Here is a 72,089-nt window from a genome sequence, read left to right as displayed (position 1 = left end):
ACTGCCCAACTGAGCCCAGTCATAGCTTTGTTTCACACCTGCTCCCGCTCTTCCCCCTGGCGCTCGAGGGCGCCAGGCTCCCCAGCGTTGCGCACTCCTGCCACCATCATTACGCACACCTGCCTTCCCCCCCGTCACACGCATCAGCGATTATTGGACTCACCTGGACTCAATCACCGGTTTATTACATCTCCTATATTTGTCAGTTCCCCAGCTCTGTTCCCCACTGCTGCATTGATTGTCGTTTGTCATTGTGTATCCGTGTGCTGACGCTGTTTCTGTCTTGCTCTTTGTCTGTTCCTAATTAAATGTCAACTCCCCGTACCTGTTTCTCGTCTCCGGTGTCGGTCCTTACAGCTTTGCATGCCTTGTAATTCCCTTTCACAGCATTGGCAGACAGTCACTCTTTAGTCAAGTTCTCCTTTGCAGCATCTCTTCTCGACTCATCTGTAGGGCAGCCCTCGAAGTGACTCTTCTTATCAACTATGCAAGAATGTCCCCTTTGTTGTCTTAGGAATTCAGCATTCTCTGTGTTGCTCTCTCCAACCCCCATTGTCTCACCTCTGAGAAGCAGAGGTTATATCCTGTAGGTCTATCTGATTGGAAGATAACTTTACAGTAATACTATTGGTCAACAGCTCAGATGCTTATAAAAGGGTATTGGATTCATTGTTTCTTTTTTTGTTCCTGAACTGTTGTGGTGAGATTCTTTTTCTCTCCACCCATGGACTTTTGGGGCATGGCCTTTCAGGCTATGATTTCTCCCTCTCTTACCATGCTTAGAATAACTCCTTGTAATGCTTGTTAATGCTTTGTAACTTAAAACTTCTTGTGAATAGGGGGGCGCTGTTTTCACTTTGGAAAAAATCGTGCACAAATTAAACGGCCTTGTACTCTGTTCTAGATCATACAATATGCATATTATTATTACTATTGGATAGAAAACACTCTGAAGTTTCTAAAACTGTTTGAATTATATCTGTGAGTAAAACAGAACTCATTTGGCAGCAAACTTCCATATAGGAAGTGATAAATCTGAAAACGAGGCTGTGTCAGGGCTTGCCTATTCAATTGGCTTTTATTTATCGATATGTATGCACTTCATACGCCTTCCACTAGATGTCAACAGGCAGTAGAAGGTTGAATGGGGTGTCTAGCTTGATGTAAGGCCGAATAAGAGCTTTTGGAGTGGTAGGTCCGGTATTTTGTCAGTTTTTGACGGCGCGCGGGGGACCTCGACATTGTCTTCTGAAGAGCGTTCGGTATACACGGCGAATTGCTCCGGCTCTGATTTTATTTGATACATATGAGAAAAACATCATAAAGTAGGATTTTTCAACCGAGTTTGATCAGTTTATTCAACGTTTATTGGGACTTTTGGAATGTTTCGTTCCAGGCGCAAACATTTCTTGGACACGTGAGCTCCACATAGCTAGCCAAAGTTGCTAATTCGACAGAAGAAATGGACATTCTAAAACCAAACAACGATTTATTCTGGAAATAGGACTCCTTGCACAACATTCTGATGGAAGCTCAAGAAAGGTAAGAGAATATTTATGATGTTATTTCGTATTTTGGTGGTAAATGTTGGCTCCAACAAGGCGGAGAATATGTGAGCGCTGTCTCACAATACTGCATGCTGTATGTTCTACTAAAGTTATTTTTTTTAATCTAACACAGCGATTGCATTAAGAACCAGTGTATCTTTCATTTGCTGTACAACATGTCTTTTTTAGTAAAGTTTATGATGAGTTCTTTGATTAGGTGACTGTCCAAAATATCTCCGGAGATTTGTGAATTGTTGCTACGTATTCACAATGTATAACCACGATTTGCAGCTCTAAATATGCACATTTTCGAACAAAACATAAATGTATTGTATAACATGATGTTATAAGACTCATCTGATGAAGTTGTCCAAAGGTTAGTGATTCATTTTATATCTATTGCTGGTTTTTGCGAAAGCTATGTTTGCGGTGGATAAATGGCGTTGTGTGTTTGGCTATTGTGATGAGCTAATATAATTCTATATTGTGTTTGCTGTAAAACATTTTAAAAATCAGAAATGATGGCTGGATTCACAAGATGTTTATCTTTCATTTGCTGTACACCATGTATTTTTCATAAATGTTTTATGATGAGTATTTATGTATTTCACGTTGCTCTCTGTAATTATTATGGCTGCTTTGGTGCTATTTGTGATGGTGGCTGCAATGTAAAACCAGGATTTGTAGCTATAAATATGCACATTTTCGAACAAAACATAAATGTATTGTATAACATGATGTTATCTGATGAAGTTGTTCAAGGTTAGTGATTCATTTTATCTCTATTTGTGGGTTTTGTGAAAGCTACCTATGCGGTGGAAACAGGGTGAAAATATGCCGTTGTGTGTTTGGCTATTGTGGTTAGCTAATATAAATACATATTGTGTTTTCGCTGTAAAACATTTTAAAAATCGGAAATGATGGCTGGATTCACAAGATGTTTATCTTTCATTTGCTGTATTGGACTTGTGATTTCATGAAAATTATATTATATGATATCCCTGTCCCGTTAGGCTATGCTAGTCAGCTTTTTTGACGAGGATGCTCCCGGATCCGGGATGGGTATCACTGAAAGGTTAAGGTTTATGCCTTGTATGTGAATCCATCTAAGACATTGCCTATTACTGTAACTCAACCATAGTGTTCTTTCATATTGCTATTTATCTTATGGAGTCAGACACAAATTTTAAAAGGCTAATTTCATAGTCATATGAGTCAGATGTGATGTGTGTGTGTGTATATATGTATTATACTGTAGATACACAACAAATATTGCCGCCCACTACACCTTTCTCTTCTTGCTTCATCTCTCTCTTCTAAGAATTTCCATTTCAACTGTCATCTTAGCCCTTTCACTTTCTGCAACAGGCCTTAGGGAACCCATTGAGATATCTTCTGGATCATGTTGTGGTTCTTTAACTAGCTCACCTGTCAGTTAGGGAAGCATTATCGGGGCGGCAGGCAGCCTAGTGGTTAGAGCATTGGGCTAGTAAACGAAAGGTTGCTAAATTGAATCCCCGAGCTGACAAGGTAAAAGATCTGTTCTGCCCCTGAACAAGGCAGTTAACCCAATCTTCCTAGGCTGTCATTGTAATTAAGAATTTGTTCTTAACTGACTTGCCTTTTTAAATAAAGGTTAAAATCTTAATTTGGTTCTGATGAAGGCGAAGCATCTTCATTTGGCTCACAAAAGATGGAAGTACCATCGTCATTGGATGTCCTGGGGAGCCTCTTTCTTTTGGGTGGTGGCAATTGAGGAACACATATCGCTCGTTTTCTTGCATTGCCAGAACGGCTGAGTTCTTTCACAGCAAGATTCCCATTGGTGGGGAAAAATAGATGGCACACAGTCTGGATGTAGATGGTCACTTACATGAAACCCTGAAATAATTGACGTAAACTTCAGTTTGGTATTTGGAAGCAGGGGCACATCTTTGGTTTTAGAAGTTGGTCACTTTTATTGTAAATAAGAATAGAATATGTTCAGGGCCTAAACTTAACACAAAAATGCAGGTAGATTTTGGCATTGGCGGGTAAGATGTATTTTTCACTAGCCACTTTGGCAGGTGGTCAGGGCTCCACAGTGCAAGCATTTTACTCGCATTTGTGAATAAAAATAGTCAAATATGATCACATTTATAGTAAAATAAATGTTGCAGTAGCTGTATTTCTGCTGTTTTGTTTCATAGCTGGTAAATTAATCGCACACGGTAAAATAACCACAAATCCTACATAGCCTATCCCACCTCGCGCTGCAACACTGCCTGGCTGGGGGCTGTGCACGCACACATGAAGATCTGAGTGAAATATTCTATTTTAGAAGCGCTGCGCACAGGCATAAAAGTTGGTCTAATTTACTTGAAACTAAAGTCTACTGAAGTGAGACTTTGTTCTTGTGTTTCTTGGCTATTTACATTGTTTTGTTCACAAGCTAGCCCAGTCAACACCGGGGGCTCAGGCCTATTCCGTTTGAGACTCGGGACTCGGCATCGATTCGGCACCGAGCTCTTCCCGAGTCCCGGCCGAGCTCTTCTCATACGGGCCGAGCTCTTCCCGCGTCCGGCAGAATCATATTACTCTGGGTTCTGGCTAATGGAACTCGGGCCCAGTCACACTAATTCCATTAATTTCAGTCATTCGGCCAATACTGGTTAAATATAATAACATTAGCGATTTTTAGGAATATGCTGGTGGTCATGTTAATTATAGGATGACTTTGTAAGGACTGGGTGTCGGAGTGCGAAGTCAGGCGCAGGAAGACAGAGGATACAATGATCACGTTCATTTAATGAACCACTGACAAACAACGGCCACCCCACTTGACACTGGGTGCTCCCAATAAACTGCCCCAGACACGGGGAACGAAAACAGTTCAGAAAATGTACACTAACACAAACACGTAACGTCAGACTAACAAACACCAAGCTTACAATAAAACAATCCCGCATAAAGAAACGGGCGGGCCGGCTGACAGATAAAGCCCAACTAATTACGAACAAACACAAAACAGGTGTAACCAGGAGGGGGAGGAAAAAGATCAGTGGCAGCTAATAGGCCGGTGACGACGACCGCCGAGCGCCACCCGAATGGGAAGGAGAGCCTGCCTCGGTCGGAGTCGTGACAGACTTGGGATACATGATCCATGACTGACAGCACATCTCAGTGTCATAGGCTATAGCCTATTTTTCTGTGGTAGACTTCTGTAAACGCTGAAACATCCTGACAAAATACACCACATGAGTGGACTAATGTAATTTTCTGGACCTTGTAAACTGTCGAGAATAAATCCATAACTGATCCAAATGGTTGTATAATCAGGGCTTTATTTTGGCATGAAACACAAAAGGACGTTTGATTAGCCCACATCACTGCCTAGACAATCATAACCCTAACCGTACACATAACCAAATCCCTTACCTAACCTTAACCAGTTTAGATGTCAAGTTAAATGGGGTAGGGATGTCCAAAGGATTCTGAATAGCACGGACCATAAAGTGCCTTTGGAAAGTATTCAGACCCCTTGAGGCTGTAACCTTTTTTGTTAGGTTACAGCCTTCTTCTAAAATGTATTAAATTGTTTGGCTGTGTGCTTCGGGTCGTTGTCCTGTTGGAAGGTGAGCCTTCGCCCCCAATCTGAGGTCCTGAGTGCTTTCGATCAGATTCTCATCAAGGATTTCTCTGTACTTTCCTCCGTTCATCTTTGCCTCAATCCTGACTAGTCTCCCAGTCCCTGTCACTGAAAAACATCCCCACAGCATGATTCTGCAACCACCATGCTTCACAGTCGGGATGGTGCAAGGTTTCCTCCAGACGTAATGCTTGGCATTCAGGCCAAAGAGTTCAATCTGACATGCACTGTCAACTGTGGGTCCTTTTATAGACAGGTGTGTGCCTTTTCCAAATAATGTCCAATCAATTGAATTTACCACAGGTGGACTCCAATCAAGTTGTAGAAACATCTGAAGGATGATCAACGGAAGCAGGATGTACCTGAGCTCAATTTCGAGTCTCATAGCAAAGGGTCTGAATACTTATGTAAATAAGGCAGTTATGTTTTTTATTTTTAATACATTTGCAAAAATATGTACTTATGGGGTAATGTGTATAGATTGATGAAAAAAATATTTAATCAAATTTAGAATAAGTCTGTAACGTAACAAAATGTGGAAAAAGGGAAGGGGTCTGAATAATTTCCAAATGCACTGTACATCACTGTGAGTTCAGTTTTGACCCACGGCAGATCAAAGTTGGGCCCATAGCTTTCCTCGAGACTTGAGAACACATTTTTATTGTTGTGAGAAAGTCTCTCTACGCTGCTACTCGTTAAACTGAAGGTACTATTGAGTCCCCAAATGTTTTTGAAGTTGAGTCTTGGTGTCGCAGAGCTGACTTCATAAAACTGTCTCTTTGAAACCAGTACTGCCCCAGGTTGACGTCTTGTCAGTGCTGAAGAGTAGACAATCCCAGCAGTACAGCTTCTTGGTTGGCTCACACCCAGTCATCCTCGGATAGTGCTCATAATTGTTATCTTGAAAATGCCTTTCAAAACTCTTTCTTCCAGCCCATTACAATTCAAAGTGTGATTGGTTCATTCCACTGTCACTCAAATTCTGTTCTTATAAAGTTGACTGGCAGAGGCCTTCTGCACATCTTCTGAAGGACTAGCCAATGGCATGCTGAGCTAGCTAGATTTTTCGACTCAGAGACCAACAAAGAAAAATCCTGATTTAGATTTTTTCTCTCTTCAGTATTAACCCTTCTCTTTCCAACACAAACTGAAAAGATTAAATCAGAAGTTCATAAAAACGATTGAAAATATATTTAAAAAAATATAGAAAATATACAGTTCCAGTCAAAAGTTTGGACACATCTACCCATTCAAGGGTTTTACTTTAATTTTACTATCAAACACCAGTCTCAACGTCAACAGTGAAGAGGCGACTCTGGGATGCTGGTCTTCTAGGCAGTTGCAAAGAAAAAGCCATATCTCAGACTGGCCAATAAAAATAAATTATTAAGATGGGCAAAAGAACACTGACACTGTGAAGAGAGCATCCCGGAGTCGCCTCTTCACTGTTGACGTTGAAACTGGTGTTTTGCGGGTACTATTTAATGAAGCTGCCAGTTGAGGACTAGTGAGGTGTCTGTTTCTCAAACTAGACATTCTAATGTACTTGTCCTCTTGCTCAGTTGTGCACCGGGGCCTCCCACTCCTCTTTCTATTCTGGTTAGAGCCAGTTTGCGCTGTTCTGTGAAGGGAGTAGTACACAGCGTTGTACAAGATTTTCCGTTTCTTGGCAATTTCTCACATGGAATAGCCTTCATTTCTCAGAACTAGAATAGACTGACGAGTTTCAGAAGAAAGTCTTTTGTTTCTGGCCATTTTGAGCCTGTAATCGAACCCACAAATGCCATCCCAGAGTCGCTCCAGATACTCAACTAGTCTAAAGAAGGCCAGTTTTATTGCTTCTTTAATCAGCACAACAGTTTTCAGCTGTGCTAACATAATTGCAAAAGGGTTTTCTAATGATCAATTAGTCTTTTAAAATTATAAACTTGGATTAGCTAACACAACATGCCATTGAAACACAGGACTGATGGTTGCTGATAATGGGCCACTGTACAACTATGTAGATATTTCATAGAATTCTGCCGTTTCCAGCTACAATAGTCATTTACAACATTAACAATGTCTACACTGTATTCTGATCAATTTGATATTATTTGAATGGACAATTTTGTAAATTTTCTTTCAAAAAGAAGGACATTTCTAAGTGAGTTTTGAATGGTAGTGTACACACACATATATATACACATACTTTTTTTTAATATACCTTCCTTAATTATTCCCCACAAACCCTACCACAGCTCCCCCAATTGGAGTAAATTAATAAACAATAACACACAAGCCTAACACTAAGGCTTCTACTTCCAGCTTATACACACTATATACATTTTATGGACACAATCTATAGTTATATTTTGTTTGTTTTAGTCCTGGTCTTCCTCTATTTATGATGTCCATCCAGTTTGATTTCTATTTGCCATATATTTGTAACTGTGCTATTTCACAAAAGTTCTGAACCCAACCTAAAAGAAAAGTCCTCTCACTGTCAACTGTGTTTATTTTCAGCTAACTTAACATGTGTACATATTTGTATGAACATAACAAGATTCAACAACTGAGGCATTAACTGAACAAGTTCCACAGACATGTGACTAACATAAATGGAATAATGTGTCCCTGAACAAAGGGGAGAGGGGGGGGGGGTCAAAAGTAAGTCAGTATCTGGTGTGGCCACCAGTTGCATGAAGTACTGCAGTGCATCTCCTCATGGACTGCACCAGATTTGCCAGTTCTTGCTGTGAGATGTTACCCCACTCTTCCACCAAGGCACCTGCAAGTTCCCGGACATTTCTGGGGGGAATGGCCCTGGCCCTAGCCCTCACCCTCCGATCCAACAGGTTCCAGACGTGCTCAATGGGATTGAGATCCGGGCTCTTCGCTGGCAATGGCAGAACACTGACATTCCTGTCTTTCAGGAAATCACGCACAGAACGAACAGTACGGCTGGTGGCATTGTCATGCCAGCATGAGCCTGCAGGAAGGGTACCACTTGAGGGAGGAGGATGTCTTCCCTGTAACGCACAGCGTTGAGATTGCCTGCAATGACAACAAGCTCAGTCCGATGATTTTGTGACACACCACCCCAGACCATGACGGACCCTCCACCTCCAAATCAATCCCGCTCCAGAGTACAGGCCCCAGTGTAACGCCCATTCCTTCGACGATAAACGCAAATTCAACCATCACCCCTGGTGAGACAAAACCGCGACTCGTCAGTGAAGAGCACTTTTTGCCAGTCCTTTCTGGTGCAGCAACGGTGGGTTTGTGCCCATAGGCAACGTTGTTGCCGGTGATGTCTGGTGAGGACCTGCCTTACAACAGGCCTACAAGCCCTCAGTCCAGCCTCTCTCAGCCTATTGCGGACAGTCTGAGCACTGATGGAGGGATTGTGCGTTCCTGGTGTAACTCGGGCAGTTGTTGCCATCCTGTACCTGTCCCGCAGGTGTGATGTTTAGATGTACCGATCCTGTGCAGGTGTCGTTACAAGTGGTCTGCCACTGTGAGGACGATCAGCAGTCCATCCTGTCTCCCTGTGGCGCTGTCTTAGGCGTCCCTGGCCACATCTGCAGTCCTCATGCCTCCTTGCAGCATGCCTAAGGCATGTTCACGCAGATGAGCAGGGACCCTGGGCATCTTTCTTTTTGTGTTTTTCAGAGTCAGTAAAAAGGCTTCTTTAGTGTCTTAAGTTTTAATAACTGTGACCTTAATTGCCTACCGTCTGTAAGCTGTTAGTGTCTTAACGACTGTTCCACAGCTGCATGTTCATTAATTGTTTGTGGTTCATTGAACAAGCATGGGAAAGTGTTAAACCCCTTTCACTGAAGATCTGTTAAGTTATTTTGGTTTTTACGAATTATCTTTGAAAGACAGGGTCCTGAAAAAGGGACATTTCTTTTTTTTGCTGAGTTTATATACATTTTACATACCCAGTAAGTTTTACATTAGTTATCTTGTTGTTATTAGTCACACCCTTCAGCTCCATTCAACCCCTCCCATCTACAGTGGGGAGAACAAGTATTTGATACACTGCCGATTTTGCAGGTTGTCCTACTTACAGAGCATGTAGAGGTCTGTAATTTTTTATCATAGGTACACTTCAACTGTGAGAGACGGAATCTAAAACAAAAATCCAGAAAATCACACTGTATGATTTAAGTAATTAATTTGCATTTTATTGCATGACATAAGTATTTGATCACCTACCAACCAGTAAGAATTGTCTCTCACAGACCTGTTAGTTTTTCTTTAAGAAGCCCTCCTGTTCTCCACTCATTACCTGTATTAACTGCACCTGTTTGAACTCGTTACCTGTATAAAAGACACCTGTCCACACACTCAATCAAACAGACTCCAACCTCTCCACAATGGCCAAGACCAGAGAGCTGTGTAAGGACATCAGGGATAAAATTGTAGACCTGCACAAGTCTGGGATGAGCTACAGGACAATAGGCAAGCAGCTTGGTGAGAAGGCAACAACTGTTGGCGCAATTTCAAGATGAAGTTCAAGATGACGGTCAATCACCCTCAGTCTGGGGCTCCATGCAAGATCTCACCTCGTGGGGCAAAATCGGCAGTGTATCAAATACTTGTTCTCCCCACTGTACAAAGAAATATCAATAGAAAACAGTTCAAATGAAAGGATTTTCAGCCAGTTTGCAGTCTTTCCAGCTTCAGATCTCTTGTGGCATGTCTTGTCGGGTATGCATGGGTGTCCGAGCTGTGAGCCAGTAGTTCAAACAGACAACTCAGTGCATTCAACATGTCAATAGCTCTCATAAATACAAGTAGTGATTAAATCAATCTCTCCTCAAATTTGAGCCAGGAGAGATTGACATGGATATTATTCATGTTAGCTCTCTGTGTACATGCAAGGGCTGACCTGTTCTGAGCCAATTGCAATTTTCCTAAATCCCTTTTGTGGCACCTGACCACACAACTGAAATGTAGTCCAGGTGTGACAAAACTGGGGCCTGTAGGAACTGCCTTGTTGATAATGCTGTTAAGAAGGTAGAGCAGCACTTTTATTATGGACAGACTTCTTCCCATCTTAGCTACTGTTGTATCAATATGTTTTGACCATAACAGTTTACAATCCAGGGTCCTCCAAGCAGTTTAGTCACCTCAACAATTTCCACATTATTTATTACAAGTTGTTGAGGTTTAGGGTTTACTGAATTTGTTTTCCCAAATAAAATGCTTTTAGTTTTACAAATGTTTAGTACTAACTTATTCCCTGCCAACCACTCTGAAACCAACTTCAGCTCTTTCTTAAGCGGTGCAGTTATTTCAGTCGCTGTAGTAGCTGACGTGTATAATGGTGAGTCATTTAACCAAAGCCAATAGCATGTCGTTAGTGATGATTGAAAAATGTAAGAGGCCTAGACAGCTGCTCTGGGGAATTTCTGATTCTACCTGGATTATGTTGGAGAGACTTCCATTGTCACGTTCCTGACCGGTTTTCTGTTATTTTGTATGTGTTTGACGGTCAGGGCGTGAGTTTGGGTGGGTAGTCTATGTTATGTGTTTCTATGTTTGTTTAAGGGTGACCTGATATGGCTCTCAATTAGAGGCAGGTGGTTTTCATTTCCTCTGATTGAGAGTCATATTAAGGTAGGTGTTTTCACACTGTTTGTTGGTGGGTGGTTGTCTCCTGTGTCAGTGTCTATGTACTTTACGCCACATGGGATTGTTTCGGTTTGTTTGTTTGTTCGGTTTATGTAGTCTGTTCCTGTTGCATGCGTTCTTCGTGTCATGTAAGTTCATATGTTCAGGTGCGTCTACGTTGTTTGTTGTTTTGTAGTTTGTTAAAGTGTTTTCGTGTTTTTTCGTCTTTACTTTAATAAATCATGTCATAACAACGCTGCGTTTTGGTCAAATCCCTGCTCCTCCTCTTCGGATGAAGAGGAGGAAGAAAGCCGTTACATCCATTAACTTCTCTGCGCCACGGATCCCTTTTACGGGATCATTTACAAAAAATATTTATAATCGTGCAATCACAAGTGAAATATACCAAAACACAGTTTAGCTTGTTGTTAATCCACCTATCGTGTCAGATTTTGAAAATATGCATTACAGAGAAAGAAATCCAAGCTTTTGTGAGTGTATCAATCAATGCTAGAACAGCTAGCCCCATATTAGCATGGGGCTAGCTTACCTTTGATAATCTTCAGATGTTTGCACTCACGAGACTCCCAGTTACACAATAAATGTTATTTTTGTTTGATAAATATTACTTTTCTAACAAAAAAACGCCATTAGGGTTACGCGTTATGTTCAGAAAACCAAAGCCTCGTTCCATTCGACGAAAATTCCAAAAAGTATCTGTAATGGTCGTAGAAACATGTCAAATGTTTTTTATAGTCAATCCTCAGGTTGTTTTTAACAAACATAATCGATAATATTTCAACCAGACCGTAACCTACTCAATAAGAGAAAAAAAGAAAATGGAGAGCTACCCTCTCACGCGCAGGAACTAATCTGAGGACACCTGACTACTTTTGAAAAATCTCGCTCATTTTTCAAAATAAAAGCCTGAAACTATGTCTAAAGCCTGGTCTCAGCCTGAGGAAGCCATTGGAAAAGGAATCTGGTTGATACCCCTTTAAATGGAAGAAAGACGGGCCAGGAAACACAGATAAAAAATAAAATAAATCACTTCCGGGTTAGATTTTCTCAGGTTTTCGCCTGCAGAATCAGTTTTGTTATACTCACAGACAATATTTTGACAGTTTTAGAAACTTTGGAGTGTTTTCTATCCTAATCTGTAAATTATATGCATATTCTACAATCTGGACCTGAGAAATAGTCTGTTTACCTTGGGAACGTTATTAAAAAAAAGAAAAAATCTGACCCCTAGCGTCAAGAGGTTAAAGAACCCTCTGTGTTCTGTTAGACAGGTAACTCTTTATCCACAATATAGCAACAATATAGCAGGGGGTGTAATGCCGTAACACATACGTTTTTCCAGCAGCAGACTATGATCGAAAATGTCAAAAGCAGCACTGAAGTATATATACAGTACCAGTCAAAACTCATTCCAGGGCTTTCCTTTATTTTGACTATTTTCTACATTGTAGAATAATAGTGAGGACATCAAAACTTTGACATAACACATTTGGAATAATTTAGTTACCAAAATGTGTTGAACAAATCAAAATATATTTATTTTTGAGATTCAAACTCTAAAATGTCTTTACCTATCACATCTATAAACAGTCAACTTATTAATCATAACCTTGTTTCATATCATCATGCTGAACAGCCGTACTTATGATTCAGCACTACATAAATTGGTTTTAATTATTTACTAGCTAATTAAATGGGAACACAGGAGAAACATACACACTCTGCACTGATTATTGACTGGAGACGTAATACGCTGAAAACAAGTCCCACTGCTTTTAATCAGGGCAAGATGACCGGAAACATGATCGAATACAAAGTGTAGCTATTCCCTCCGCAAGGCAATCAAACAAGCTATGCGTCAGTACAGAGACAAAGTGGAGTCGCAATTCAACGGCTCAGACACGAGAGGTATGTGGCAGGGTTCTACAGTCAATCATGGACTACAAAAGAAAAACCAGCCACATCGCGGATCACGATGCCTTGCTCCCAGACGGACTAAACAAATTTTTTGCTCGCTTGGAGGACAATGACACAGCCCGCTACCAAAACCTGTGGGCTCTCCTTCACTGTAGCCAACGTGAGTAAAACATTTAAACGTGTTAACCCTCGCAAGCCTGCAGGCCCAGACGGCATCCCCGGCCGTGTCCTCAGAGCATGCGCAGACTAGCTGGCTGGTGTGTTTACAGACATATTCAATCAATCCTTATCCCAGTCTGCTGTCCCCACATGCTTCAAGAAGGCCACCATTGTTCCTGTTCCCAAGAAAGCGAGGGTAACTGAGCTAAATGACTACCACCCTGTAGCACTCACTTCCGTCATCATGAAGTGCTTTGAGAGACTAGTCAAGGACCATATCACCTCCACCCTACCTGACACCCTAGACCCACTCCAATTTGTTTACCGCCCCAATAGGTCCACAGACGACGCAATTGCCATCACACTGCACACTGCCCTAACCCATCTGGACAAGAGGAATACCTATGTAAGAATGCTGTACCCTTCAAACTCGTCCTTAAGCTCAAGAACCTGGGTCTCGACCCCGCCCTGTGCAACTGGGTCCTGGACTTCCTGACGGGCCGCCCCCAGGTCAGGTGGTGAGGGTAGGTAACAACATCTCCACCCCGCTGATCCTCAACACTGGGTCCCCATAAGGGTGCGTTCTCAGCCCTCTCCTGTACACCCTGTTCACCCACGACTTCGTGGAGGCTGAAGAAATTTGGCTTGTCACCAAAGACACTCAAACTTTTACAGATGCAAAATCGAGAGCATCCTGTCGGGCTGTATCACATCCTGGTACGGCAGCTGCTCCGCCCCCAACCGGAAGGCTCTCCAGAGGGTAGTGAGGTCTGCACAATGCATCACTGGGAGCAAACTACCTGCCCTCCAGGACACCTACACCACCCGATGTCACAGGAAGGCCAAAAAGATCATCAAGGACAACAACCACCCGAGCCACTGCCTGTTCACCCCGCTATCATCCAGAAGGCGAGGTCAGTACAGGTGCATCAAAGCGGTGACCGAGAGACTGAAAAACAGCTTCTATCTCAAGGCCATCAGACTGTTATTAAACAGCCATCACTAACATTGAGTGGCTGCTGCCAACATACTGACTCAACTCCAGCCAATTTAATAATGGAAAATTTGATGTAATCAATTTATCACAAGCCACTTTATATAATGTTTACATACCCTACATTACTCATCTCATATGTATATACTGTATGCTATACCATCTACTGCCTCTTGCCATCTTGATGTAATTAAATGTATCACTAGCCACTTTAAACAATGCCACTTTATATAATGTTCTAATACACTACATTACTCATCTCATATGTATATACTGTACGCTATACCATCTACTGCATCTTGCCATCTTGATGTAATGTATCACTAGCCACTTTAAACAATGCCGCTTTATATGTTTTCATACCCTACAATACTCATCTCATATGTATATAGTGTACTCTATACCATCTACTGCATCTTGCCTATGCCGCTCGGCCATCACTCATTTATACACTGCTCAAAAAAATAAAGGGAACACTAAAATAACACATCCTAGATCTGAATGAATGAAATATTCTTATTAAATACTTTTTTCTTTACATAGTTGAATGTGCTGATAACAAAATCACACAAAAATGATCAATGGAAATCAAATTTATCAACCCATGGAGGTCTGGATTTGGAGTCACACTCAAAATTAAAGTGGAAAACCACACTACAGGCTGATCCAACTTTGATGTAATGTCCTTAAAACAAGTCAAAATGAGGCTCAGTAGTGTGTGTGGCCTCCACGTGCCTGTATGACCTCCCTACAACGCCTGGGCATGCTCCTGATGAGGTGGCGGATGGTCTCCTGAGGGATCGCCTCCCAGACCTGGACTAAAGCATCCGCCAACTCCTGGACAGTTTGTGGTGCAACGTGGTGCTGGTGGATGGAGCGAGACAGGATGTCCCAGATGTGCTCAATTGGATTCAGGTCTGAGGAACGGGCGGGCCAGTCCATAGCATCAATGCCTTCCTCTTGCAGGAACTGCTGACACACTCCAGCCACATGAGGTCTAGCATTGTCTTGCATTAGGAGGAACCCGGGGCCAACCGCACCAGCTTATGGTCTCACAAGGGGTCTGAGGATCTCATCTCGGTACCTAATGGCAGTCAGGCTACCTCTGGCGAGCACATGTGCGGCCCCCCAAAGAAATGCCACCCAACACCCTGACTGACCCACCGCCAAACCGGTCATGCTGGAGAATGTTGCAGGCAGCAGAACGTTCTCCACGGCGTCTCCAGACTCTGTCACGTCTGTCACATGTGCTCAGTGTGAACCTGCTTTCATCTGTGAAGAGCACAGGGCGCCAGTGGCGAATTTGCCAATTTTTGTGTTCTCTGGCAAATGCCAGACGTCCTGCACGGTGTTGGGCTGTAAGCACAACCCACACCTGTGGACGTCGGGCCCTCATACCACCCTCATGGAGTCTGTTTCTGACCGTTTGAGCAGACACATGCACATTTGTGGCCTGCTGGAAGTAATTTTGCAGGGCTCTGGCAGTGCTCCACCTGCTCCTCCTTGCACAAAGGCGGAGGAAGCGGTCCTGCTGCTGGGTTGTTGCCCTCCTACGGCCTCCTCCACGTCTCCTGATGTACTGGCCTGTCTCCTGGTAGCGCCTCCATGCTCTGGACACTACGCTGACAGACACAGCAAACCTTTTTGCCGCAGCTCGCATTGATGTGCCATCCTGGATGAACTGCACTACCTGAGCCACTTGTGTGGGTTGTAGACTCCGTCTCATGCTACCACTAGAGTGAGAGCACCGCCAGCATTCAAAAGTGACCAAAACATCAGCCAGGAAGCATAGGAACTGAGAAGTGGTCACCACCTGCAGAATCATTCCTTTTTTGGGGGTGTCTTGCTAATTGCCTATAATTTCCACCTTTTGTCTATTCCATTTGCACAACAGCATGTGAAATGTATTGTCAATCAATGTTGCTTCCTAAGTGGTCAGTTTGATTTCACAGAAGTGTGATTGACTTGGAGTTACATTGTGCTGTTTAAGTGTTCCCTTTATTTTTTTGAGCAGTGTATATATGTATTATTTTTTTAACTAAGCAAGTCAGTTAAGAACAAATTCCTATTTACAATGACGGCCTACTGGGGAACAGTGGGTTGTTCCTGCCTTGTTCAGGGGCAGAATGACAGATTCTTACCTTGTCAGCTCGGGGATTCGATCCAGCAACCTTTCGGTTACTGGCCCAACGCTCTAACCATTCAGCTACCTGCCGCTCCGTGAAGTGAGCGCTACTGCAGTGAAATTGGAATGGGCGAAAAGGCCGACGGTTCAGCCTTTGGGAATCTCGTTCCAATTGGAATCTCGCTCAAAATTCAAATACATCACTCATTGCTTCAAGCCACACCTCGCCACACCCACCAAACTGGAGCAAACGTACCTCAAAGTCTGTTAAATAACGTACAATAACGTTTTTGGGAAGTGTTTAGCTCAGTAGAAACCGTTCGGCAATGTAGCAAACGTTCAAGCGAACTGAGCGCACCTCAGAACAGTGAGTCACAGCCAATGCTGTATATATAAATCATTGGTCACAGCTCGCCGTGTATTTACATGGTTTGTGCATCAGCCAGACTGTATCCGTGTAACGAAACAGAATGTTAGCTCGCTAGATCAGGATGGTTCGTACGAGGCTAGATGTGCTTACGCATGGTCTAAAGTTTGCGGGGAGCTGAGTACATTTTTTATAAATGCCAACTTCTGGCGCACACACATTTTGGGGTGTATGTTGTAAGTATGCACGGTTTATAAATTAGGCCCCTGGGGTGTAATCATTAGTCCAAACTAAAACAAGTTTCTATTGGAAAAATTCAGGTAGGTCCCTCCCCGTTTCATTCCGTTTGCTTCCGGTTTAAGAAACGTTTCGCAACAGAATCGGCGTACTGAATACAGTCGTTGTTAATGTGTCAAGTCATTGAGATACCAGAACCTGGTACCTGGTATTTTGGTATTTTATTAGGATCCCCTTTAGCTGTTGCAAAAGCAGCAGCTACTCTTTCTGGGGTCCACACAAAACATGATATAATACAGAACATTAATAGACAAGAACAGCCCAAGGACAGAACTACATAAATTTTAAAAAAGGCACACGTAGCCTACATATCAATACATACACACAAACTATCTAAGTTTAAACGGGGGCCGTTGTGCTCTTCTCCTTCCCCCATTGAAATATCAACCTATCAGGAACATTGGAAACTGTAAGGCTGATGATTGTAGAAATACTTACTGGAGTATAAGTATAGAAGTAGTCGTCCTGTATTTCATAAAATAATAACAGTTGGCTACACCATAACGTTTTCCATTCACACAACGTGTCTGGTAAATTTCCACAGTAGATTTGCCATGGTAAACGAGGAAATCGTTTATTGGAGTGTGCAACTGTGCAGGTGACTTTAGAGCATATTGATGGTTTGAGAAATCAGCTGGCGATGATCTGGTGGCTTTCGATGGTTGCAATTGGCCCTGTATCTCACCGAAGGCTCATTCCAGCCTACAAAAAGTAAATTCACCTTCAAGAAAATAATACAAAAACTCCTAATGCATAGGTTTAAATGTTAAATGTGTTTGCTACCCGTCAGGTATTTTATCTGTCTCTAATATCTATTTGTTAACGTTTGTAATGTCTTCAATGTAAAATGTAAGCGTTTTTATTGATGTGTTGGACCACAACACGATTAGCTGGCACCATGGCATCAGTTAATGGGGTTCCTAATAACTTCAAATTCCAGCCTACAATATTACTGACAGAATATCATATTACTGCATTGATTTCAAGAAACAGTTTCCGCAGTCATTTACAGTAGACATAATAGAACCAATTTAGGGTCTTAATGGGCTCTAGCATTTCAGTGTGCCAGGTTTTTTCAAGCCCCTTCATTATTTATTTGCATTAAAGTTCAGGCTTTAGTAGTCAATGTCAAGTGATATTTATGAAAAGTTTTAAGTGTTTTGTAAGACATTCTTACTGTGGTTCCAAGATGTCGCCCCCGCCTGGCCACCTGAAACAAGAGCCTGCCAGAGGCTGAGGGCTGCAGCTCCCCTCTGGGGCTCCCGCCATGAAGGAGCTGCTGTCCTGATCAAACTACTGGCTATTCCCTCGAGTTCTTTGACAAAAATATATGTGGAAACAGTCCAATATGAGCCCATGGATCTGGTTGGGTGAAATGTGGTGCTTCTATCACAAAAAGGGCACAATTCTTTGCTCTAGCTTCTCCATTATTGCAGCATAAACAATATGCTTGGAACTACAGCATATGAATCAAACAATAAACACAAAGGGATAATAGTGGTAAAAATAAAATGTGACAAAGGCAAACATCTGTTTTCAACAAAAATGTTTTATTGAGTGAAATGGAAACTCCAGACAATTAACCTCTTTGGCCGTGGAAAACAATCACACTTGGCATTACAAGTTTGCTTTGCATATACCAACAAATCCCACCTGCACTTTTTGCGATAGAGCTTTGGCAACTTCATTTGTCAACCAGAAATAAGGACAATCATGAAAAATTAAAAGAAAACAAATAATTCAAAAGTAATAAGAAAAATACATGGCGTCTTTCAGCTCTGGTACTGGAGTTGCAAAGAAGAGAATGGAGAAACTGCGGAAATAAACAGTTAAACCTTATTTAAATTACTTCATGCTTAACCATTCCTTAAGCCACCCCCCAAAATGTATATATTTTTTCCATTACTTAAGTATACATCATCTCTGCCATATGTGACATTTTCTTGGGAATATAAAGATAGTACTCCATGTAACCAGAAAGATCCTCTATTGTGATGTCATCAACATAGGCCCGAGCCTGTTCGGAACAGGAACGCGGGGAGGTTGATGTGGTGAACCCATCGGTCTGAGTTCTCTGTTGCAGGGAGGTCTGGGACGTATCCTCTGGGCTCGCCAGGTTCCTCTCGCACTCTGAGAGGATGTTACGGAGGCCCGTGAAGGAGTAGACCTCTACGCCCTGCCAGCCCGGGCACTGGCACTCGCTCTGAGCGCAGGGGCACGGGCCGCCCTCATGGAGCTTTGACAGGGACCTGAAGTCAGAGGGCACAGCTCCCGTTTTGGCTTCAGCCCCTACGCAGTGAGCTGCCTCTGGGACACCCTTGTCGTCAGACAGGGGCTGTCTGGGGCTGCCCTCCAGCCTGGCTGTGGGGCCTTCCCCAGAGGCAGCGGGGGTGTGGGGCTCATAGCCAGCACCGCCAAACACAGGGGAGGAGTGGCCCGAGGAGAGCAGTTCCTTCTTGGCGGGGATCTCCAGGGAGGAGCTGCAACCCTCAGCCTCTGGCAGGCTCTTGTGTTTCAGGTGGCCAGGTAAGGGCGACATCTTGGAAGCACAGTAGGTGAACTTTGGAGGATGGAGAATGGGAGACTTGGATCTCCGGCGTCTTTGGCTTCTCACGGCTCCTCTTGACGTCTTCCTCATACAACTACTACATAGAAAAACAAAAATGTCAAAACCAAACATAACTATGATGGTAAAATAAAAATGATCCCAAACAGTCATTCTGATTACCATGCCTTTTGAGTCACTAAAATAAAACGCATAATATTTTGGGGGAATAGAAATGCTGAAAATGAGAAAAAGCACTCTGTCTCATGGCTAACTACCAGGAAGTTTGAAAAGATTAGCTGAGTGGGCAGGGAGCTTACACTCATGATCTCGCCTTGAGTGACAGCTCTTTGAAATGCCCATGTCAAGAAACGTGGATGCAGTGAACAGTTGCAGTAAAATCATCTCAAGCATATTTTGTGATACACAAAGCAACTCAAACACTGAAATTGCATCAATGATGTCAATTTTTTTTATACACCACTTGTTTGGCATGTCTCTTGTGATGCGGTTCATAGCAGCACTGACAACTGCATCAGAACGACCCTTTCGCCCTTTTGTTCCATGCTGGCTGAATACCGAGCTAGCCAGTAACTAGTTAACACCATACACAAATGAAAAGGGAAACATAAGTATCTAGCCGAATAGTGTAAAGTTTTAATTATCATTTGCTGACACCCTACAGTCAAATTTTGGCACCAGTAGAATAGTTATCTTGCTATATAAACCTCACCCCTCTGCAAACACGCTTCGCGGATGTTGGTTACAAGGCAGTACTTCTAAAATTAGATAAGATAATGTTACCATTGGTGTATTAATAATCCCACCTTGTGAATCCAAGTGTTTGACATTGGGGGTGGAACAGTAACTTTATGATCAAACGTTATCAATATAGAAGCAACAGTCATTTTTCACACTTTGGTCATCATAGTGTGATTTGTTGTCATCTAAATATCATAACATTTCATGAAAAACATGATTTTGAATGTTGATGAGTCTTTAAAATGGTACAAATTAAACATTAACTGTACTTGGTTGACTTCCGCAGCAACAAAGAGCACGTAGCAAGATGCTAATCTCCTTTGCAGTTCTTGTCATGCAGCTATCAAGTTGCAGAAGAGTGGATCATACGTCCCTGCACATGCGCAGATGCTCTATGTGGTTGCTTTAAAATGCTGCCTTTTGCATTGCTCTCACTCTGCAATATCTTTGGTTCACACTGCCACTGGTGGTCATGTCTTATTAACTGAGTTTATAAACTCAATCTATTGTTTGGTATGAGACATTGTTTACTTGTGTAATGACATTAGGGCTGTCCATGTATCACAATTTTGAGATTCGAATCAGATTAGTAATTTCTTACGAATATTTGTCAAAGATTTGCGCCCGTTGCTCGTGGCAAAATATTATTTTGCGAATATTCAAATCAGCCAAAATTATTTGAATCAGAGTGAAGGAATGGAATCAGAATATATTTGGATCTTTGGGGTTAGCCATAAATGACATTGATAAACAATGAAGTTATAAATTGACAAGTTGACAGATTTCACTGTAACACAGCAGCGTTACGTTCCTTTTGGTATTCCAGAATACAGTATGTGTGAGATGTTAGCCGCTGCTGTGTGTTAAATCAGTTATTGTTTCAGTGTTTTCCCTAGGATTCTTTTCAGCAGTGGTAACAAAGGAAGCTTGGGGGCCCAGGGGCATGCCCAGCCAAGATAATTTTTTTGTAGGTCACTTCTGGTGACTTTTTGAAAGGACATTCTACATGGCAACAAAAACAAAATGCATGAAAATACATATTGTGTTGACACCATCTGAAATATAACTGATGAGCGCCACTGTACTGTACGGAGATGAGGAGCAAGCGGTGATTGTGTGCTCGTGGTTCTCATTTATGCCAATGCTCGCTCCGTTTTCTACAAATATACATTGTAACTTGTCACTCTGATGTTAAGGGATAGTGATAGATTTTTTACTACTCATAGTCAGATGAACTCATGGTTACCTTTTGAAGGGATCTGCGTGCAGTTTGAAGGATTTTGAAGGTAGTTTCGTAAGCCATTGCTAACTAGCATTAGCGAATAACGCTAGTTAGCAATTGAACTTAAGCTAATTAATATCAAATGGTATCCATGAGTTCATCGTACTTTGGGTAAGTAGAAAAAGGGCTGTGTTGCCAGAATATCGCACAATCCCTTTAAAAGCGCGTCTCGGCAAAAATAAAAAATGTACATACAGTTGAAGTCGGAAGTTTGTGTCATTAAAACTCATTTTTCAACCCCTCCCCAAATTTCTTGTTAACAAACTATAGTTTCGGCAAGTCGGTTAGAACATCTACTTTGTGCATGACGCAAGTAATCTTTCCAATTGTTTACAGACAGATTATTTCACTTATAATTCACTGTATCATAATTCCAGTTGGTCAGAAGTTTAACAAACACTAAGTTGACTGTTCCTTTAAACAGCTTGGAAAATTCTAAGCTAAGTCATGGCTTTAGAAGCTTCTGATAGGCTAATTGATATAATTTGAGTCAACTGGAGGTGTACCTGTGGATGTACTTCAAGGCCTACCTTAAACACAGTGCCTCTTTGCTTGACATCATGGGTAAATCAAAAGAAATCTGCCAAGACTTCAGAAAAATTATTGTAGATCTCCACAAGTCTGGTTCATCCTTGAGGCATTTCCAAACGCCTGACGGTACCACGTTCATCTGTACAAACAATAGTACGCAAGTATAAAGACCATGTGACAACGCAGCCGTCATACCGCTCAGGAAGGAGACGCGTTCTGTCTCCTATAGATTTACATTTACATTTACATTTAAGTCATTTAGCAGACGCTCTTATCCAGAGCGACTTACAAATTGGGTATGATCGTACTTTGTACTATAGATCGTACTATAGATGATCGTACTTTGGTGCGAAAAGTGCAAATCAATCTCAGAACAACAGCAAAGGACCTTGTGAAGATGCTGGAGGAAACAGGTACAAAAGTGTCTATATCCACAGTAAAACGAGTCCTACATCGACATAACCCGAAAGGCCGCTGAGCAAGGTAGAAGCCACTGCTCCAAAACCGCCATAAAAAAGCCAGACTACGGTTGGCAACTGCACATGGGGACAAAGATCATACTTTTTGGAGAAATGTCCTCTGGTCTGATGAAACAAAAATAGAACTGTTTTGGCCATAATGACCATTGTTATGTTTGGAGGAAAAAGGGGGAGGCTTGCCAGCCGAAGAACCCCATCCCAACTGTGAAGCACGGGGGTGGTAACATGTTGTGGGGTGCTTTGCTGCAGGAGGGATTGGTGCACCTCACAAAATAGATGGCATTGTGAGAGAGAAAATTATGTGGATATATTGAAGCAACATCTCAAGACATGACAGGCAGGAAGTTAAAGCTTGGTCGCAAATGGGTCTTCCAAATGGACAATGACCACAAGCATACTTCCAAAGTTGTGGCAAAATGACTTAAGGACGACAAAGTCAAGGTATTGGAGTGGCCATCAAAAAGCCCTGACCTCAATCCCATAGAAAATTTTTGGGCAGAACTGAAAAAGCGTGTGCGAGCAAGGAGGCCTACAAACCTGACTCAGTTACACCAGCTCTGTCACGAGGAATGGGCCAACATTCACCCAATTTATTGTGGTGAGCTTGTGGAAGGCTACCTGAAACGTTTGACCCAAGTTAAACAATTTCAAGGCAATGCTACCAAATACTAATTGAGTGTATGTTAACTTCTGACACACTGGGAATGTGATAAAAGAAATACAAGCTGAAGTAAATCATTCTCTCTACTATTATTCTGACATTTCACATTCTTAAAATAAAGTGGTGATCCTAACTGACCTAAGACAGGGAATTTTTACTAGGATTAAAGGTCAGGAATTGTGAATAACTGAGTTGAAATGTATTTGGCTAAGGTGTATGTAAACTTCCGACTTCAACTGTATACGGAACCAGTAAAAAGTTTGGACACACCTAATACCAGGGTTTCCCTTTATTTTTACTATTTTCTACATTGTAGAATAATAGTGAAGACATCAAAACTATGAAATAACACATGGAATCATGTAGTAACCAAAAAAGTGTTAAACAAATCAAAATATATTTGAGATTCTTCAAAGTAGCCACCCTTTGCCTTGATGACAGCTTTGCACACCCGTGGCATTCTCTCAACCAGCTTCAGAAGGTAGTCACCTGGAATGCTTTTCAATTAACAGGTGTGCCTTGTTAAAATTTCTTTCCTTTTTAATGCGTTTGAGCCAATCAGTTGTGTTGTACAGAAGATAGCCCTATTTGGCAAAAGACCAAGTCCATATTATGTCAAGAACTGCTCAAATAAGCAAAGAGAAACAACAGTCCATCATTACTTTAAGATATGTCAGTCAATCCAGAAAATGTTAAGAATGTTTCTTCAAGTGCAGTCGCAAAAACCATCAAGCACTATGATGAAACTGGCTCTCATGAGGACCGCCACAGGAAAGGAAGACTCTGTTACCTCTGCTGCAGAGGATTAGATCATTTCAGTTAACTGCACCGCAGATTGCAGCCCAAATAAATGAATCACACAGAGTTCAAGTAACAGACACATCTCAACATCAACTGTTCATGGGGAACTGCGTGAATCAGGCCTTCATGGTCAAATTGCTGCAAAGAAACCACTACTAAAGGACACCAATAATAAGAGACTTATTTGGGCCAACAAACACAAGCAATGGACATTTTACCGGTGGAAATCTGTCCTTTGGTCTGATGAGTCCAAATTTTAGATTTTTGGTTCCAGCCACCGTGTCTTTGTGAGACGCAGAGTAGGTGAATGAATGATCTCCGCATGTGTGGTTCACACCGTGAAGCATGGAGGAATGCCAAGAGTGTACAAAGCTGTCATCAAGGCAAAGGGTGGCTACTTTGAAGAATCTGCAATCTAATCTGTTTAACACTTTTTTGTTTACTAAATGATTCCATATGTGTTATTTAATAGTTTGTCTTCACTATTATTCTACAATGTAGAACATTTTAAAAATGAAAATGAAAAAAAGAAAAACCCTTGAATGAGTAGGTGTTCTAAAACTTTCGACCGGTGAATGAGTGAGTGAGTGTGTGTGTATATACACACATATATACACACACACACAAAATATACACACATACACATATATACACACACACACAAAATATACACACATACACACACACAAAATATACACACATACCCATATATACACATACACACACACAAGGTTTTCCGTTAGATGGAAAAACTACTTTTAGCCGCTAAAAAAAGTATAATTGCTGGTCAAATTGTCCACGGCAGAAAAAAAAAATATCCATAGCAAAAGAATGCTTTTTATTAATTGATGGAAATACCAGTCGCTGTGCTCCAATTTCAAAGGCAAATATACTTCATAGGCTAATAAATCCTCCAGCTGCTTGGAAATAAATTAGAGGCCATTTATTGTGTTCGTCAGGCCTGGTTCTAGCACTTCTGCTGCTGCCCTAGGCAAGACCAACATATGCCGCCCGTCTCATGTATAGTATAAAGATTTGGAATTGATTGCTACACTAGAGTAGAGAGAGTAATGATATGTAGCATGTGCAATTGGTGACTTTCAGTTCAGCAGAACTTGGAAACGAAACATCGTTGCCAACTATTCACATCAGAGAGTGACAATGTTGCAATCACAAGGCAGTCAACTGCCTATAGTAGGAAACAGAGTTGTTATCAATTGAGCCCCACAGTGGAGGAGTCATAACACCCATAAAACCTAGCGGTCAAACACAAAAATGGTTCCAATTGTTTTTCCACCATGGATTTTAAAAACACAGTGTTTCGTGTAGGTGTCCTATAAAAACTGCTAATTTTCTCTGTTGTGGTATTTTCTTTCTATATAAACATATGACGCGTCGTCGGCTGCTGGACACAAAGTTATCTAACCCTTGCAGCGGTCTCTAGTTATGTTTTACTAACAAAACGTGTTCCTGGCATTTTCTCATTCCACTAAGGATCTCCGTCTACCAGCAGGAAAACACATTTCTTTATTTGATCCTCGTAGGTATGGCAACTAAATCAACAAACGCTAGTATCCATGACCTAAAATGAGAGATTTGAGGCGACGAGTGAGGAACCGGCACGCAACCGCAAGTTTTTTTAAATGTTTTATTTAACTAGGCAAGTCAGTTAAGAACAAATTCTTATTTACAATGACAGCCTACCGGGGATCAGTGGGTTAACTGCGTTGTTCAGGAACGACAGATGTTTACCTTGTCAGCTAATCCATTCAATCCAGCAACTTTTCGGTTACTGGCCGAATGGTCTAACCACTAGGCTACCTGCCGCCTCAATTATTTAAGAGCTTAAACTGTACATTTGGTCAAATGTAGAAATGAGGCCGTCTTTATATCACCAAATATGCAAGTAGAGTCGTGAAAATTTGTATTGTACTCTTGAATATGTTAAGTATGAGACCTACTTTTTATTTGCCCGGGGGGGGGGGGGGTTAAATCGTCACGGGAAAAGAGGGGGAAATATATCACGGGTAGGCGTGTCCGAGCATAGAAGACGCGCTACCTTGATCCAAAATCAAAGATATATTGAATATTTTAATTTACAGTTCCTTATTTTATTTATGCATTTGGTCTTGTACAGAATAGTATCCTAGTAGCAGTCAGATATTTATAATGTTCCATGAATACTACACACGGTTTTTGCAAATAAGCTATATATCTAGCTAGCTAGATTGATATTAGTAACATACCTTTATTTTACCAGATCCTCTTCTCCTTCAGACAGAAGTCTTTATTTGATCCATTATAATTTATGCCAACTATATGAACAAGGTAAAATCTACTTAAATTAATGCTGTCAGAATGCACTGTTGTATTAAAGCAGTTCAGATCTAACTTGACATGTTCTGTTTGCAGATTTAAAGCCCAATTAACTCATTGCAGAATATAGCCATAATCATGAATGAATAAACATATTTATTTGACAAAAATGCATAGTGTCACCCATGAATCACAGACATCTAAACTCCAACAATCACATTGTTTTAAATAAATCAAAATAGTAAACAATGCATACATATCCCTTTCATACATACATTCATATTTGTATATGTTATGTTAAGTAAACATGAAATGATTTATTCATCAATGCCACACACCTGGGACATCCAAGAGCACCATATGAACTATGATTACTATCTGAGAGCGAACAGATTCTTCTATGTTTCCCATTTTAGGAATTAGGCCAGCACAAATAATCCAACATGTAAAGCAGCATATTGTGATTTTGGTGGGTGGGTTACAATTGGAAAAACTAGATGCGTAAGGTAGGTGTTATATAAATTACTATGTATGCACTCACTACTAAGTCGCTCTGGGTAAGATCGTCAGCTAAATTACTAAAATGTAAAAATATAAAAATGTAAAATGAGATAAGCACTTAAGACTCAAAACAAGTTAGCAGCCATTTCAACACCCTTCTTGTCAATGTTGCTTCTGTCAATTGTGAGCAGCACATTTACCACTGCATTCAGTCTGAACCCAAGAATAAGCAGCATTACACAGGTGAAAAAAACGGTAGCAAAAACAGTACACCACAACACTTTTAAATGTGTTACTGAGTCTAGATGTTATCAAATCAGGAGAAGAACAAGTGAAGGAAGCAGCATAGGGGGAATGGGTGACGGTAGGGTAGAGAGTTATAAAGTGTCTGAAGTTGAAGGACCATGGGGTATAAAAGACAGTGTGGAATAAGGGGTAGCTAGAGACCTGTTTGGCCATGGAATAAAAATAAAATGGGGTGCTGGTGTGCTTCTGCACCACTTGGAGGTAGTGGTCACAAATATCCGGCCCATGTCCAGTCATACTCGGGGTCTCTGCGTATGTCCCTCGACGTCATTACGTCTCAGTTGCAGCATTCAAATCATGGTCATCTTGTGTCTGTGGATCGCAACATTAAAGACGATGAGTGATCACAGCATTTCCAACAAGTTCAACTTCAACTTGAGAGTGGAGCATGTGTTATAGCAAGGTGCTAATAAGGTTAGCAATTTGGAATCATTAACATTACAGTAATTCTATCTCAAAAAACAAATGTGTGAATATCAATGAACTTAAAGCCCACCATAGCAGATAGGACTAAATATAACCTTGCCTACTACCTATACTAATGATCTGCTGTCCAGAGGGTAAAAGCACACATAGCAATGTTTTCCCGCAGTACAGTAAGCACACTGTTGACTCGAGAGAATGCTAATCAGTCCATCTATGAAGCCTCTCAAAATGCCAGAGTAAAATAATACAGCTAGCTAGGGTAGCTAGAAGTAGTACTTGAAGTAGGCTACCCACAGACGCAAACAAACATGATCAAGAACTCCTAGCCCTAGAGCTTCATCATCTAAGCTAGCGAGCTAAACTGCTGACTAGTGAGCTATTGTTGGTTTATAGAAACCAAAAGAAAGCTAAACTTGTTTTTTTGAATTTCTCATGCATTTTAATGGCTAGACAAATAGACGGCTAATGTAGCCATCTAGCCAGGCTAATGTTGCTAACTAGCTAACCATGAGCTAGCTAGATAAACAGGCATTTTCAATGTAAAACTTGCCCAAGACATTTTGCAATTCTGTGAACTGAAACAATTTTAGCCAATGTATTAATTACTAAATGTAGCTAACATTAGATAGTTAATCCAGAGATTCTTACCTTTGCCTCGATTCGGCAGTCTCGCCTAGATCATCATGGCCCTGGTGAGTGACTTGAAGCTTGAGACAGGAATTTGTAGTTCTCTATTACAGCCACATTGAATACAGGCAAATATGTTGATAAAAAAAGTCACCTTGTCCTGGAGACTTAAATGGTTATCAAAACGCCACGCCAGGGTAAGTCTCCACGAAACATAGCCCTTATTTGAGGTGTTTCTAAAATCCACAATGGATAAATGGAATGGTGGGAAAAAAATTGGAACCATTTCCGTGTTTGCCGATAGGTTTTATGGGTATTATGATTCATACCGTGGTAGACTACACAACCCCACGATAGTTCAAATTACAGTAAATATACCATTTATTAATATCATCCAGTAGAGCTGTAAAAAGAGTGACAGAATTTGAGCGTTGCAAACTAGTGATTTCATAAATGCATGGCATGGGCCTTGTTTCATAGGAGCATTGTAAAATAAGCTTTCTCTCAATGAACCAGCCTTAACGAATTTCGTTTATGTACATATTGAATTTGATTGCGCAACATCAGTTTAATAACGTATTCATTTTGTGGCTGCCTAGAGTGTCTTCTTTCAACTGCTTGTGGTGCTGAATCGCAGATGGAATGGAGAGTGGGACAGCCGTAATGGCTAGAAGGGATCCCAGCGTTTGTCAAATTAACGTCAAAAGTTTAGAAAATAAATACATTTAAATGGCCTTTTAGCTAACCTTAACCTAATTTTCCTAACCTGCTACATGAATTATCCTAACCTGCTACTATAAAGTGATTTATAGCAGGGATGAACACACAACGGGCAATGTTTTGCTTTTCTATAAGTACCTGTCATGTTGGTATAAGAACATCATTCTACTTTACAGGCATAATTCTATTCTGTTAAGATGAATTACATCTAAATGTGATTTTGAGCACTGTTAAAATCTTACTGGTCAAGTTGTCCGGTGCCACAGTTTCCTAACAGAAAACCTGACATACACTGACTGTACAAAACATAAGGAACACCTGCTCTTTCCATGACAGACTGACCAGGTGAAAGCCATGATCCCCTATTGAGGTCACTTGTTAAATCCACTTCAAATCACTGTAGATAAAGGGGACGAGACAGGTTAAAGATGTATTTTTAAGCCTTGAGACAATTGAGACATGACTCTGCGACGGTTACAGTCAGGACCAAAGTTATTGGCACACCTTGATAAAGACAACTGGGGGAAAAAATATTGTATACCATAAATAATACCAATTCTGAGCTGTTATATGCCAACATTTAAAAATTATATTATTATTTTATACCAATAAATTGCGCAGATAGCGATTTTAACAGTCAATACGTTTTTTCCTCTCAAAAAGATAGGGGTCAAAATTATTGCCACCCGTTATCAATACATCACCTTGCAAGGATAACAGCACTGAGCCATTTTCTAAAATGATTTATTGGAGAACACATTGGGAGGGATCTTAGACCATTCCATCATACAGAATCTTTTCAGATCTTATGGCGTGCCCTTTTCAATTCAAACCACAGGTTTTCAGTAGGGTTTAAGTCCGGAGACTGAGATGGCCATTGCAAAATGTTGATGGTCAATTAACCATTTCTTTGTGGATTTTGATGTGTGCTTGGGGTTATTGTCTTGTTGGAAGATCCTATTGCAACCAGGTTTTTGGCTAAAATGTCCTCATACTGGATTGACCTTCCACCAGGACCAGTGGAAGCAAAATTGCCCAATATCCAATATCCAAAGATCCACCACCATATTATACAGTAGGTATGGGGTTCTTTTCTGCTTACGAATCCTTATTATTTCGACACTAAACCCACCACTGGTGTGCATGGCCAAAAAGCTCTATCTTCATGTCATCTGACCTTAGCAATGGTTCCAATCCAAGTGCCAATGCCGTTTAGCAAACTCCAAGCATTTGTTGGATGACATGAAAATAGAGCTCTTTGGCCACACACACACCAGTGGTGGGTTTAGCATTGAAACAAAAATTTATAAGCAGAAAATAACCCCTAACCTACTGTAAAATAGGGTGCTGGCTCTTTTTTGTATTACTTGCTAGACAAAATCTCTTTCTCTGAGCAATTGTATTAGTATAAAATAATATAATTTCATTTTTGCATACAATATAGCTCAGTATTTGTGTAATTTATTTTATACCGCCTTTTTTGCACTCATTTTAAACACAATGTGTTACATTGTATTACAAAATGTGTACACTTTACAAATATAGAATTTATAAAACTGAATCTGGCACTAGGGGTTCTACAAGTTATTGTACTTAAATAATAAAAAGGAACAGACAAGAGAAGCATAGCAAGAAGATACTTATAAAACAATGGACAATGATTGTAAGAGGGCCTTTCCTTACCCATGCCAGTTCTCCTTGGGGCAGCTTAGTTTGGGCTTGGCACCCTCTAGAAAGGCTCGGCTAACCACTCTTGGAGTGATGGTCTCACAGACGTGCAGCGTGGCAGGCAAGCTAGAGAAACCAACAAAAACTCAGACCACAATATACTGAACAGCAGAAGAACTCAAGTGAGACTTCACATTTTCAAGAAATATTACATTAGTCCTGGAAACTGACCCTAGATCAACCAGTAAGGAAGGACCTAAAACGTGAAAGAATTGAAAATGTAATAGCCATTAACAGTACTACGAACCTTTCAGCATCTACCCGGAGCTTTTTAAAGGCAGTTTGTAGGGTCTCGTCCTCACAGTCTTTTCCTCCTGCCTCCATAGTGGGAGGAGGTTGTAGTGACCAGCCACCCAGCTATAAAACAAGAACACTTCATTAGAGAGGTATTACTGCTGACTCAAGGTGTGAGTGACTGACTCGCTAGCGTAAGGTTGGTTATAGGGGTAGACATGCTGGCTAAAGTTGTCATGTTCCCACACTATAGCATCTAACAACTGGCTTAAATACTGTCTTATGAACTGCTCGGTGATGTAAGGGATGCAGATTTAATAAAAACTATCTACCGACTACGGATATACCTTCCGAAGTGGGATGTGTCGCTAAACAGGTACAGACTTAAAGGGATAGTGCGAGATGTTGGAAACTAAGCAATTTTTCTACTTACCCAAAGTCAGATGAACTCATTGATACCATTTTTATGTTCTGCGAGCAGTTTGAAGGAAGTTGCTAACTAGGTTTGCTAACTAAGTCTATGAGGTCAATTAGCATCCATTCATTGCAATCACTCGCTAAACTACCTTCACCTGACTGAATCTCGCACTATCCCTTTAAATCAAACACATTTGTAATGCCGTTTGGAGATGGCTGCCATTTTACGATCCCCTAACCAATTATGCTATTGTGTGTTTTTGCACCTTATTTGTAACTTATTTTGGACATAATGTTTCTGCCACTGTATCTTATGACCGAAAAGAGCTTCTAGATATCAGGACAGCGATTACGCACCCCGTACTGGAGGAATACTCTTTCTTTAACGAGTCGGACGGGAAGGATTTATTTCAGACGCCCGACAAGGCCCTCATCCACCTCATTCGCTGGACAAAGAGACAGAGATATCAGGGACGAAGGTCTGGGTGCCTTGTAAGGATCCGACGACGAGTGGGTAATCTGCCTTTACCATCAGCCCTATTAGCCAACGTACAATCATTGGATAATAAAATAGACGTGCTACGAGCACGTATATCTTACCAACGGGACATTAAAAACGGTAATATCTTATGTTTCACCGAGTCGTAGCTGAATAACGACATGCATAACATACAGCTGGCTGGTTTTAACCTGTTTGGGCTAGGGGGCAGCATTTTCACTTTGGATGAAAAGCGTGCCCAGAGTAAACTGCCTGCTATTCAGTCCCAGTTGCTAATAAATGCATATTATTAGTAGATTTGGATAGAAAACACTCTGAAGTTTCTAAAACTATTTGAATGATGTCTGTGAGTATAACAGAACTCATATGGCAGGCGAAAACCTGAGAAAAATCCAACCAGGAAGTGGTAAATCTGAGGTTTGTAGTTTTTCAACTCTTGGCCTATCGAATATACAGTGGGATATTGGTCATATTGCACTTCCTAAGGCTTCCACTAGATGTCAGTCTTTAGAACCTTGTTTGATGCTTCTACTGTGAAGTGGGGGCGAATGAGAGGGGATTGAGTAAGGTCTCTCCCAGAGTGCCATGAGCTGACCATGCGCGTTCACGTGAGAGTTAGCTTGAGTTCCATTGGAATTCTCCGGTTGGAACATTATTGGAGATGTATGTTAAAAACATCCGAAAGATTGATTCTATACTTCGTTTGACATGTTTCTACGGACTGTAACGGAACTTTTTGACTGTCTGCTCCTAGTGATCGCGCGGCATTAATTTAGAATACTGGGCTGAACGCGCTAACAAAAAGGAGGTATTTGGACATAAAGATGAACTTTATCGAACAAATTAAACATTTATTGTGGAACTGGGATTCCTGGGAGCGCATTCTGATGAAGATCATCAAAGGTAAGTGAATATTTATAATGCTATTTCTGACTTCTGTTGACTCCAACATGGCGGATATCTGTTTGGCTTGATTTGTTGTCTGAGCACCGTACTCAGATTATTGAATGGTTTACTTATTCCATAAAGTTTTTTTGAAATCTGACACAGCGGTTGCATTAAGGAGAAGTATATCTTTAATTCTGTGAATAACACTTGTATCTTTTATCAATGTTTATTATGAGTATTTCTGTAAATTGATGTGGCTCTGTGCAAATTCACGGGATGTTTTGGAGGCAAAGCCAAATGTAAACTGAGGTTTTTGGATATAAATATGAACTTGATCGAACAAAACATACATGTATTGTGTAACATGCTGTTCCGGGTGTGTCATCTGATGAAGAATAGGTTAGTGATTCATTTTATCTCTATTTCTGCTTTTTGTGACACCTCTCTTTGGTTGGAAAATCACTATATGCTTTCTGTGACTAGTTGCTGACCTAACATAATATGTTCTGCTTTCGCCGAAAAGCCTTTTTGAAACCGGACACTGTGGTTAGATTAACGAGAATTTTATCTTTAAAATGGTGTCTAATACTTGTATGTTTGAGAAATTTGAATTGTGAGATTTCTGTTGATTGAATTTGGCGCCCTGCAATTTCAGGATAGAACAGCGGCCTCTGGTAAGACAAGGGGTAGCGGTCTATGTATATTTGTACAACACTTTGAGATATCAGCTGATGTAAGAAGGGCTATGTAAATACATTTGATTTGATATTTGTAAACAACAGCTGGTGCACAAAATCTAAGGAAGTCTCGAGGTTATGCTCACCTGAGGTAGAGCATTTCATCTATATTCTTCGTAGCTGTCTATTTACCACCACAAACCGATGCTGGTACTAAGACCGCACTCAGTGAGCTGTATACGGCCATAAGCAAACAGGAAAACGCTCATCCAGAGGCGGCGCTCCTAGTGTCCGGGGACTTCAATGCAACTTAATTCTGTTTAACCTAATTTCTAACAGCATGTTAAATGTGCAACTAGAGGGGGATTTTTTTAAAACTCCAGACCCCCTTTACTTCACACACAGTCACATACAAAGCTCTCCCTCCATTTGGCAAATCTGACCATAAATCTATCCTCCTGATTCCTGCTTACAAGCAAAAAATGTAAGCAGGAAGCACCAGTGACTCGGTCAATAAGAAAGTGGTCAGATGAAGCAGATGCTAAGCAAAAGGACTGTTTTGCTAGCATACTGGAATATGTTCTGGGATTCTTCCGATGGCATTGAGGAGTACACCACATCAGTCACTGGCTTCATCAATAAGTGACTCGATTACGTCATCCGTCACGGACCATACGTGACCATAGTGACCATACGTACATACCCCAACCAGAAGCCGCCATGGATTACAGGCAACATTCTCACTGAGCTAAAGGGTAGAGCTGCCGCTTTCAAGGAGCGGGAATCTAACCCGGAAGCTTATAAGAAATCCCGTTACACCCTCATACGAACCATCAAACAGGCAAAGCTTCAATACAAGACTAAGATTGAATCGTACTACACCGGCTCTGACACTCGTCGGATGTGGCACGGCTTGCAAACTATTAGACTACAAAAGGGAAGCGAGCTGCCCAGTGACACAAGCCTACCAGACAAACTAAATTTCTTCTATGCTCGCTTCGAGGCAAGTAACACTGAAACATGCACAAGAGCACCAGCTGTTCCGGACAACTGAGTGATCACGCTCTCCGCAGCCGATGTGTGTAAGACCTTTAAACAGGTCAACATACACAAGGCCGCAGGGCCAGACGGATTACCAGGACGTGTACTGCGCTGACCAACTGGCAAGTGTCTCACTGACATTTTCAACCTGTCCCTGACTGTAACACCAACATGTTTCAAGCAGACCACCATAGTCCCTGTGCCCAAGAACACAAAGGTTACCTGCCTAAATGACTACCGACCCACAGCCCTCACGTCTGTAGCCATAAAGTGCTTTGAAAGGCTGGTCATGGCTCACAACACCATTATCCCAGAAACCCTAGACCCACTCCAATTTGCATACCGCCCCAACAGATGATGCAATCTCTATTGCACTCCACACTGCCATTTCCCACCTGAACAAAAGTAACACCTGTGAGAATGGTATTCATTGACTACAGCTCAGCGTTCAACACCATAGTGCCCTCAAAGCTCATCACTAAACTAAAGACCCTAGGACTAAACACATCCCTCTGCAACTGGATCCTGGACTTCATGACGGGCCACCCATACCACCCATGTGGCAAGGGTAGGTAACAACACATCCACCACGCTGATCCTCAACACGTGGGCCCTCGGGTGCGTGCTCAGTCCCCTCCTGTACTCCCTGTTTAGCCCAAACAACTACCTCTCCCCCTACTGTATTTATTTTGCACCTTTGCACCCCATTTATTTATATCTTTACTTTGCACATTCTCCCACTGCAAATCTACCATTCCAGTGTTTTATTTGCTATATTGTATTTACTTCGCCACCATGGCCTTTTTTTTGCCTTCACCTCCCTTCTCACCTCATTTGCTCACATTGTATATACTTATTTTTTTCTATTGTATTATTGACTGTTTGTTTTACTCCATGTGTAACTCTGTTGTTGTATGTGTCGAACTGCTTTGCTTTATCTTGGCCAGGTCGCAATTGTAAATGAGAACTTGTTCTCAACTTGCCTACCTGGTTAAATAAAGGTGAAATAAATAAAAAAGTTAGCCAATGACAACAGTGCAAGGCCTGGTCACCGACAACGATGAGACAGCCTATAGGGAGGAGGTCAGACACCTGACCGTGTGGTGCAAGGACAACAACCTCTCCCATAACATGATCAAGACAAAGGAGATGATTGTGGACTACAGGAAAAGGAGGACTGAGCATGCCCCCATTCTCGGGAGCAGGTTGAGAGCTTCAAGTTCCTTGGTGTCCACATTACCAACAAACTATCACGGTCCAAACACACTAAGACAGTCGTGAAGAAGGCAAGACAAAGCCTATTCCCCCGCAGGAGACTGAAAAGATTTGGTATGTGTCCTCAGATCCTCAAAAGATTCTACAGCTGCACCATTGATAGCATCCTGACTGATTGCATCACTGCCTGGTATGGTAACTGCTTGGCCTCCGACCACAAAGCACTACGGGGAGAGGGTAGTGCGTACGGCCCATTACATTAGGGCCAAGCTTCCTGCCATCCAGGACTCCTATACCAGGCGGTGTCAGAGGAAGGCTCTCAAAATTGTCAAAGACTCCAGCCACCCTAGTCATAGACTGTTCTCTCTGCTACCGCACAGCAAAATCACATTATAAAATATGTCACAATAACGTGGGCATTACCTGACAAAATAGAAAGCATGCTCCCGACACAAACACACTAATGAAGTATGTACATGTGGTAGCTAGTCAGTCTTGCCATTTGAGATGTTTAAAGAGTTATTGATGAGTTATTGTATCATGTCCTAAAATGAGAAAGCGACCAAAAACTGGGTTCCCTTTCTAATGGAACGCATTGTATGGAAAACCAAGTTGAGGCAAACCTTCAACATGGTCTTGGTCATAATAAATGGACATGGTTTTACCGCAACAGAATAGCTACATCCTTAAAATTTAACCATTTTGGTAAAGACGGTCCCACCCATTACAGGTTAAAATGTAATTGGTTGATTCCACTGTCACTCCAAAATTCTGCTGGGGATGACCGAAGGGTTTCCAAAACCTCCCCTGTATGTTGAGCCCTGACACACAGACAGGGGCACTCCCGTGCCGTTGTTGCCGCTTCATAAAGTTGGTTTATTTATGGTCAATTGCACATCATAATGACAAAAAAAATTGCAGATTGTGAACCAAAAACGAATGTGACCAGGTCATTTATTTTCACTGGCCAATTTTAAATGTGTGTCGCACTGCCAAGACAAATAACTTCAAAAGCTACTGTTTTTGTCGCAGTATCGAACCCTGTATACGTTCTGCACATACGTGCTACGCAGAAAAACCTGTCCCTGATATTCACACCTCTCCTCAATACAACACATTGAATTTAACTCCACACTAATTACTGTATAATAGAAAAGGCTACTGCAGAAAATAGCTGATTTGCTCATATCCAAAAGGTCTACTTGTGATTGGGCAGGACAGACATAGTAAGGAATATAAAACGCATAATCTGCATTTTCATTTTGGCAATAAGGGGAAAACACACTAGGTTCTACATGAAACCATCTTTCGCTTACTCTTCAGACACCTTTACACACATAGCATACATACTCTTCCCCCCCCCACCACACACACACACACACACACACACTACTCTCACACACAGCTCCTAAAAGTTAGGCACCAAACAGAAATTAATTAACACCAGTAAAATACATTGACTTTTGATTCAGATTTAGTTTAGAATTACATTTGCATATGCATCCTACCCTTTGAAGTATCTCTTTGAGTAGGCTATCTATCCCGTTTCCCTGTGCCATTCAAATGTGTGCATAGCCAAGTTAACAAGTTGTTAGCTAGCTAGCCAGGTAACATGACTAAACAAGGTTGTTTGATATCAAACCAAAAACTCAGCCCACGAGTAGTTCATTCTTAGTAATAGCTACTGTAAATTGGACAGTGCCGTTATATTAACAATCATTTAAGCTTTCAGACGATATAAGACACTTATATGTACCAACATTCGTTGTTTCTCTAAAATCTGTGATCGTGACACAAGGCTCTGCATGATTTACAACTGTCCCGTTGACGGGACACCTATCCCTAAAGAAGTTTTAAAAGCTTTTTATCTTATATATTATAAAACATGTGCGCCAAGGGTTTGGGCTAGAGACTTCTGTTTTTCTGTGACAAAGGCACAAGCACGTGTCACGGTGCTCTGTTTTAAAACATTTTAAAATGGATGGAGATGCACAGAAAGAACAGACAGGGAGAAGCAGCCGAGTAGGCTAATGGCTGGAGATGCGGCTGGCATCTCAGCTGCCACACGTGATATTGGATGGAGGACTCGTTCTGATATTACATATTACGATCTGAACTCTGATATTCTATTCGTAGGACGCGTAGGAATGCATTCAGTGCTCACTCAATTTCAATATGAGTAACATAGACCATTATTCATTGGCGGGTGGTAATGTTAGCTTGCCATCTTAGTTGCTAATGTGGCTAGCTAACGCCAGCTATCTAAAGTTAACTTTGAGTGTAATAATTTGCTCTATTGAAACATACATGCAACTATAATTGACTTCTTATCAACTATAACCGCTGCATTATTTTGACCATAGGTTGCTTACCTCGAGTTGCATTCCAAATATCCCAGTCAGGGACAATGTTGCGTGGAGTGTGTGATGACACAGCCGACAGAGAAGGTAATGTGATCACACAGGGAGAAGATCTGATCGCCCCGTTCTTTTATAGCTCCATGGGTGATGCACTCTGCGTCTGTTTACTTTTCACGTGGATGACCTATTTTGAGATCAAAACAGCAAATATCATCGAAAAGTGACGAGTTTGCATCCCTGTAGCTAGTAGCAATAGCCTAATCAGAGATTTTGTAGGAATAATATGAACCATCTCTGGCCATAATATGGTGAATAGGCTTTACAAATAGGCTCTGCTACAGCCAGGCAACCCCTTTCAAACAGCAGCGTGCAGACCTTAAACACAGACCAGTTTAGAAAAACACCACAACATGCACAATGATTTCATTAGCTAGCTATCACAATCACCACAGCTAGCGGTCAGCTAGGTTCATTTCTATTTAAAATGAACCCATGAGCACCAACATGTGAAATTCATAGGTTCATATCAAATTGGGTGTCAAATGAAAGCGAAGAGTATATTTTGGGGAAATGAAGGCATATATACATTTTCCAACTATTTTCCATCTTAAAAATTGGTTAGTGCTATCTGGGAAGTCCCTACCCTAACCCGTAACTTCTTATGGCTGGGAGGCAGTATTGAGTAGCATGGATGAATAAGGTGCCCAGAGTAAACTGCCTGCTACTCAGGCCCAGAAGCTAGAATATGCATATAATTAGTAGATTTGGATAGAACACACTGAAGTTTCTAAAACTGTTTGAATGATGTCTGTGAGTGTAACAGAACTCATATGGCAGGCAAAAACCTGGGGAAAAAATCCAACCAGGAAGTAGGACATCTGAGGTTTGTAGGTTTTCAGGTCCGATTGCACTTCCTAAGGCTTCCACTAGATGTCAACAGTCCTTGGATCCTTGTTTCAGGCTTCTACTGTGACGGGGGAGCGAATAAGAGCTGTTTGAGTCAGGTGTCTGGCAGAATGCCATGAGCTAAGTCTCGCGTGCAGGCGTGAGAGCGAGCTGCGTTCCCTTTCATTTCTAAAGACAAAGAAATTGTCCGGTTGGAACATTATTGAAGATTTATGATAAAAACATCCTAAAGATTGACTATATACATCGTTTGACATGTTTCTACTAACTGTAATGTAACTTTTTTGACTTTTCATCAGACCTAGTGCTCGCGTCTTGTGAATTTGGATTTGTGAACTAAACGCACTAACAAAAAGGAGGTATTTGGACATAAATGATGGACTTCATCGAACAAAACAAACATTTATTGTGGAACTGGGATTCCTGGGAGTGCATTCCGATGAAGATCAATGGTAAGTGAATATTTATCATGCTATTTCTGACTTCTGTTGACTCCACAACATGGTGGGTATCTGTATGGCTTGTTTTGGTCTGTACTCAGATTATTCCATGGTGTGCTTTCGCTGTAAAGCTGTTTTGAAATCTGACACAGCAGTTGCATTAGGGAAAAGTATATATTTAAATCCATGCACAACACTTGTATTTTCATCAAAATATATGATGAGTATTTCTGTAAATGGACGTGGCTCTTTGCAAAATCACCGGTTTTGGAAGCAATGTAAACAGAGATTTTTGGATATAAATATGAACTTTATCGAACAAAACATACATGTATTGTGTAACATGAAGCCCTATGAGTGACATCTAATGAAGATCAAAGGTTATGATTAATTTTATCTCCATTTATGCTTTTTGTGACTCCTCTCTTTGGCTGGAAAAATGGCTGTGTTTTTCTGTGACTAGGCGCTGACCTAACAATCGCATGGTATGCTTTCGTGGTAAAGCCTTTTTGAAAAATCGGACACTGTGGTTGGATTAACCTCTCTAGGGTACGTGAGACGTTAGCCTCCCACCTCTTCAACAGCCAGTGAAACTGCAGGGCGCCAAATTCAAAACAGAAATCCCATAATTAAAATTCCTCAAACATACATGTATTTTACACCATTTTAAAGATACACTTGTTGTAAATCCAGCCACAGTGTCCGATTTCAAAAAGGCTTTACGACGAAAGCAAACCAAATGATTATGTTAGGTGAGTGCCTATTCACAGAATAACACAGCCATTTTTTCAGCCAAAGAGAGGATTCACAAAAAGCAGAAATATAGATAAAATGAATCACTAACCTTTGATGCAAACTTCAATGGGGTAACGTCAGAGTTGGGATGTCCCAAGGATTCCGGATAGCAAGGACCCTTAAAAATTAAGCGTAAGTAATGGCTTTGATTTCTGGTCAAACTGAACGAAAAGGGGTCTTACAAAACCTCTACCAGAAAAAGTCTTAAAAGGTATTAGAAATATATGTAAAGACCCCTGCCAACTTATATCAACACATATTTGATTTTGTAGAAATTATTTGCCTTCTGTAAGTTTCAAAAACATTGACGTGTGTCTTGTAATTCTGTTACCAAAATGTTTTACCTCATGAGGAAGGACAATGAAAGTTAACAGAAGTAACAAGGTAAACCTACCAATTAGTTTGTGTTTTTACTAATATAATTTTTTGTTTATTAAGTGATTAAAACTCGTAATTGTTACCAAACGGTAACAAAATGACCTATACATTTTTTCCCTTTTTAAAATACACTAATACTGCAATTGATTTGGCTACAATGGAAAATCATAGTAGTCACAAACCACAGTTGGGTCACCTTCTACTGTTCTTCCTTCCACTGGCATACTGTTAGGCTCCCGAGTGGCACAGTGGTCTAAGGCACTGCATCTCAGTGCTAGAGGCGTCACAACTATATCACAACCGGCCGTAATTGGGAGTCCCATAAGGGGGCACACAATTGGCCCAGACGTCGTCCGGGTTAAGCCGTCTTTGTAAATAAGAATGTGCTCTTAACTGACTTGCCTAGTTAAATAAAGGTTAAATAAATGTTTAAAATATGTTCAGATCATAACTGTTTTCTTTCTCTTTTAGTCATCTGGTGGTCAAAGCTAGTGTGAACAGTCTGGACAAACCCCCTCTCTCTAGTTAATGATACCTCTACCAGCTCTTACTGACACCTACCCATGACCCCCTCTCTTTCCACTTACTGTAACCAGCATCCACACCCACTGAACATGGACGTTGAAGTGGTTGAAGTTTGGTCAGTCCGCCCTGGCCTCGATTTCAACATCCTCAAACGTCTATTTTTGGGCCGGTCCAAAACAGATTTGGTTTTTGATTTGGCCCAAACATAGACGTTAGGAATGCACAATATATCGGTAAGCATATCGGAATCGGCCAATATTAGCTAAAAATGCCAACATCGGCCCGATGTCTGGTTTAACGCCGATGTGCAAAACCAATGTCAAAGCTGACGTGCATACCTATATAACGTAGGTAGATGACGTAATGACGCCACGGAAAATACAGCGCTACGCAGAACAAAAGCAGAAAAATACTAAGCGCACACTTCCAACAACTAAACAAGTCGAGCAGTCATTTGAAAAAGTAAGAAACTTTCAGCAAGACAACTCAAAGGTGAAATCCAATAACGTCAAGATAATGGAATTCATTGCCCCTGACAATCAACCTTTCTCTGTCGTGGATGATGTTGGCTTTCGCCGACTGGTCGAGCACCTCGAGCCCCAGGTACACACTACCAAATATGTGCTATTTTTCAGATGTTGCCCTACCGGAGTTACACAGTATTGTTGAAACGCACATCCCTGAGCTACTTGTTATGGGCATCACTGCTATTAGCTTCACGACTGACATTTGGACAAGCGATGTCAGCCCCATGAGCATGCTGACTGACAGCACAGTGGGTCAATGAGGATTTGGTACTGAGGAAAGCATTATTGCATGCTCAAGAATGTGCTGGTTCTGATACCGCTGCTGCCATTTCAATGACACGTGAGAACATGTTTGAAACTTGGAAACATGAACACACTCCTAGCTCCATTCGAACAACTGACTCAATAAATAAGTTAATCAACTATGTCTGCAGGAGACGCAATACCCTCTGTAATAGCATTGAAACACCTGCTCAAAACTGCCGACACATACCGTGGGGTTAAAACTTGCAAAAGTACTCTACGATTCGGTGGCACTGAGTCTCTTTACTGTGTCGCTACCATGCTCGATGCTAGGTACAAGGACCGCTAATTTGTTGCAGACAAGAAACAGGGTTTACACGAAATGTTAGACACAGCTGGACAAGATGGAAACGGACAGAGCGCACCGAGGAAGAGGCCACGGACAGAGCTGAAACTTCACTGCTTAACATGTGTAACAAAATCCTGGTTGAGACTGAAAAAATTAACAATGAAACGGCACAGCAAGTGAAAAAAAAAAGTTGATGATGTTTTACTGGTAATGCGGATATACGTAAATGGCAACAAAATTATTTTTGGTCAGTGTGTGTTTCAACTATTTAACTGTACTAGAATGCATAAAAGGCCGCAAAAAATGCAAATATCGGTATCGTTTTGTTTTTGGCAAGGAAAATAGGATATCAGTATCAGCCAAAAATGTCATATTGGTGCATCCCTAATAGACATCTATGATTGGTGACCAGACCAAATCTGAACCAATCATAGACGTCTGTGTTTCACAAGGCTGGACAGCACATTACAGTGAAGCAAAGTAGATCACTGTACAGTATAGTCAAGAAAAGTAGAATATAGTTCAGTAGAGTTCAATACAGTACACTAGAGCACTATATCTTTTTAAGGTACTGCACTCTACTGTGCTGAAACAAAGATTTTTATAACTAAACCAAGAGACCACAGCCCATCGTTTAAAATGGGAACAAATGAGTCATAGTGGGCAGAACAAGCATGGGGGGGGCTGAGCCAAGCACGAGCTAGCGAGATCCTATTGGTGAGTTTTAGCATGCATTTGCATATTTATGCTAGGAACAGTCTACTCTGAAGTGCACGTGTGGAATAAGTCAATTCGCCTTTGCACTCATTAACAACGCAATTTTTAAAAACTTTGTCAAAGGGTAAAGTCTACAAACTGTTGTCCACTCTGTCCATAACAGATTTTAGTTTTGGGAAGAGAAAACTGTTTTGAGATCAAATGTTTCATTGTTCTATCTGTGGTGTCTCCCCCGCCTCCCACCTGCTGTGCACCGGACTAGATGTTTAAGCTAGCACAGTGCCCTTCTCTCCCGCCTGCCCTCGCCATCATTAACATAACTGTGGGAAAACAGTACCGATAGGCAGGGACGAAGGACACCGTCTACCGTTGTACGGCTAGCTAGCTATCGTTGTCGCCCCTGCCCCGTCTTCTGGGGGGTTTATTGGCAGCTGGCATCCAACATTATTGTGCATTAGCGCCCCCGCCTGTCCTAGCTTAAACATTTACCAATAGAAGTATAAAGAGGGGTTCCTGCAGATGTAGGAATGCCCACACGCGGGAACACCCCAAATTGCAGACCGCAATTAAACCAGATTCCAATAACTAAATTCCCCCCTTGCACTCCTAAACAGTATTTTTTTTGGGGCCAAGGGTACAATGTACAAAACTTAGTCCACTCTTAGTTTTGGAACAGCAAACTGTATTGAGATCAAATGTTCCATTGATAAGAAGAATGTCGGCCAAAAGCCATATCACTCCATCTCCCACTGCCGGCCACTGGGCTTCTTCTCATCACCATATCTGAAAATGTCAACCGGATGCTTTACACGTATACAGCCATGAAATATCTGGCTCATTGTTCTGTGGCTGTACAGTCCAAACTTGTGAAACAGAAATGTCTATGATTGGTTCAGATGTGGTCCGGTCCAACCAAATTTGGTCTTGTTTTGGTGCAGAGCTGATTAGAATAGTCAGTGTGTAGAATAATACCCATATATGCAAAGAATGATATTGCATATTTCTTCCATGGTGTACCTATTCAGGATAAGACACCATGAAGACAATGACATTCATATCCATAATTATGCATTTCTGTGTAGTACAGATCAGGGGCCGGATTCACAAAACATTACTTACAAAAAAAAGTAAGAAGTTTAAAGGAAAAAATTAAAAGTTCATAAGATAGTTTGTAAATGTAATTCCTCAAAATGTTCTTAGGAACTTCGTAAATATCTTATATGGCATTGTGACGTGCTTGAAACCAATAAATAAGCCTGTGTGACAGGATTTGGTTATTTCACACATTATAGCCATCAGACTAACTATATCAAAACCAAAAATAAATAACCAAGGAAAGCGCAATAAAAACTTAAGCAAACAAGAGCTTGAAGTAATGGTGGAGGAAATAGCAGCCAGGAAAAGATTCCTGTTGGAGGGACTTGATAACTGCGGGCTCACTGCAGAGACCAAAAAGAGAGGATGGGCGAGAGTGGCCGAGTCTGTGGCAAGGGACAGTGACGCCGTAAAATTAAGTGGTGCTGAGAGACCATTCACGTTGACCAGCTGGAGGAGAAGGTGTCGTCCATGATAGGAGAGACGGTGGTAGAGGGCCTGCGCGACCGGTAAATTAGGTAGCTACGTTAGCTAGCTAACGCGTAACGACATTATAGGCAACATAGCTAGCGAAGGTTAACGTTAGCTAAATTCTTTACAAATTGACGAGAGAGCGCTAGCTACTTAACACTTCTAGAATATTGTATTATATTGTTAATTACTAGCTAGCTAGATAATGCGTGTTTAATTAGTTTTCTTGCTGTAATTAAATATCCGGTAGCCAACTGTGTGGCGCAAGAAAACGTTCATGGTTACAAAAGTATCCATTCTTATCAAGAGAAGGGTTTAGCTGTCCTAAAGTTAAATACATTTCCAAGAAGAAATCCTAAAACATTATTTTCAAGAAACCCATTTCTTCTTAATTTCCCCCCTGTTTCTTCATAAGAAAAAAAGGTACACTTCCAATAACTTTGTTGAGGAATAGAAACTTTGCTTAAATTTCTTTAAGTCTATAGTTAAAGAAAAAATGGCAGTAAAGCAATTCATTTTACAGTATTTTGTGGATTATGTAATTCCGTTACCGTAATCTGATACCAGGTGTAAATACACTTCACTCACTGTAGCCTAGTTCAATAACAACAATATATTGTTTCAAACTCAAGGTGTCATATAGCGGACACCCCATTCTTTCTGTAGACTTTTTTAATCTTAATTCGGTACAGATATTTAAGAGTTTTTGGGAAACGTCGCATATAAAAACGAAGATTTTATGCATAAAGATTCTAAATGTTAGCTAACGTTAGCCACCAAACTTTGCATCCACAGTTCTTCCAGTAAATTCGTTTTTCTTAAATGTTGTAAATTGTTCAACGTACTGCTAGTGCATAGAGTTGTACGGTTTTATTAAGCTTTGAAATAAATGCTATTTGTTTTGTACATTTTAAAGTGAAAATCATGGAATTGCTCCTAGCTAGCCTACGCTGTGGATGAAGTTGAGCATCAGTTCCATAATAATCAACGTGGATACCAGCTAGCCAGGCAATATCGGAGTTTGACATCGTGTGAGAATTGGGGTACTCACAACTCAGGGTCTCCTGTCCACAGTCCAGATTGAGGATGGCCTGGACATGCAGGGTCTATCAGGCGCTGCGACAAACGGGCCTCAAATGCAGCAAGCTATTAAGCAACAGTGAGGTGGCTAGCTAAAGTAGCTAACTCGGTTAGCAATGTCTCATCGATTGTCTTCGCGACAGACGCGAGCTATTGCATTTTTCGATTAGGTTTAGCTTTCCACAAGCATCGCACTACAATCAATTCAGTTTCATTCTAATCTATTATTACTTTCAAAAGCAGTATTTACTTGGCTAGTTCCAGACTTTTCTTTCTCGAACATCTTGTTTACACACGAACCACTTCGCAGTGACTCTGCAACAACGCACTCTGCCCTGACGTAGAACACAGACGCTTCTTCTTCGGTGGGGTTTATCGGCGGTTGGCATCCAACGTTATGGTGCACTACCGCCACTTACTGTACTGGAGTGTGGGCCAGAGATAGGGACTAAATCCTACCTGCCAGCCCCATTGCTCTTAAAAAAGAAAAAATATTTGAGACTATATCTAATGACGTTCTACTCAATATACTCTTTAAACGAATTTCCTGTATCCCCTTCTCCCTCAAACTAGATCTCATCCTCTCTCTTTCCCTACAATAATGTTCACACTGTATCAATACATGCTCCACAGTCTCTGTTTCCTGGCAATACTCACATTTTCCTGTTGGATGCTTTCCTATCACATGTAATATCTTATTCAACTGGCTGTGTCCCACCCTTAATCTTGGAAATACAGCCTCCTCTCTTCTGTCCTTTCCTGCCGTTCTACACTCCCCAACTTTCCTCTGTACTGGAAATAAATGCCTGCTCTTAGTATCTCTATTCCACTGCTCCTGCTATTTCTCCACTATCACTGTCCATATCATACTTTTTGCCTCTACCTTGCTCATTGATACTACCACATCAACATCCCCACTACTTAGTGCTTGTTTAGCCAGTACATCAACTGCCTCGTTCACCTCCACCCCCACAGCTCGGATCCATGTAAATATTATCTGTATAGCCATTTGTTTACTCCTGCCATGGGTTTGTAGCACCTCATGAAAGCAGGTCTTGTCTGCTATGTGATATAAAGGACTGGAGACTCCTCAGCACTGCACATGAATCAGAGTAAATAACTACTCTTTCTAGCTTAATTTCCTCCACCCACTGCAAGGCCAACAGTATGGCCATCATCCCCGCCATATATACAGCCAGATGATCTGTAATACGTTTCCTGACTCTCACCTCACATTCCTGCACTACAAATGCTGACCCAGTACGTCCTGTCCTTGGATCTTTTGAACCATCTGTGTAAATGGCCACAAAATCCTGATACACAGTATCCAGATGTCTCTTAAACAAATCAGATGGATCAACACCCTCCCTATCTTTCTGTAGTCTCTCCAATCAGATGGATCAACACCCTCCCTATCTTCCTGTAGTCTCTCCAATCAGATGGATCAACACCCTCCCTATCTTCCTGTAGTCTCTCCAATCAGATGGATCAACACCCTGCCTATCTTTCCCTAGTCTCTCCAATCAGATGGATCAACACCCTCCCTATCTTTCTGTAGTCTCTCCAATCAGATGGATCAACACCCTGCCTATCTTTCCCTAGTCTCTCCAATCAGATGGATCAACACCCTCCCTATCTTTCTGTAGTCTCTCCAATCAGATGGATCAACACCCTCCCTATCTTTCCCTAGTCTCTCCAATCAGATGGATCAACACCCTGCCTATCTTTCTGTAGTCTCTCCAATCAGATGGATCAACACCCTGCCTATCTTTCCCTAGTCTCTCCAATCAGATGGATCAACACCCTCCCTATCTTTCCCTAGTCTCTCCAATCAGATGGATCAACACCCTCCCTATCTTTCCCTAGTCTCTCCAATCAGATGGATCAACACCCTGCCTATCTTTCTGTAGTCTCTCCAATCAGATGGATCAACACCCTGCCTATCTTTCTGTAGTCTCTCCAATCAGATGGATCAACACCCTCCCTATCTTTCTGTAGTCTCTCCAATCAGATGGATCAACACCCTGCCTATCTTTCTGTAGTCTCTCCAATCAGATGGATCAACACCCTGCCTATCTTTCCCTAGTCTCTCCAATCAGATGGATCAACACCCTCCCTATCTTTCCCTAGTCTCTCCAATCAGATGGATCAACACCCTCCCTATCTTTCCCTAGTCTCTCCAATCAGATGGATCATCACCCTCCCTATCTGTCCCTAGTCTCTCCAATCAGATGGATCAACACCCTGCCTATCTTTCCCTAGTCTCTCCAATCAGATGGATCAACACCCTGCCTATCTTTCCCTAGTCTCTCCAATCAGATGGATCAACACCCTGCCTATCTTTCCCTAGTCTCTCCAATCAGATGGATCATCACCCTCCCTATCTGTCCCTAGTCTCTCCAATCAGATGGATCAACACCCTGCCTATCTTTCCCTAGTCTCTCCAATCAGATGGATCAACACCCTCCCTATCTTTCTGTAGTCTCTCCAATCAGATGGATCAACACCCTGCCTATCTTTCCCTAGTCTCTCCAATCAGATGGATCAACACCCTCCCTATCTTCCTGTAGTCTCTCCAATCAGATGGATCAACACCCTCCCTATCTTTCCCTAGTCTCTCCAATCAGATGGATCAACACCCTGCCTATCTTTCTGTAGTCTCTCCAATCAGATGGATCAACACCCTCCCTATCTTTCTGTAGTCTCTCCAATCAGATGGATCAACACCCTCCCTATCTTTCTGTAGTCTCTCCAATCAGATGGATCAACACCCTGCCTATCTTTCCCTAGTCTCTCCAATCAGATGGATCAACACCCTCCCTATCTTTCTGTAGTCTCTCCAATACATCTAGATCTACTACTGGAGGTGGGAGTAGCCATGATGGAATAACAGGGATAGCTACCGTTGGACTAAACTCCCTTCCATACAGTCCCATCTCCTTCGCCTGGTTATTACCCACCCACCCAAAGCTCGTGTTCTGTCTTCACTCATGTTCCCAGCATTGCCTGTAAAATCCCTTTCGCAGGATGAGACACCCCATGTCCCTGTAGGCTGACCCAATAATTAATTGCCAGCTGCTGTCTCCTAATCTGCAATGGCATTTCCCCCATCTCCACCTGTAGTGCAGCCACAGGGGACATCCGAAACGCCCCACTACATATTCTGAGTCTTGTCCCTGTATGACATCTAGCCTTTCCAATGACGTACGGGCTGCCGAACCATACGCTATACTGCCATAGTCTATTACAGATCGGATCAATGCAACATATGGTCTCTACTGAGGCAGGCGGCAGGGTAGCCTAGTGGTTAGAGCATTGGGCTAGTAACCGAAAGGTTGCAAGTTTGAATCCCTGAGGTGACAAGGTACAAATCTGTCGCTCTGCCCCTGAACAAGGAAGTTAACCCACTGTTCCTAGGCCGTCATTGAAAATAAGACTTTGTTCTTAACTGACTTGTCTAGTTAAATAAAGGTAAATAAACACCCTGTCAGACAGCGCATCACATTTAGTACCTTCTTACACTTTCCTACCACTCTCTCAATGTGTTCTGCCCAGGTCATTCTAGCATCAAAGTATCCCCAAGGTACATGGAGTCCCCCACCATCTCCATATAACCTCAAGCATACCTCATCTCCCACCTTCCTCCTGGTAAAGAACACTGTCTGAGTTTTCTCTACAGAGAACCTGAATCCCCACATTAATACCCACTGCTCTACCTCATCAATTGCTTCCTGTACCTTCCTGACTATATATGGCACATTTCTTCCTCTCATCCATAAGGCCCCATCATTTGCAAATAATGACCTCCCAATATCCAGCTGTACTTGAGAGTAAACATCATTGATCATGATTGAGAACAACAGAGGACTAATCACGCTTCCCTGTGGTGTACCATTAACCACCGTGTAGCTGTCTGAGAGAGACTTCCCCACCCAAACAGGAAATCCTTTATGCAGTTGTACGTTCTTCGTCCTACCCCCATAATATCAAGCTTGATTAACAACCCCTCCTTCCATATCATATGCCTTCTCCACATCAAAAAAATACAGTTAACAACAGTCTCCTTGTTCACCTGAGCCTTCCTGACCTCTGCTTCTAAGCAGAGCACTGTTGCTCTGCTGAGAAGCAGAGTAGGGGAACCATTGTGCCCCTACCCTTCCTGAATCCACTCTGATGTGGCGATACTAACCCCCTGCTCTCCAGGAAGTAAGTTAGCCTCCGTTATCACACGCTCCATAATCTTACATACATGTGATGTTAAGGCTATTGGCCGGTAGCTTGTTAGCCCCGTTGGGTCCTTCCCTGGCCTCTGGATTGGTACCACTACTGCCTCCTTCCAGCTGCCTGGTAGTTTCCCCTCCTCCCATACTCTGTTGTACAACACCAATACCTTATCCAGTGCCTCAGCCCTAAGATGGGCCAACATAACATAGCACACCTCATCTTTCCCAGGTGAAGTTAACCCAGCCTTACCTATTGCCCTTTTCACCTCTGCCATGGTAAATGGTACATTCAACGCATCATTAACATCCTCCCTCCTATCCAGCAGTCCCGGATGCTCTTTATGTTAGCTAGCGGTTAGCTGACATTTGTTAGCTAGCTACAGTAACATCAACCAGTGTTTGCAGCTGTTTGAATTTGAGTCAATGAGAGAAGCTAGCAATGCAATGTAGTGTTCCTTAGCTGGCAAGGTGACAGAGTGTTCGTGTCTAATGTCTGAAAGACACTCAATGCACGTAGCTAATGTGAGGTTAATCCAGTCAATCGCAACATAGTGATTTTGATTTATGTTAGCAGGATTCACACACACACAATATTTGAATTTGCAGAGCTAGCGTGCAAACCGATGGAGCAAACTAAAGCAAACATTAGCAAGCAAGTTAGCTAGCACCTATTCCATTTATGTGGCGTCATCAATGATGGAATCTTTGCTATCGTCAGTTTATTCCAAGATCAGCATGCAGCTGTAGTGCTTCGAAGTCCCTGTGATAAGGTTAGCGATAAACTGAACTCCAAACTGAACAGAATTACACTCTCTTCTACCATTGTCTTAAATATGTTTAATCGTCTCGTTGCAAAAGCTAAATTGCTGCTAGGGGACTTTGAAGCACCTATGTGCCAATCTTGGAGTAAACTGACGATAGCAAAGATTATAGCAAACACCACAGAAACAAAATTGGTGCTCGCTAGCTCTGCAAATTCAGCTATTGTGGGAAGCCAGCCAATATAAAACAAAAACATAAACTATATTCAAAATACAAAAGGTTGCAGCATATGTTGTGTAAATGGTGAACTCATACAGCTACCCTTGTAGACGATAGAAGCCCATCTCCTACTGTAAATAGCCTGCACACTGTGTGTGTGTGTAGCCAACCAGCCAGGTAGAAAAATGGCAGAGAAAAGACAGACATCAGAGCATTTTTCAGTACACCAAAATGCAAAGAAAGAACCCTAGTAGCCTAATATCTCAAAGACTAGTTGATAAAATGTTCATAAGAAAGAAGTGAAATGCTAATAAAATTGTTTCATAATGATGTCATTAGGCAGAGCAGGCAACAGATGGCACACAGACAGCAGAGCTGGGGACAGATAGGCAGGGACACACTGACAAAGACAGGGAGTCTCAGGTAAGTTTGTTGAGTCTTTGTTTGACAACATTATGAAAGGTCCTCTCTTTCTTTTAGACCTGTAAAATAGGAACATAATTGGACAATGCCATGGATACACCCACTCTCAATTTAAACTGGTGACTGAACCAAGATTCGTTTAAGGCAATGGTATTGCTGCTGTGATTAATTGTGTAGTTTGGGGTACCGGTAGTTAGGAGTATGGCAAACAACTTATTTATTTTCTAGGATACAAGCTGAGTCAGTGAGGGTGGTGAAAGGGAAATAGCCAGGGAGAGAGACTTCAGATGACAGTGTCACAGTCACGTGGTGTCAACCTTGTTGCCAGCAGCACCAATATAGGGGACAGTGGCACAGCATTGTCCAGTTACCACAGTGATGGCAGAAAACCATATTAGCCACACCAACAATTTATAGAACCACAAACTCTTGCCAACAGAGTGTTGATGTTTCAAGAGAAATGGTTACGCGATTTCCCCTGGCTATATTATAATCCATCAATAAAAGAGTGTTGTATTTTCACTGTAGCCAAGGGTTTTCAAGCTGGCCATATTTTGGCCAAAGAGTGGATTCTGCCTTCATTAGTTCAGAATGCAGGAACTGGAGAAAAGCCATTGTAAAATTTACAGCACATCAAAACTGCCAAACCCATTGCCACTTTGTAGCTGTAACAGCACACCAGCTAAATACAATCAGTGTCAAGTTATCCAGCACGTGGGGTAAACAGCAGGAAGACGCAAGGCATTGCTTGATGAAAATTGTTAGTTCAGTGCGGCATGAAGCAAGACAGGGACAAGCCTTTAGAGGCCACACAGATGACAGTGGGAATTTATACCAGCTTTTGAAACTTAGGACAGAAGAGGATGATCTCATTTTACTGAAATTGTTAACAGAGCATACCACAATGTATACAGGCCCCAAGGCACAGAATGAAATTCTGAACATCATGGCCAATACAGTCATTCAAAGGATTGCAGCTTATTTTAGGTCTCTTTCGATTGTACAATTTTCAGTAATTGTTGATGGTACTCAAGATGTCTCTGCTGCTGAACAGGAGAGTGTCTGCCTGCGTTATGTTGACCATGGCCTTGTCCCTCACGAGGAGTTTATTGGGCTATACAGGGCGTCGGAGACAACAGGCGAGGGCATTGCGATAGTGGCAACTGATGTGTTGTTGAGGCTCAATTTGCCCATGTCTGGCTTATGTGGGCAGAGTTACAATGGTGCCTCAAACATGGCAGGAAAATACACAGGGGCTATTGGGATTCTTCCAGAACATGTGTATTTATTTCAGAGGAGTCAGCAAGAATAGTGCACTCTATATGTGCATCTGTGTCATTAGACACCATTAGACATGCACCTGTCTGGGGAGTGGACATGACTGTTCATTTCTGTCACACCCTGATCTGTTTCACTTGTTCTTGTGATTGTCTCCACCTCCTCCAGTTGGCGCTTATTTTCCACAGTGTATTTATCCCTGTTTCCTGTCTCTCTGTGCCAGTTCGTCTTGTATGTTTTCAAGTCAACCAGCGTGTTTTTCCCGTGCTCCTGTTCTCTATTCCCTTTTTCTAGTCTTCCCGGTTTTGACAATTACCTATTTTTTTCTGGACTCCGCACCCACCTGCCTTACCCTTCTGTCTGCCCTGACATTGAGCATGGCTGCCACTCTTTACCTCTTAGACTCAGAATCTAGTTTTGACCCTTTCCCTGCCCACGACCATTCTCTTGCCTACTCCTTTTGGATTATAAATAAACTACAAAGACTCTAACCATCTGCGTCTCGCCTTGTGCCCTTATAATTTCTGTACCAGTGCTATGGCCTAATATTTACTGTTGCTGTGGTTGGTTACGCCTATTGGGAATTTTCCAGAACATGTGTGCTCCTTTCAGAGGAGCCAGCAAGAATAGTGCACTCTATATGTGCGTCTGGGTTATTAGACACCATTAGACATGCACCTGTCTGGGAAGTGGACATGACTGTTTATTTTTTAATCATTGCTATGGCTCTAAAGTTTCCATGCCCTAATATGAAACCAAACTAAAATTAGTGCAAGGTAAAAAGGATAACGGTGGCCAAATGCCAGAGGGGATGAATCATAAAGAGGAGTTACTCTGTGTGTGACGTAATGATGTAACCTGTATAAAGAGTGTGTGGCAAGACTGGAAAGTTAGTTGTTTTCATGAACCAGCTTGTCTTATATTACTTTGTAATAAAAGTATATTTGAACTCACAGGCTCCGGTATTTAAGAAATATTATTGACTGAATTATTCCATGACAGTGCACATGCAATTGTGTGGAAGCAGCAGCCATTAGCCCTCTATGTGCATTGTGGAGCCCACTGTGTAAATCTGATTACACAGGCTGGCTGCTCAGCCTCCCCACTGATCCGCGATTCCCTTTCTTGGGTCCATCAGTTAGGTGTCCTCTATGGCCAGTAGGGTTGCAAAGAGTCTGAAACTTTCTGGTAAATTTCTGGAATTTTTCCATGGGAAGTTAAGCCCGGGAATTTTGGGAATTTTGCTTAAATTCATCAAAAAAGTTGGCTTATAACAGTGAACCTTTTCTGTGGGATACACAAGGCAATTCTCGGTCTTGTGGCATATTTTGGTTAAACTGTTCAATGGAGTTGCAACCCTCTGCATGTACAGTGCATTCTTTCATCACATGTCCAGTGTACTCTTCCATCACATGTACAGCTGATTCTCAAGATCTTACACAATAATGAGATGCTATTGAGCCTACACTACTACACTGTCTGAGCCAAGGACTACATGCTTTCTGGTAAGTTTTAATTACAATACTGGGTGGGGTGAATATATGTTATATGACAAACATGATTTGTGTTAACTAGTAAATAGTAGCCTACAGCAAAGTGTGTTTAAATCATTCTAACTTGTTAACAATTTCTGCTAGTTAGTTTTTGCTACCATGTGGGTTCTAGCTTGATTGAGCCTGCTAACTGAGGGTTATTTCATCTGTTTCCATACATGTTTCATCTTAAAACATTTATCTTACAAGGGAGTTGTTTAATCTGACTGCTTAACTATTTATCTGTACTTGGAATTGTATATGTTTGTTTTTTTACTCTTTTTTTTCCTAATCTTTCCAGGAAAATGCCAGGGGCACTATCTGATGTCTGGAGACATTTCACTGCAGCTAATGTAGGAGAAAAAGCTGTGTACATTTGCAAATACTGTGCCAAATCATATGTGAAGAATGCAACAAAGATGCAGAATCATCTGGCCAAGTGCATAAAGTTCCCCCAGCGCTCACTCACAACAAGCAACCTCTGACAAAAGTCCCTCTACTTCTATTTGAGGTAAAAATTATGAATCCGACACCTTATCGATAGCAACAGCTCATTGTTCTCCTGGAATCAGAAGTTTTTTTTGACTCAATCGAGGAACGTAGTCAGAGAAATGCTGATGAATGTCTTGCTTGAGCTGTGTATGCAACTGGTTCAACTCTGATGCTCACAGGCAATGTGTATTGGAAGAGATTTCTGAATGTTCTTCGCCCAGCACATACCCCTCCAACCAGACATGCTCATTTGCTGGATGCAGAGTTCAACAGCGTTCAAGTGAAGGTCAAGCAAATCATAGAGAAAGCAGACTGTATTGCAATCATCTCTAATGGGTGGTTGAATGTTCGTGGGGAAGGAATAATTAACTTCTTGTGGGCCGGTGGCAGTATTCGGTATTTCAGATGACTGATGTGCCCAAAATAAACTGCCTGTTACTCAGGCCCAGAAGCCTGAATATGCACATCATTTGTAGTATTGGATAGAAAACACTCAGAAGTTTCCAACACTGTTAAAATAATGTCTGTGAGTATAACAGAACTGACATAGCAGGCGAAAACCCGAATAGAATCCATCCTGGGAAAAAAGAATTGAGCTCACCATTCATTATAATGGCTGTCTATGGGTATATCAAAGGAATACCTCCCAGATTGCAGTTCCTAGGGCTTCCAGTAGATGTCAACAGTCTTCAGAAAGACTTTCAGGAATGTTTTTTCTTTTAATTTGCTAGAATTTGTAGTTTTTCTAAGTGGCTCCCATTTTGGCTGTAGTGTTGTGGCGCGCGTCGGTGAGGGCGCGCACCTCGTTATCTCCGGTAATGAGCATACTATTCTCCCGTCTTAAATTTTATAGTTTATTTACATATTAGGGTACCTGAGGATTGATTAGGAACGTTGTTTGACTTGTTTGGACGAAGTTTATTGGTAACCTTTGGTGTTCATGTGTATGCATTTTGAACAAGGGAAACCGGTGGATTACTGAATCAAGCGCTCCAACTAAACAGCTTAACAAGAAGTTAAGCTTTTAAACGATGTAAGACACTTGTATTTACATGAATGTTTAATATTACGATTTTGTATTTTGAATTTGTTGTGGTCCGATTTCACTGGATGTTGTCGAATTTGATCCCGGTAACGGGATTTCCGCTCTGAGGCTAACTACATCTCCACTCCTCAACCAGTATTCTACAAGAGCACAGACACAAGGGATAACAGGCACACCGGTCTCTACATTGCAGATGAACTGAAGGCAGTCATCAATGACCTTGGACCACAGAAGGTATTTGCACTGGTGACAGACAATACTGCGAACTTGGTCTAAAGTGTAGGAGTCCTACCCTCACATCACACCCATTGGCTGTGCTTGCTGACGCATTGGATAAGCTCCTCAAAAGACATCATGGCACTGAAAACAATGGATACACTCTACAAGAGAGCAAAGAAAATGGTTAGGTATGTAAAGGGTCATCAAGTTATAGCAGCAATCTACCTCACCAAGCAACGTGAGAAGAATAAGAGCACCACATTGAAGCTGCCCAGCAACACTCGTTGGGGTGGTGTTGTCATCATGTTTGACAGTCTCCTGGAGGGGAAGGAGTCTCTCCAATAAATGGCCATATCACAGTCTGCTGATATGGACAGCCCCATCAAGAGGATCCTCCTGGAAGATGTATTTTGGGAGAGATTGGTAAGCAGTCTAAAGTTCCTGAAACCTACAGTATAGCAGTAGCCATTGCATGGATTGAGGGATACAATGCCATCCTGTCTGATGTTCAGACTATGCTTGCAGATGTAAGAGAATAAATCCGTACTGCCCTGCCCACTTCACTGTTGCTCCAAGCAGAGGAAACTGCAGTTCTGAAATACATCATAAAGCGTGAAGACTTCTGCCTGAAACCCATACACGCCGCAGTGTACATGTTGGACCCCAAGTATGCTGGCAAGAGCATCCTGTCTGGTGCAGAGATCAACAAGGCCTATGGTGTCATCACTCCCATGTCTCGCCACCTTAGCCTGGATGAGGGCAAGGTTCGTGGCAGTCTGGCGAAGTACACTTTCAAGCAAGGGCTTTGGGATGGAGATGCAATATGGCAGTCGTGCCAACATATCTCATCAGCCACCTGGTGGAAGGGACTTTGTGGATCTGAGACTCTTTCCCCTGTTGCCTCCATCATCCTCCGAATCCCACCAACATCAGCCACCTCAGAGCACAACTGGTCCTTGTTTGGGAACACACACACCAAAGCACGCAACAGGGTGACCAATACAAGGGTTGAAAACTTGGTGGCCATCTGGGCAAATTTTTGTCTTTTTGAGCCTGACAATGAGCCATCCTCAACATTGGAAATTGACAGTGAAGATGAGGCCTCAGTCTGATGTTCAAGAGGTGGACATTGAGGAGGTCCAAGGAGAAGACATGGAAGCCTGAGAGGAAGACAACCAAAGCTTTAGTTTCTAGACTATCATTTTAAAGATGTATGTTGAAAATGTTTTTAGGAGATGCGATGGATCATTAGGGATCATTCAATATTCCCGTTATTTTGTTTTCAGTGAAATCAGCCCATGTGAAGAGTGAAATAATTTAATTAAAGTTCAATTTGTAACTAAATAGTTTTTTATTTCTATTGGAAGGATTTAATCATTTGCAATTAAGTCTACCTATGATAAGGTAAAAAGGTCTATGTTTCGTTCTCCATATGATATGGTAAATATATCCAGTGCAAAAAAACATCTACATTTAAATGGTATTAATATTCATTTGCATATATTTCCGTTAATTCCCACGGAAAGTTTCCACCTCTGAATATCCCCAAAATGTGCAACCCGAATGGCCACTCAGGAAAGTTTTTAAGAGCATGTTTGAATCAATTGCCACGTCCGAAGATACACATCTGACCACCCTGAAACCCCTATGTCCAACAGGGTGGAATGTGCGGAATACTGCTATGAGAGCTGTGTTAGGGCAGTATGAGCGGGTACTAAGCAGCCTAGAGGAGATGGCAAAAACTGCATCCAAGACAGCTTCAACTGCCAGTGGCTTATTTGAGCACTTCAGCAAAGGCAAGAATGTGTTGGGCCTCACACTTGCCTCTGCTGTTCTTGGAGAGCTTGAATGTCTAAACACTTCACTGCAGAAGAAAACTCAGACTGTCTCTGGTATGCAGGCTGCAGTCGAGTGTGTGCAGGCATCTCTTAGGGGCAAGAGAAATGACGAAGCTACCTTGCACTGTGTGAGAAAGCAACAACAATGATTGACTCCATTGATTCCATTGAGACACACTCAGGACGATTTGCTGGATGGTGAGGTTGTTTGGCGACCGTTTTGACCAGGACAGTCTAAACGTCCTGCAAAAGTTAGAAAGACCGCTTCCAACAGGGGAGTACCCTGAGCTGAATATAGATTCTCTTTCAGTGCAGATGCCTCTATTTCGCAATCAAATACCCGTGTAGCAGCAGTGGAGAGGCAGCAGAGGTCCTCAGGAGTCTTCCAGTTGAGGTGCGTGGGTTGTTTGACCAAGTTGAGGGGCTGATCAGAATTTTGCTTGTGGTGCCAATGTCTTCATGTGAGGCTGAGAGGCGTTTCAGTGCACTCCGCAGGTTGAAGACTTGGCTATGAACTAGCATGGGCCAAGAGAGACTGAACGTCGTAGTTGTCTGTAATGTACATAAAGACAGGCTGGACAGTCTTTCGGGAAATATCTTCCAGGAATTTGTTGGATCCAATGAAACCCGCAAACATATGTTCGGTTCTTTTGTTCAGTAGTGTGTATAGCAGTGGTTCTCAACCTTTTTTGGATATGGGAACAACTGCATATTTTGAGGCAAGGCAGGACAGGTTTTGAGCTGTCCTCAGGGACCCCCACCCCCTCTATAATATATGTAAAGTTACTGGAAACCTTGTGGCACTGAATACGTTCATTACACTTTTTTTTATTTCACAGACCCCTTGCAATTACACCAGGGACCCCTAGCAGTCCACAAACCCCTGTTTGAGAACCCCTGGTGTATGGTATGATATTTGTTTATTTTGTTTAGTAGTTTTCAGTTTTTAGTACATGTTTTTAGTACATGACAGGACTTTCTTAAGCAAAGATGGCTGACAAAACATTACGGGGAGGCAAATGTAAGTAGTTATAATGTCATAACTAGTCAAGCAAAAAAATGTACAATTGAGAGGAATATGATAGTGAATGTAGAGACAAATGATTATGCATATTTTTTTGTCATTAAGTTAATTTACGAAAATCGCTATTTTGCAAGTTTTTTTTTCTGTCATATCCAATACCAGGTGTATCAAACTCCATTCTGTGAATTATGCTGTGTCTGGAAGTATGTATTACAATTATACACTTCAACAGTGTTTACCACTCCTGCTTCTGGGACATCAATGATTACACATTGTAACTATGCAATAGACTAGAAACATGATTTTGTAATTCATATATACAGAATAAAAAACAGTGCATCCTGCTATCACGCCGACAAGCGTGCTGAATGACGTGTGGAAGAGAGCGAGGAATGAGATGGGAGTAACAATCCAGGCTATTTGCTCTGAGATGAGCAAGCAGGGAGCAGGTTTTGAACCCTCCACATTCTAGCCCGAAGTCCAGCACCCTATCGACTGTGCCCAAATGTATTAATTGGGGTTGGGGCCGATTGTGGCTAAAAACACTTTATCAATTGGAATCTTTAACATGTGGAAAGGGAAAAAAGTATTATTATTAGTTTTTCAACAGCGTAGCAGGATGGGCTATTAGCTGAACAATAGACTATTCAACCTTTACTAAAGAATTGTCTAATAGCCAAGCTAGTTGTGAAACCCCCCCAACTTGAGCTAGATGTAAACCCCCCCAACTTGCAACAAATCATTTGTATCTATCTTTCCACATCTACCTACACACTGTTAATGTTCTGAAAATGTTCAGGCTGTATCACATCCGACCGTGATTGGGAGTGCCATTGGGCGGCGCACAATTGGCCCAGTGGGTTTGGCTGGGGTAGGCCTTAATTGGCTGGGGTAGGCTGGTGCTGAAAATATAGCTAGCTTGTTATGCAAGTGTTGCACACCAACAGATGGAGAAAACCTACATCAGTCGAGCATTCATTTCAACAAATATCTTCATTTTTATTTGACTTCACAAACAACGTGAGGTCTTAATTGGAGTCTATTTCTTCAGAGCCTAGACCTATATGAAATAACTTAACTGGCTGAGGTAGGCTATGAGGCTTTATTAGGCCTACTTACAATTGCAACTGGTCAAAAATGTAGCATCCTACATGAAACAATAGTTTAAAGAAAAAAAGTCTGCACGTTCGAACTTAAACAATGTAACTAATAATTAAAAGCACACATTTGTAAAACACAAACTCTAAAAGTAATTGGAAGGTAGATACAAATGGTGTGCGACACAATAAAGAATGTAAACAAGATCCTGTGTTTTTAATTACAGTAGTGATGGACAACTGAAGGCATTTTGAAAACAGATTTTTAAACACTTGTTTTTCATAACTGTAGCAGGTGCAGCCCATTATGCAAATGTTTCGTAATAGCAGGACAAAATACTTGTTATAACCCGGCAACTGTTGTGAAAATCACTCAACTTGCAATGTATTCGATGCTTAAGTACTCTAAAGTGTTACATTTCTAACTCAAAACAGCAGTACAGTATATATTCAGCAACATCTTTATGCTTTGGTTAATAAAATAAAATACATTCAAATGCGGATGTTTATATAAACTACATTTTAGTCACACCCAGCTCCACGACCACAGGTAAAACCTTGCTGAGATGATCAATGTATTTATTGCATTGTTGTATCGTCAATTTCTCTAACCAAAACATCTTGATGGCCTTGACCAGTTCATCTTTGCTTGTCGGGCTTGGCAGAGTTACGGATGAATGTTGATGTTTTCAGTTGATGCCAAACAAGTTTGATCGGGTTTAAATCAGGAGACCTACACGTAGAGATGAAAAAAACATTTAAAATATACTGTAGGCCTACCGAAGGCGTTGTAGGTCTTTTTATTTTTATTTTTTATTGAACGATTATTTTACTACACAAAGGTCTACTTACTCTGCTGGCGTCTTGACCCAGTTTATGCCCTCATTTGCAATGCAAACCCGGGCGGCAGTGTGTTTTGGGTCATTGCCTGCATTTGGAGAAGAAAAAAAGACATTTAGCCTAATAGCCCAAATTAGGTACTATAATAGAAATATACATGTAAATAGGCCTAAACGTAACAAAATATTGCTATAATCCTACCTTTAAAGAAACGATGTGTACCCAGAAACACCTCTCTGACATATGGTCCAGCATATATCTTGATGATTCCTTCCTCAGATAAATCTCGAGCCATAATACCTAAAAAAGGAGGCAAGAGTGAATTATTGTGGAACACATAACAGTCCGTGAGATGCAGGCTACAATATTTTATTTACCTTTTGCTTTGTAAATAGCCAAACTATCAAATCAAATATGGGCCTGGTCCCTGGCGAGAAATTTCCCCCCACATATGGAGTTTGAGCGGATGCTTGGGACTTAGCTTGCTTGATCTTCTTCCTTTTTTTCTGTAGCAATTTGGAGCATTTTGCTCAAAGGCCACGGTTGATTCGTCTGTGAAGTTGACATTATTTAATGTCTCGCCAGCTTTGATCCTGGGCCTGCAGGACGCAAAGTTCTTTGTTTGTCAGACTAATCATTGGGTTGAAACTACAGAACAGTACAAAACAAGCGAACACACATGGTTAATGTTCTGATCATTTAAAAAAAAAAAATGCATATACTGTATATGTAAAACATTTCTTACTGAGCCTTTCCGTAAGTTCACGCAAGTTTCTTCGACTGTCTTCTTACTGTGATTAGAGCGATGTTGATGTCGTGCCGTGATGCCAGCAGATTACAGATTGCCTTTGCCGATCGCTCGTCATCTTCATTCATCAGTGAGTCGATGGCTTGAATAGTCTCACTGGAAATGAAATACAATGTGAAAATGTGCAGCATACAGTAAAGACCAGCAGTCGATTTATTTAAGCATAATTTTTAGCATTATTAGGCCTACATTAAAGTATCGTAGCCTACCTGTTCATTTTCCTGTGCTTTTGAGTTCGGTGTAAAACAGGCATCTGATGATAGTGTTTGAGAATAGCACTGTCCGTGACCAAAATCCCCTATCAGTATTTTTGAAATGTCTCCAGTAGATTTTCCATTCCTGCTGAAAGCCCTAATCTGCTCACTTAAAATAATAGAGATCCTGGTCATGGTGCTACAGTATAATCAAAGTGAGGACAATCGTCAATCTGCTGTATGCTTATAGCATATTGTAACCTGAAAGTCACGCCTTTCCTCATCCCGCCCAAAACTCCACTCTTAACACAATTACCATTCAGAAACGAGCTGTTAAATCAAAAACAAATCACATTGCGACCAAAGAGAACAGACGAAATGGACATTGTTTTCATCAAGCCAGCCTTTCTATGGTGCTACCTGTTCCAGGGTTAGGGCTGTAACCACCAGAGGACTTTAAAATGAGCCAGAGCTGAGAGGATTACCAAAACTAAAGGCAGTTTGGTTTCAGAGCATTTTATATAAAAAAGGAGAAGGTATATAGCTTATCAATGTGTAGGCATACTGTATAATAAAATCAATAATTGTGTACTAAAAACGTGAATGTGTTTTTGCAGAGCCTCCAAACATGCCGGCAACCATCAGTGAAGATCAGTGGACAAAGGGCTGGACAACGGGCCGCTCCGAAAAAACACATGGTTGCCAAGAAAGTGGTTAGTTAAGCTAGATTCTTAAAATGTGTTGTTGTATGTTGGAGTCACTTTTAATTCTTAATTGATCTACCATTTCTATCATAGGCCACTGTAATCGATGGGGGCTCAGGGCGGTACCATTCTGCTCATCTGATGAAGGTGCTCATGGGTGAGATTCAAACTTTGAAGACCGAGATTGAGTCATTGAAGGCAGACCATCAGAAAAATAAACATTCTTTGAGGGCAGAGATACGGGCGACAGCTGATACATTGGTCCAGAGCCAGGCGGTATTGGCGGAGAGTCACTCCTCATTAGCGGAGTGAGGAGTGACTCTCCGCATTGGCGGAGAGTCAGGTGGAGAATGACACGTTGAAAATGAGGAATGAGATGGAGTCACAATCCATGCCAGGCTCACCTACGAGCTCTGGAACTCCACCTTAGACAGGCCGAGTCAACATATGTGGCGGGTTCGTCAGGTCTTCGGTTCACCCTGACATTTCCATTCCTCTTCTGACAACAGAACTTGACCAACTGCTCACCAGGCACAGCAATTATGCTGTTTGCTATTCTAAGGATGTGTAACCGAAGAGAGATACCACGAGTGGGCACAGAATACAAACTGGGATGGATCCTGAGGCAAATGTGGTGCACCAGTGAACCTCCAGGTGTTCATCATTAATACTGTGTCTCAGAAGTTTCCATCCATGACTGATGCAACCCGAAAAAGTATTAAAGACAGAGTTAACCTGTCTAGGACTGGCGCCCCCCCCCCACATTCCACTGAAAAGGCACAGCCGCGAAATTCAAAAGAAATATTTTTTTTAAATATTTAACTTTCACACATTAAAGTCCAATACAGCTAATGAAAGACACAGATCGTGTGAATCCAGCCAACATGTCCGATTTTTAAAATGTTTTACAGGGAAGACACAATATGTAAAGATATAAATCTATTAGTTAAACTCATTAGCATGACACCATCTTTTATTTGTCCACCAACACCAGTAGCTATCACCAATTCGGCTAAACTAAGATATTGATAGCCACTAACCAAGAAAAAAACTCATCAGATGACAGTCTGATAACATATTTATGGTATAGGATAGGTTTTGTTAGAAAAATGTGCATATTTCAGGTAGATGTCATAGTTTACAATTGCACCCACCGTCACAAATGGACTAGAATAAATATATAGAGCAACGTGTTTACCTACTTACTAATCATCAAACATTTCGTAAAAATACACAGCATACACTAATCGAAAGACACAGATCCTGTGAATACAGACAATATTTCAGATTTTCTAAGTGTCTTACAGCGAAAACACAATAAATCATTATATTAGCATACCACATATGCAAACGTTACCAGAGCATTGATTCTAGCCAAAGAGAGCGATAACGTAAACATCGCCAAAATATATTAATTTTTTCACTAACCTTCTCAGAATTCTTTAGATGACACTCCTGTAGCATCACATTACAACATACATATACAGTTTGTTCGAAAATGTGCATATTTAGCCACCAAAATCATGGTTAGACAATGACAAAAGTTGCCCAGCTGGTCAGACAATGTCGTGCGCCATATTAGACCGTGATCTAGTCGTATACATAAATACTCATAAACGTGACTAAAAAATATAGGGTGGACAGCGATTGATAGACAATTTAATTCTTAATACAATCGCTGATTTACATTTTTTTAATTATCCTTACTTTTCAATACAGTTTGCGCCAAGCGAAGCTACGTCAAACAAGATGGCGTCCTAAGCGATTAACATTTCTCGACAGAAACACGATTTATCATAATAAATTGTTCCTACTTTGAGCTGTTCTTCCATCAGAATCTTGGGCAAAGAATCCTTTCTTGGGTCTAATCGTCTTTTGGTCGAAAGCTGTCCTCTTGCCATGTAGAAATGCCAATTGCGTTCGGCATGAACTGGAACCGTGCCCAGAGATTCACAGTGTCTCAGAAATAAATGTCCCAAAATCGCACTAAACGGAAATAAATTGCTATAAAATGGTTTAAATTAACTACCTTATGATGTTTTTAACTCCTATAACGAGTAGAAACATGACCAGAGAAATATAACTGGCTTCACTAGTGCTTGGAAAAAGTGCAGGTCGGTGTCCTCCGTGCGCCTGACGCACCTGGAAAAGAGTTCCTACCTAAACGTGTTTTTGTTTTATAGGGGCTGTGATTGGGCAATCGATACCATTCAAATCGTCATCATGTAAAGGCATCCAGGGGAAGACGTGAGCAGTGTCTGTATACTCATAGCAATAACAGTGGCCTTTTAACTGACTCCAGATCAGGGGCCAAAATGTGTGAAATCTGACTCCATGTCAGGGAAATTGCTGTAGAATGAGTTCTGTTCCACTCAGAGACAAAATTTCAACGGCTATAGAAACTAGAGACTGTTTTCTATCCAATAATAATAATAATATGCATATTGTACGATCAAGAATTTAGTAGGAAGCCGTTTAAAAAAATACATGATTTACATAAATAGTGACAACAGCACCCCCTAGCCTCAACAGGTTAATGAGTACTTGAGGTCACTGAGAAAGTCTGGACATGGCCTGCTCTCCTTTATGTAAGGAATTAGGTACCTTCCCATGGTTACTACGGTATGTACTGTATGCTATGTTTATTAATAATAATTAATTCAAAATTAAATTAAATCCCCTTTGGATCTGTGAGAATATCTAATGGAAAATGCCCCTTAGATATTAATTTAGAGTCCTCCAATCCTCTAAATGTAAATATTGGTAGAGTCACGTCATTGAAAAAACACACCTACTGTACTCATTCCAGGATTTTTCAATATTTTTACTATTTTCCACATTGTAGAATAATAATGAAGACATCACATCTATGAAATAACACATTTGGAAACAGTTAAGAACAAATTCTTATTTACAAGGACAGCCTACTCCTTCCTCCCCAATGGGTATTTGAACCCCAGTCTCCCACTTGCCCCGCATTCTGTAGTACAGACATGGCCTGCTCTCCCTTATGTAAAGAATTAGGCACTTTCCCATGTTTACTACAGTATGTATTGTAGACTGCACAGTAGCCTAATAAACAAATAAACACATTTCGTTAATAAAATAATGATAAAAAATACTCTTTCAAAATGCAGATGTCAATTTAGATATGGATCCATAACGAATTACTATGGGAATAAATATCACTGATTTACAGAAATATTGGAACAAAGTTGTCTAATGAAGGCAAATAATTTAGAATCCTCCGATCATATAGCCTACTCCAGACAATCACGTTGTACAGCGCCATATTTTCCATTCCATCCTAAAGGAAACCCAGAGGGTTTCGTTTTTCTCGGAATAGAAACACCATAATATTAATCAAATTAATTAAGCAAAATTTCTTAAAATCAATCCCATATACTATGTTATTACAAAAAAAGGTTTTAAATTCTCTGCTAATGCCACTACGGAATACTATCAAACGCTTCTCAAAGATGCCCTCTGGTGGTCAAACTAGCAATAACTTGCAGTAACAGAAGAAATGGCTGAGAATAAAGGACGTCAAACAGAATGCTGCTGCAGCTTGCAAGGTGTGCAGCGGTATGACACAACTTTTAAAGGAGGAACTACTGTATTGATAAGGAACACTGCTATAACTATTATTAGTAGTAGTATTATAATGATTTAAACATTTGAACAAGTTGGGACAACCCTTCAGTTAACTACCTATCAATTATCCAGTAGTAGTAATTATGATTCCTCAATATACATTTAACATATTACAATGTAGGCTATGTGTTACAGCACTACTTTTTGTGTCCCCCTCAAGAATTGCTCTTTAGAAAATTTCATGTAATTGTCCCCTCCAAAGTTGATATCAGATTTTCGCCCCTGTCCTTATATTAAGCAAAACAGACAGCACCATTTTCTTGTTTTTAAAATGTATGGATAGCCAGGGGCACACTCCAGCACTCAGACATCACTAACAAAATATGAATTTTGTGTTTAGTGAGTCCGCCAGGCTATAGGCAGTATGGATGACCATGTGCTCTCTTGATAAGTGACTGAATTTCACAATTTTCCTGTCGTGCTAAGCAATCAAAATGTAAAAAGTACTTTGGGTTGTCAGGGGAAATGTATGGAGTAAAAAGTACAATATTGTCTTTAGGAATGTAGTGAAGTAAAAGTTGTCAAAAATATTAATAATAAAATAAATTACAGATATCCCCCAAAAATACTTTAGTCATACTTTAAATTGTTTTTGCTAAAGTACCTTAAGTACAGTCACTTAAGTACCTCCTGTGGACTGGTGATATGTCGCTAGATGTAAATAATGAAGTACAGCAGCGTGTCCCCCACTCATTCTCCATGTCACTTGATCCTCCGTGACAGGCATAGCTGTGCTATAAATAGAGAAACCCAAGGGTTCTAGGCTGGCCCAGATAAGGTATCATGGTATAATTACCACATATTTACAACTCATTGGAATGATACGGCTTCATATGGAAACTCATAATGAACATTAAGTGCACAATTCACCCATAAACGTGTGTCTACAGTGCGGTGTGTGCGTGCATGTGCGTGCTTGTATGTGTGTGTTGGCATGTTATGTAACATCCTCTAGGCCAGCCAGGGACACTTGGTGCATTGTCAGTCTCCAAGCCTCTGAGGGGTTCCACATATCTGCAGAGTGGAAACCCAGGCTTCATAGTATGCCTTTACTCAATTTATAGAGACACCAACACACTACTCAGTTCTCCATTCATTGAGACAATGTAGGCCTTTTCTTCTCTGCCTACCCTTTAAATCTCTTATGGCATGGTGTATATGGATATATGCATTTGAGAAAAGCAAGCATTGGAAGTGAAATAAGTACAATCACATTCCAACACTAACGAGTTTGTTGTGGTTACTAAATTATTTTAAGGCTTTAGACTAATACAGCATGTCTTTTCCATTTACTGTAATATATCGAAGCCCTTACTATTTTGATAAATTACAAGATATATCCATTTAAGTTTGTTCAAATCAGAGACACCAACCTCGTCTCCAAAGTGTTTACTAGATAGCTGACTACCCGTCAACTTTTCATTGCTTAGCCCGGTGCGCCCTCCTGTGGACTTTTAAACATGGTTCTTCGTCAGTCTTTCAAAGTGTTGCAGCCAAATAATGTGTCATAATTTGTTTTACAGATTAATCTTATGCTTTGCAAAAGTAGATCACTTTATTTATTGACTTTATATTTTTGTTTAGTACTAAAATATGAATGACTATAAATCATTTGCATCTAATAAAACAATTTCAGTGTTGTGCATGAACAAGGAAAACACTGTGTTGCAGTTTTTGTTGCAGTGACACTTGAACATTTAGGGAAGAAATTCATGGGTTTTTATATAATATTTTCTATTTTATGTATTAGAAATGAATAAATACATATCAAAACAAACAAACTACAAAATCTCAACCTCCATCCCTATATTACACAACAACTCAATTAAAGTTCAGCTCCACTGCTACCTCTGGAACCCACTGCACACACCGGCAGTGGAACCAATGCTCACAGAAATCAGGGCACTCCCATGGCACCTCAGACTTACGCTCCTGCTGAGGGCTTGCAGGCGGATCACGTTCCCCGCAGTGAGCACAGCAGGTGGTGTCTTCTTTTATTTGAACCTCCTCCCAAAAAACAAAACAAAATGGATTGACATGGATGCAAATGTAAACGTTTTACAGCCACAATAGTAGCTGATACAACTGAGAGAAAAAATAATATTAAGTACCTGAGGGTGGTACCATGAGCGGTGTGACAGAGGTGGCCAATGCAGCTTTTCTCTTCCTTTTCTGCGCTGCAGTTGAGAGAAAAGGTATTGTTAAACAGAGCATGTTTCACCTTTTTTTTTACACCAATACCTCTGGAGGAAGCTGCAAGGGTTTTGGAGGAGGTGGATATTTAAAGAGAAAAAAGAATGTGTTAAACATAGCAGTTTTAGAAAACATACAGTTACTTTTTCCATAATTTAAAGGGTAGGTAGCATAAACGTAACCTCACGTAACATATGGATTTGCATTAGTATATGCATCAAAGTTACACATCACTTTTCTATTTTTCGAGTTATTACGTAAAACTGATAAGAATTCTGAAGAATGGTCCCGTGTGGCTCAGTTGGTAGAGCATGGCGCTTGCAACGCCAGGGTTATGGGTTCAATTCCCACGGGGGGACCAGGATGAATATGTATGAACTTTCCAATTTGTAAGTCGCTCTGGATAAGAGTGTCTGCTAAATGACTTAAATGTAATGTAAATGAAGAATGGCAAAGTTATGCCGGAAAAACCTTTGCGGGGTGTGACATGATATGGAGGACCCGGAAAGCCAGCCTAATCCCTATAATGTAAACTCCAGCAGAAATAACTTCAAATGTATAACTTTAACAATAACATTTTCAGCAAACTTACAAGCAAACACTTTATGAATGTATTATTATAAATCAGCTTGAAAGGTTGCTAGCCAACTAGCCTGCTAACGTTAGGGACAAATCAAAATGTACTGGGGTGAGGGGTGGTCCAAAATAGGGGAGGGTTGTGATTCTTGTGTATTTGCTTTGGTGAGGATTGTGTTTTTATTGGGCACAGCCTTTAAGTTGATTCAACAGATAACTGTCACTGAATGGAATCCCAGTGATACTACGCAAAAAAACAAACTACAAAACATAGAGTAAGGAGAGAATATAAGTCTGACACCAAGGTCTATTTGGATGCAATAGGCCAACCTAGAGGAATCCCCAAGGAATATCAAGAGAGAGCTGAGGTTAAGTCAGGATTTGAATCAATATTTCTCTGGATAGCACCAAACAAAAATCTAGAATGGATTAATTATATTTACTATAACCAACAAAGATTCATTAATTATACAGACTCTGCATTGACAGCTTTGGGAGAACAAGTACAGGCCACAAGCAGAATGACATGGCAGAACAGGCAGGCCTTGAATTGGTTCTTAGCAGAAAAAGGTGGAGTTTGTGTTATGTTTGGAGATGAATGCTGCACCTTCATCCCCAACAACGCTGCCCCAGATGGTTAATTTACTAAGGCAATGACCAAGCTGAAAGGACTATGACAGGAAGTAAAGGACAATGCTGGACATGATTCCCATGCCCGGGACTGGTTGGACTCAATCCTGGAAAAATGGAGAGCAATGTTTGCAAAAATGTCAATCATGATAGGTGTAGCACTAGTTATAGAATAACTATCTTCAAAGTAATGACTCGGGACGTCGGGTTTGATATGAAAGCTTCTTTTAGTAATAATTCTTGATCACGTTACATTTAGCAACTTTAGATTCTACAGAGCAATGCAAATAAGATGCTAGCGCAAAGGATCTAAACGTTCACCTGTTAATTGCACTTAACTAGCGCGTTCACTCACTACATCCATTCGCAAGGCATTCTGGAACTTGCAGTCAAAAGCGTAATTCAATACTAACCAATACAATTACATACGTAAATAACTGTAAAGAAATATCTTTAGATACAGCTCAATGAATTAACTTAAACATTAACTCTGTAACACATTAAAGTTACAACATCCTCCCCCCCCGATGAACAACTGTGTTCATCTAGATCTCTAGGCAGTATATCAACTGAATAGGTCTCCTCAACAAAGTCCCTGAAACAGTACGAACTGAACATGACCTAACTAGGCCATCTCGGCCTGGAAACAGTTCCTCAATCTTTCCTAGTTTCCAGGTTTGTCTGGGTGTGTTATCTTCTCCTATGAGTACAACGTCACCCGCTTTCAGTGGGGTGGGCTGTGGTGTATCACAGCGGTGTGCTGACTTTAGATCCAGCAAGTAGTCTCTTCGCCAACTGTTCCAGAAGCTGGTCACAAGTCTCTGCCTGTACTTCCATCTGCGTGTCATGTCCTCCTTGTTTAGCATTGGGTGCTGAGTGTCAGCTGGAAATGGCTTTGGAGGCAAAGAGGTTAGTCGTTTACCCACCAGGAAGTGTGCTGGGGTCAGGGGTTGTGGTTCATCCACTTCATTGTGCACGAAGGTCAGAGGCCTATAATTTAGAATTGCTTCAACCTCTGTCAGGACTGTGCACATCTCTTCAAAGTTGAGTGAAGCTCTCCCAAGAACCTTTCGCAGGCATGTTTTCACTGACCTGACAAGTCTTTCCCAGAATCCGCCCCACCAGGCTGCTCGCTCGGCGATGAACCTCCAGGTGATGCCCCTTTCTGAGAAGAAAGCCAAAAGTTGGGGCTCTTCGATTGCCTTCCACAGCTCTTTCAAGTCCTGATCAGCTCTCTTGAACGTTTTTGCATTGTCTGAGTAGATTACCTTGCATAATCCTCTCCTTGAGATGAATCTTTTTAGAGCTAACAGGAATTTCTCTGTTGACTGATCTGAGACCAGTTCCAAATGCACTGCTCTGGTTACAGCACAAGTGAACAGTGCAATGTATGACTTCTTCACAGACCCATTTTCTTTCACATAGAGCGGTCCTGCAAAATCCACACCTGTGACTTCAAATGGTGGCGATTCAGTTATTCTGTCTTTTGGTAAAGGCGCAGTGACCTGCTGTCCGGCTCTTGCCTTGAATCTTTTGCACACTATACATCTTGCCACTGTGCTCTTGACTAGCTGCCTAGCACGCAAGATCCAGTATCGCTCTCTGATTTGTACTAGAGTGTCTCTTGCTCCAGAATGCATCACCTTCTCATGGTGGTACTGTATCAGCATTTCTGAGTATCTGTACTTGTTGGGCAGAACCCATGGGTGCTGCTCTCTGAATGTGAAGCTGGACTGTTGCAGTCTTCCTCCTACACTGAGTAGTTCGTGTTCGTCCAGGAACGGTTTCAGTTCTCTGATTTTACAGTCATTGTTTAGGCTTTTTCCTGCCTTCAGTAGTTTGATCACCTGTCCAAAACTCTGTTCTTGTGTTTCCTTAATCCAGTACTTTTCTGCATCGAACAGTTCGTCAGCAGTCAGTTCACCTTGTATCTTTATGGTTGTACGAGCATTGGCTATGAATCTCTTTATCCAGGCGGTGACTCTGAACACTCTTTTCAGTTTGCTGTACCTTTCAAGCTCCAACACAGGTTCAGTAATGTCTGTGCTGTTTGCTGCGAGTTGTACAGTAACCTGGCAGCTGGACTTGAGTTCTATATTCACCTCTTCCGGAACCTTGTTATCATCAGTCTCTTCGGACTGATTGGGTGATATCAGAATTCTGGGTCCATTCCACCATAGCTCGCTCTGTGTCAAGTTTCGAACAGTTTGTCCTCTTGTAGGGAGGTCAGCTGGATTAGTTTTCCCTTCAATATGTGACCATGACTCTGGATTGGTCAAGGACTGGATCTCCATCACTCTGTTCGCAACAAACTATGGGGTTAACAATGGGGTTAACTGTTCAATTCCACGATCAAGTTCAAACAAACTGTTCTCCTTAGCTAACAGCAATTCCAACAATGTACTCAAGTGATCGGTATCCGGATTTGACTGGGTTATTTCCACGTCAATCTGATTCAAAATCCGTGTTGTTGCACCTCGACCGCTTTCGTCTCATTCTTTCGGTTTCATCCCGACGTTCCTTCTCAGCCATTTCAGCCGCTTCTTCGTCGCAGCTCATATCCCGGGTTTCGGCACCAAAATATAGAATAACTATCTTCAAAGTAATGACTCGGGACGTAGGGTTTGATATGAAAGCTTCTTTTAGTAATAATTCTTGATCACGTTACATTTAACAACTTTAGATTCTACAGAGCAATGCAAATAAGATGCTAGCGCAAAGGAGCCAAACGTTCACCTGTTAATTGCACTTAACTAGCGCGTTCACTCACTACATCCATTCGCAAGGCATTCTGGAACTTGCAGTCAAAAGCGTAATTCAATACTAACCAATACAATTACATACGTAAATAACTGTAAAGAAATATCTTTAGATACAGCTCAATGAATTAACTTAAACATTAACTCTGTAACACATTAAAGTTACAACACTAGTAGTGATGGGAGTGGTATTATGTTGTGTTTACTTTCACTGAAATCTCTCCTGATCCAAGCCACAGTAAAACAGATGACTGTACAGACAGTCATTACCAACCCACTTGTGGAGGTGTACCCTGTCCCTGGAGCTCCAGGACAATACACCAACAAAAAGGGAAAACCTTGTAATGCTAAAGGAGGACCTTTGGACTGTGCATTTGG

General features: G+C 41.3%; 1 protein-coding gene and 2 long non-coding RNA genes across 5 annotated transcripts; all 3 read right to left on the bottom strand.

Annotated features, from left to right (window-relative positions):
* Nucleotides 1-18,188: 18,188 nt before the first annotated feature.
* oser1 (oxidative stress responsive serine-rich 1) lies at nucleotides 18,189-45,551 on the bottom strand. 3 transcript variants are annotated; one of them, XM_055867819.1, is made up of 5 exons: nucleotides 45,452-45,551; nucleotides 37,688-37,859; nucleotides 30,592-30,701; nucleotides 30,300-30,410; nucleotides 18,189-19,304 (listed from the first exon to the last, which is right to left on the bottom strand). In XM_055867819.1, exons 2-5 carry the CDS (start codon nucleotides 37,697-37,699, stop codon nucleotides 18,566-18,568), a joined length of 972 nt encoding a protein of 323 aa, XP_055723794.1. In that variant the 5' UTR covers nucleotides 37,700-37,859; nucleotides 45,452-45,551; the 3' UTR covers nucleotides 18,189-18,565. The 3 variants fall into 3 exon arrangements, with proteins under 3 accessions (XP_055723794.1, XP_055723792.1, XP_055723795.1); XM_055867817.1 differs by having other exon boundaries at nucleotides 45,173-45,544; XM_055867820.1 differs by lacking the exon at nucleotides 37,688-37,859 and having other exon boundaries at nucleotides 45,173-45,544.
* LOC129814789 (uncharacterized) lies at nucleotides 26,173-30,293 on the bottom strand. The gene is made up of 2 exons (XR_008753350.1): nucleotides 27,918-30,293; nucleotides 26,173-27,155 (listed from the first exon to the last, which is right to left on the bottom strand). It is a non-coding gene; the product is annotated as an uncharacterized LOC129814789 (long non-coding RNA).
* A 13,679-nt stretch (nucleotides 45,552-59,230) lies between the features above and the next one.
* Nucleotides 59,231-60,283, bottom strand: LOC129815938 (uncharacterized). The gene is made up of 2 exons (XR_008753496.1): nucleotides 60,206-60,283; nucleotides 59,231-60,086 (listed from the first exon to the last, which is right to left on the bottom strand). It is a non-coding gene; the product is annotated as an uncharacterized LOC129815938 (long non-coding RNA).
* Nucleotides 60,284-72,089: the final 11,806 nt, after the last annotated feature.

This window comes from Salvelinus fontinalis, chromosome 18 (assembly GCF_029448725.1).
Source record: "Salvelinus fontinalis isolate EN_2023a chromosome 18, ASM2944872v1, whole genome shotgun sequence".
Taxonomy (NCBI): domain Eukaryota; kingdom Metazoa; phylum Chordata; class Actinopteri; order Salmoniformes; family Salmonidae; genus Salvelinus; species Salvelinus fontinalis.
Note: the sequence above shows the minus strand (reverse complement) of the source record. Positions and strands in the feature narration are given on the sequence as shown.

Bases quoted from the DNA above. Each gene is read 5' to 3' on its own strand.
- oser1 (XM_055867819.1), bottom strand. The intron at 30,411-30,591 runs GTTCGTAGTACT...TGGTTTCTCTAG, and splicing joins CTCCGGGTAGATGCTGAAAG to CTTGCCTGCCACGCTGCACG. The intron at 19,305-30,299 runs GTAAGGAAAGGC...TTTTCTATGTAG, and splicing joins CCCAAGGAGAACTGGCATGG to TAGTTGTATGAGGAAGACGT.